Source organism: Monodon monoceros, unplaced genomic scaffold (genome assembly GCF_005190385.1).
Source record: "Monodon monoceros isolate NGI ecotype Baffin Bay Population unplaced genomic scaffold, NGI_Narwhal_1 Super_Scaffold_1, whole genome shotgun sequence".
NCBI lineage: Eukaryota > Metazoa > Chordata > Mammalia > Artiodactyla > Monodontidae > Monodon > Monodon monoceros.
Window position 1 is genome coordinate 8,752,083 of NW_021703765.1, and position 72,089 is coordinate 8,824,171.

The following is a 72,089-nucleotide window of genomic DNA, read 5'->3' on the forward strand; positions in this document are numbered from 1 at the left end:
TTGATGATAAAATTGACTGGAAAATTACCAATACTCTCCTCATTTTGCGGTGGATATACACAAATTAAGTCACTATGGGTGAACAGATCTTTCCTAAAAATAACTCGTTTCTCAGGCTTAATTTAGTCCTTGGTAGAATATTCTACATGAACCTCATCAAGTAGTAAAATGTCTTATTTAATTGGGCAGAAGTCAGGTGGAAAAGCCTTTCCTTCCTGCCTCCCTCCCTCCCTCCCCTCCTTCCTTCCTCCCCTCTTTTTTCCCTCTTTCCCTGTGCTTGATTGGATAAAACTAGTTTTGGTTGAAGTGTACACTTTGGATCACCGAACATGGAATATAGAGCAGTTAAAATTTATAAGAGGCATATGGAGATGTTCAGAGCACCAGAGAATCCCAACCTGGGACGTTCGGCTGAGGAGTTTCACTTTTTAATGTGTGCCTTGAGGTGGTGATTTCTTTTTTTTTTTTTTTTTTTAACAAGGCATTGATTTTTTATTTTTTTGGTAAAAATCATAGTTGTCTCCTAAGAGTATAAAAACAAATGTAAAAATCAAATGCAGGAACAAAATTGGACCAAACAAATTGAAAATTATTTGTTTTATAACTTGGTTGCTTGCTGCTTTCACTGATCGTTCTATACATGAAATTTCTTTCTGAATCACTGGCAGATTCCAGAGCTTTTTCAGTTGTGTCCATAACACATCAGAGCTTTTAGGGACTCCTGTGTGCAAAACATTTTCCAAGGTTTCATGAGGAATATAAAGAAGAAGGTGAAATTCTTGCTTTGAACTGTTTAGAATTTAGCAACGAAGACAGAAATGACTCATAAAACAGCGGGAGGGGAAATCTTGGAAATTCAGTAAGTCTCTTTTTTCTCAAGTACTCCAAGAGTCCTCATTGTATTACAGAAAGACCTATAAGAGCCAACATTACTGTGCTGTGTATTTATAAAAATTATGGAATTAACTGCCAACATCAATCTCTGTGTCAGAAAGCTTTTTGCAAAGAGCCAATTTAAGGAAAGTACTTTAACTTTGATCCCAATGTAGTACATTATGGTGCTAAGTTCCTTCCTTGTATTCTGTGGATCCATACCCTGAGATCTGAGAGGCAGAAAAGTACTACTTGCACCTGTAATTGCTTTTCAGAAAACAAAGATTTCATTTAAAAACATATGTCAAGAGCTAGAGCTAAATGATTTTTTTTATGTTCAGCTCAGATTAAAATGGCTTTTACTGTAACAAAACCCCCTTTAATACCATGTATTTCTATGCATGACTTTAAAGCCATATTCAAAGTGATGAATAAACATTGCAGAATATAGACAATAAAGGAATGTAGACTGGAACAGTAGCAATATCATTATGCTTCAGCTTCAATCTTTTAGAAAACATAAAATAGAAAATATAGGTATAAGTTATTTAGAGAATCTAAATAGATGTTTCATAACTTTCCATCAGAATTTAAAAATTGAATCTCCAATATTTTGATCATTCTAAACACCATATATATATGTAAATCTATTTGTAATGAAATAATATAAATTAGGTAAAAATAAAGAGGGATATTGAAGAATGGTACCAGTAAATCAGTAAATTTAGAATTTTTATTTGGCTGAATAATAAAATTACTTAAGGCAGTCAGATGTCCAGAATATACACATTTATATTTATTCTTCTTTCATCACTGGTTGCATTATATCTCAGATTTATGGTTCAAATTTTACATTAATTTTTTTCCATAAGACTAGTGTCTAAAAAGAAATACAGGAAAGACAAAGTCAATGATTTATAGAGAAATTTTAAAAAAACACAAGGTTTATATTTGGCATTCCTTTTCCTTTGAAGTTTTAGGTTTGGAGCTTAAGATCTTTATTTTTATGCCATGTGAGATGGTTACTCTTTGAAATATTCTGAATGGATCAAATAGTTCATCTTGTGAGAGCTTTCAGAAGTGGGGTTAGACACCTGATATTTCAGAGAATCTAAGTTCACATTACTTTTTTATATTTTAAAGGTTATCTCAGCTCTACCCTTATATCCATTCACTCAATACATATTTATTGAGTATGGAATTGGTAGTAGGAGCATGTCAGTGGTAGGTTCTATGTTTACCTTGCTTATGTCTCATAAGAAAGAAAATGTGCAACAATAAATATAATAAAGGGATAAGGACCAGAAATAGAAGAAACCCCTTTCTAAACTTATCCATCATGTCTCTGATTGCTAGACTACTTCTTTCAAGGCAATAGGTCATTGTATAAACTAGACAAACTCATTCTTGTTGATATGCTATTAGGAAAAAAAAAATCTCTTCTCCTTCCACACTAAATCTGTCCCACTTTTCATATGAATACATAATATCTGGGATATTTGGCACATCAGAAAACCCAGCTCAAACTAGCTGAAACAAATTGTGTGTGTGTGTATGTTTAAATAACTGATAAAGACCTTGCGGGATCCATGAACTCCTATTATAATGTTCATTGTATTCTTTTCTCTTTCTCTCTCGTGCTCTGGCTCTCTCTTTGGCTCTCAGTCTTGCTCTCCAACCCCAAACCAGAATCTGTCCCTGTTTCTTTCTGCAAAATGGTTTTATCTTCTCTTTCTGCAGATAGACCTTCTCCAGCTGTCAACACTGCAGGTTGATGTTATCTTAGGCCTCAGTAAAGAGAGTTTATTTCTTCCACTAAGTAGATCCAAAACAAAATTCTAGGGCAAGTCTTGCTGTTGACCTAGATTGAGTTACATACCAATCCTTGAATAATCATTTTGGTCAGTTACCTAGGATCCTCAGCTTGGTTAGCCATGGCCTGAGCACCCATTCCTGTGGCCAAAGAGAATGGGAGAAGTGTGATTAGCAACCAGGCATGGAATAAGTGAAGAATAGTTGCTCAAATGAGGTGGGCAGTTTGGTTACCAGGATAAAAGTGTTCTGTCTTAAGTTGGATCCATCAAGCATTATGTCATTTATTTGGGAAGGTGTTTTCACCTGCAAAGGCAGATGGGCCATAACAAATGGGCTTTGTGATTAGGATGTCAAGACAATGACCACCATCACCACGGGTCTTTCTTCTCTGGTTTGCTTTGCTAATCTGCTTGATAGCAAGCATGCACTTTGCACTGCTGTCCACTTTGTGTTGCATTGTTGAGTCCTACCAAGCCTGTTATAGATTTAGCCAGACTAAGTCTGATAATTACTTGGCATTTAGGTATGGGAGTATGGGATTGGAGACTTCCTTAAAGTGACCCTCCCTGGGTCATATGCGTCAGCCAAAACCTACCTCCTGTGTTTTAGAATAAAGCTGTGGCTGATGCTAGGCTCAAGGGGAAACTGTACCCTGTGACAGATTGGTTATGCAGTTCCATCAGGTGTTGGCCCCTGATCTGTAGATTGTTCAGAGGGAAAAATGCCCTGTGGGAGATGTGGGCCCATTGGGTGATCATTCACAAGGAGCAGTTTTTTTGTTTGTTTGTTTTGTTTTTTGCGGTACACGGGCCTCTCACTGTTGTGGCCTCTCCTGTTGCGGAGCACAGGCTCCGGATGCGCAGGCTCAGCGGCCATGGCTCATGGGTGCAGCCGCTCCGCGGCATATGGGATCTTCCTGGACCGGGGCACAAACCCGTGTCCCCTGCATCGGCAGGCGGACTCTCAACCACTGTGACACCAGGGAAGCCCAAGGAGCAGTGTTTAGGGTGGAGAAAGAGAGAGAGAGAGACCCATACTGTTAATCATGGATGGTTCACCAGGACTCTTAAATATTTCTGCTGCTGCTGCTGCTGCTGTTGCTGTCTATAATTCTGTCATGAAAAAGATCCTCACCCTCTGGGTTATGCAGAAATACATACTTGGCACACCCGTGGCATAGCAAAGAGGCCGATTCAAACCTGCTTAGGCCTGGGGGCTTTAAACCCTATAAAGCACCCATTGCCGTGAGGGAGGCCCCTAAACCTGACAATACTGATTGGTGGCTTCTTGGAAGAAAAAAATTATGAAGGCAAACAGGGTAAGGAGGCTCACCCTGAAATATATCTAGTGATTTATAAAAACATCGAAAGATAGAAATGAATGAAAAACAGAAAGAGACCTGGATACAGGAGAAGGAGACATGAAAGCAGCAACAAAACTGAAATGAAGGTCCACAATTTGATCTAATTGGAAATCCAAAATTTTAAAAATGATACAATATAAAGATAAAAGAGTGTCGAATGGCTTCTGTACCTCTGTAATACAGGTTTTGAATTAACTTTAACATCTACAGAAAATAAACCAACTGAAAACTTTCTGGTCCTTAATACTGGGACTTAAATTTGGATGAGGAGATTCCACTAAATTTAAACATGGTGCCCCTATTAACTTAGAGGAGTTACTGGGTATAAAATAGAGTACACACAGGTATGCCTCTTCAGAACTATTGCCTTGCTTAAATTGCCCATAGTCCTAGCATCCATTCCCCTAAAATATCTTATAGAGGGCATGGATGCTCTGACCTAATGAATAATATTTTAAAATTAAATTACGTCTCTGGCACTTACAAATTGGCTTGATAAAATGTAATGCCATGGACCTTACCTCCCAGTTAAAATAGCTAATATGGTCTAATATAAATTAAACAGGTCCTTCAAGGTTTGAAACTTATTATGCAAGACCTAATTAGTGAAGGTGTAAATATCTCCACTGCTTCTTTGCAGCCCAACTTAGCCTATTTTTTAAACCCTGAAAAAAATAAATGGTACGTCGAAGTGCAGTATCGCAACTTTAACCTTATGGATTCCATTATGGTTGCCACACCCAATATTATTGAAATTATCGACTCCTTCCAATTAGCAACCAGTGAATATTTTTGCTGGTTATATATCTGGCCAATGTATTCTCTCCGTGCCTATTTCAATAGCCTCTTAGCTGCAGTCGCCTTCATCTCCAAAGGGACAAAATACACATTTCCTAGACTACCACTGGGGTACCTCCATAGCCTTGCCATCATACACAAACTCTGCAGGAAAGATTTTGCTTCAATCTTTCTCCAGGAGTACAGATAGGACATGACACTGATGATGTCGTCCTCTAAGGAGATTCATTTGACACACTAATTAAGGACATACAGATACTCACAAAAGAGCCTACAAAAAGGGATAAACAATTGCTCCACACATAGTGCAAGCACACCTCCCACCAATTCAGTTAAATTCCTGAAAATGTTTCTGTCAGTTGAAAGCTGCTTCATCCCTGACACTAACAAGAAACAGCTACTGACCATCTCAGTACCCATACAGTGTCAAGGCACGCACGCAAGAGAGCTTTCACCTCCCTTCCTGGCCTCAGGCCTCAGTCACAGAGCACCACAATGACGCACACCAGTAAGCTCAAATGCAATTAAATAAAAATTATTACATTTCAGTCATCAGTCAAACATTGGTGTGAATTGTAATAAAGAGTCTGACCCCATTTTTGAGGTCTGAATGCTGACAACTTCTATGCCTCATCCCTCTCTCTTTCAGCCTCATATATGTGGGAGGTGATGAGAAAGACCCCGTGCTCCCCTTTTGGCACTGCAGGGAGGTTCAAACCACGCGAGTGTTGCAAGCCTCTGTTGGGTGGGATTGCTCACCTTGGCCCCGCCCTTAAACACAATACAAATCCAGGCTACTTTCCTTTCCTTGTTTTCTCAAGCAATCTCAGACCTGCTTGAGAGGCCTGCTCTGCTCTCCCCCACGGACCTCAATTATGTAAATATTAATCTTTTCGGTGAGACATCATTTGCATTGACCCCTGAACAAAACTTTGGATAGGGGTCCACCTACCTCCTGGGATGATCATAGCAGAGAGGATCCCAGAAAGCAAAGCTATCGCAGCAGGAAAGAGAGACTGGAAAGGAATCTAGGAAAGCACTATGTCCCAATGAGCAGGTTAACACTGGTCACCTGGAGCTCTCTCACGGGGGCCTGTGCACTGCCACGTAGAGTATGCCTTAGAGGTGTCCTGACCGAGGGCACAAGATTCATGAGCCTTACCTACCAATTCCACTGTTCCATTAGGGCTGTTCACCTAGTACTTCCTACTTTCCTTCCACACTGGATGGAGCACACTGTCATGGCCAGAGAATGCCTTCATGTAGACAGTTGCAGATACTTGAGTAAAAGTTGTCCAGTGAGATAAAAGGTGGGTACTCAGGAGATAGAAAGTGGGATGCAAACAGCGTTCGTTACAGGGAGTGATGCTGGTCAAAATGTACATATTTCACCACTTTCAGACCACTCTGGCCAATTTAAAGAAGGAACTCTTAGGAGAGAAATTTCAAGTTCTCTGCCTTTTAGATATGCATATATTCATAAAGCTCACTTCATTCACGAAACTCCTTCCATTTAAGCTTTGCCAGTGAAATTGGTCCCAATGGGTTGAACATTTTAGTATCTATGAGACACAGGTCTTAAGGAGTTGCATCCTTCTTTACCAAGTGTGCATCCCACTCAGAATCTTTCCTTAGGCCCCTATTTCCCCCATGTTAAACTGAGTGTGAGGTTATTAGTAACTCTGGCTAGCTTACATACTTCGTAAAGCTTACATCCTTCATAAAGAGATTCATTTGCATTGCAGAATTTAACAGAAAGACTCCAAAACACTTTACTATCCCTAACAGCCATACCATTGATACAGTCCCAAGAGCAGCCCTATACCCACATCAAAAGTGGAGAGTGTTATGTCCTTATATTCACCCAAATTATCAGGGTTATTGGAGTGACCCATAAATTATTTTCAAGAAATTTGGATATCCAGAATTTAACATTTTATTTTGGAACTAAAACTTTTACTTTGGATTTTTTCATAGAATTAACCACGTTACCTCTTTGGAGATCAACATCCTTTTAGACATGAAAAGTTTGTTAATGATTTCCTCAACAGAAATATTGATTACAGGACCTGGCCAGCAAGCAGTCAATAAATGTGTTTATGAGTTTGGGGTATCTTCTGGGTGAATCCTAAACCAGGGATAAATGCAATTAACCCAGTCCAGGGTAGTAGTTCTGAAAAATCACTTTGAGTAGATTTATATGATTTTAGTGGAAAACCTGTGGTCTGAGAGGTACTTCTTGGAGTATACTTGTAAATACCTGTGGGGGAGACCTACAAAATATTCTATGAAGGAACTCAGATGTGATTTCTCCCATTCCTCTATTTTTACCAAGTTAGGTAGAGAAACTAACACTGTATGTACTGGGAAAGGAGGAAGGAAGGAGGGAATTTTTACTTAGCACACATCTCAGTGATAATAAAACCTGGCATGAAACACACTTCCCCTATAAAAGAGAATGTACTGGGCTGAGGCCTTGTGTTAGGATTCTCACCTAACTAGAAGAGTTTCAAGATCCTGAAAATGCCCCTGATTATGCAGAAGTTAAGGAGACTACGAAGGCATTCTTTCCCTGTGGTGGATGTGAAGTCTGAGATAATACGTGTGAAAGGAAGCTTCCTTTCTTCCTTTTTACTGTGCTTCATTGCAAGGGTGTGTTGTGTGCATGTGTATGTGTGTGTGTGTTTGAACCAAAGTCACTTTAAAGTGTATAAAACATATAGATCATGGCTTATATCAACATACAGATCAATGGAATAGATTGAGAATCTAGCATGAAGGACTAACACATGCTTCAACGTGGATGGACATGAAACATTATGCTAAGTGCAAAATGCCAGACACCAAAGATCACCTGTTTTATGATCCTCTTTATATGAAGTGTTCAGAATAGGTAAATCCACAGAGACAGAAATCAAATTAGTGGTTGCCAGGGGCTGGGAAGAGGGAGGAATGGAAAGTGACTGCTTGAAGGATATGGTGTTTCCTTTTGGGGTGATGAAAATGTTTTGGAACTACATAGATGTGATGATTGCACCATATTGTGAATGCACTGAATGCCACTGAGTCGTACATTTTCAAATGGCTGATTTTATGTTATGTGAATTTTACCTCAATTAAAATAAAACCTAAAAAATAAAATAGAAGAGAGCCAATGTTTAGTGGGAAGGTCACCTTGAATTAGATAGACCTGGGTATGAATGGGCAGCTGTCATCAAACATTGTAAATATTCGTTACACATAAAGTGATGAACAAAGTACTTCGATTATAATAAGTATTCAACAAATGTTGAATTACTACTCTCATTAAAACTTTTGAATAAAATGCATTAATAGTGAGCAAATAATAGGTTATCTCTGATAGGATTTTCTAAACACTAAAAATAGAAAACTTTTATCTGTTCTTTAAAACGATGTGGGACTCTAGTATACTACAGTAGAATTATGCCCAGATTTAGCATTCAGATGTCTGTGTTTCACCATGGAAATCACAGCTAAGTTGTCATGAAAAAATGTGCAAGTTAGTTAATTCTAGGCCTTCATTTCCCCTTCTATAAAATTAATATTGCATCAGAGGAACAGTTAATTTTCTTCCAAGTTTAGTAGAATATGACTCAATTATATAAAATGTACCGGGACAAATTAAGAAGCAATTCCTGTGATTTGGAATCTGATTTCCTAAAAGGATAAAGATGGTGGGGGAGGAGTAGCACCTTACATGTGAGAGATAATCTGGGTGATTTAATGAAGGTACAAAATAAGTCTTGTCTCTTGTGCCAGCTCATGTTGATGAAAGTAGCTAATTGTTCTGGAGGACGTGCTGGGAAGGACTTCATGATACATTCAGCAGGAAATGGTGCTGTGAGAACCAGTGGTGTCAGCCACTGTTGATTAAGCCTGGGAAATTGGGGGGGCGGGTAGCAGGCTGGGAGGGGCTGCTGTACAGATATCATTTATTTGGTTTCCTTGACTGAAAATGAAAAATAAACCCATCAAGGACAGAAAAAACACATATGGTACATTAAGGGAAAAATAGATGGGGGGGCATTATTTTAGCTACTCCCACTGATCAAGTATATAGTAAGTTGTACTTTACGCCCCAATTTCGCATTAACTAGTGTCTGAGTGTGAAAATTCTGAGAAAGTAAATAGATCTGCTCATTTCTTTATAGAAATACTAAAAATTTCTCCAGTTATGGTTTTACTCTTGTCTCTAAAGAACAGGTAATTTCACACTCATCAAAATTTCTCTCATTTCTTGCAAGTTTATTATTTGAATGTGTGTGTGTGTGTGTGTGTGTGTGTGTCCATAAGATTTGAATTTGATTTCTGATTTTCTTAACTCCTGTGAGCACAGCTTAAATCCAGTAAGACTCAGCAGGCATGCCAAGCCATCTCTAATTTTTCTTGCAGTTTGGTGTTTAATGAAAAGATCCAATGGCATTATGCAGATAAAAAACAATTTTGAAAATGCCATATGGCAACCCCTGCTAACCAAGTTTCTGAACCACTGGTGGGTAATAAGATCTCCTCCCTCAGAAAGGAAAGAAATGTTAATCATGTTTGGAATGATGTGAAAATTGGGGAGCACCGAGGTGAGAAAACAAAAGGGTGAAGAGGTTGGCAAGAAGGATACTGTAATGGAGGAATGTTCCTTTTGAGCGGACTTTTCTGACGTTCAAAATGTCACAAATGTCAAAGAGCTACTGTTGTTGTCAGAGTTGGATGAGGATTTATTCATCTTTCGGGCTATTTTTCACATCATAATTTATAAAAAAAAGCTACTTTTATCGTAGCCAATGTTTACTAAATTCAGCTTCTTTCAGGAACTTAATTTCTTAAGGTAAAAATATACACGATGTATTTAAGTTAACAGAATATAGAATTTAAAAGTCCTGTGGGAGAGTTGTAAATGTAGCTGTATCTGTGCTGAAGGAGCAGTGTTCTTCTAGCCCACATCTGGAACTTTAGCCACAGTCAAGGCTGGATGGTCCTCAAGAGAGAAACACACGCTCCGGATTTCTAATTAGAACATTTAGAAAGCCATAGCAAAGTAGTTTTTTGATCATCACCCTCAGGTTTCACAATGACTTAGGAACTCTTGCAGAACCTTTATTGGAAGGCTTTGAGTACAGTTTTGTGGTGGTGGCTTGACTCTTTGGAATATTTCCCTTGCAATTCTGAGTTTTTGGCAATTATACGGCTCCAGATGGCACAAGCTTGCCTAGAGGCGCGAGGCTCTTTCAATGGAGTGAATGCCTAAGTGATACATATTCATGGATATTTTGAGTCTTTTCACACCACCTTGTAAGCTGTTTAAAATCATCAAAACCCGTAAGCAGTTAACTTTTTCCAAAAAAATAATAAATGGGAGTCAATCGAAGTAAATGATCTCTTTTATATAATAAAAGAAGCTCTATTAAACTGCATTCCAATCGGAGGAAGAAATACTACAGTTCTGTTGACTCACCACCTGGCCTTGCCCACTCCGCTTGGAGAGAAGCCCTGTGCATGGTGGCTGGGGAGGTGTGGTCTACTGTTTCATCGTGGGTGTGTGGGCCGAGTCTCCCCACTCTGGCAATTTCAATGTCTTGGAACTCACTAGTGTTTTTGACAGCTTTCCTGTGGTATTCTTTCTTGTTTTACACATTTTCAACTCAAAAATGTCAATAAAAACAACAGACTTAAAGAAATAAGAGTTATATCCCTTTGACACAAAAATAAATACCCTTTGGAGTAATCTTATAAATAATGGACATTTTTATTGTGTTACCCCAGCTTATACAGCCCACTCAAATACACGATTTCACTGATTGTCAAAACCTGTAACATGTGTGTGGTTGATGCCATCACTTACCACATGTCATAATGCATATGGTTTTGGACCTTGGTGGAGGGTAGAGGAAATAAATCAGAACTAAAGTCACCAGTCCAGCTATAGGCTTGGTTCCCCAGATAAATTGGTAACCCTTCGTCTAAGTCAGAGTATCTGAATGGACACTAGCTTTTATCTAGACCAGTGTCATGATCCAATAACTTCAGATTCAGTAGTTGGGGTTTTGTAGAAATCTCTGAAAAATGATAATACTCAAAATCAGATGGGGGAGCATTAAATGTATCTAAGGTGTCTGTTAATTGTGACAAAAATAGTCAAAGATAAAAGGCACCTTACCAAATCATCAGGGAGAGTGGTTCTTTAGAACTAAGTGGGCAGGATTTAGCAATATGTATAGGTATCTCCAATCAAGCAAATGGAATATTGATTAAAAATTAAGGCTGAGATTGAGTTATGTGGATTTGACAAGGATTTAAATATAGACTTAATAGTAAGTAGAAAATAATTCAAATTAGGTATCCTCTGTACCAGCATGAAACCCTCAAACTAAAAGGGCTTAGCTTTCTATTCTATAATATATGTTGATGGCCTTAAATAGGAATGGCTTAGCAACATGATAAATTATAGCTTTCAAATGGAAGGGATCAGTGTTTACAGTCAAGAGGAGGGGAGAAAAGCAGATTAATTCTGCACAGGGCACATGATATTTTACAGCAGCCAATATCATGTACATAGTATGACACAGATGTTTGGAAAATGAAATATTTGACAGAATATAAAAGACCCTTAAGATGAGCTTCTCTTAAATTATAAAGTTATACATTTTTGTTATTTTCCTAAGCTTCATTTCTTCCCTGCGAGCAGCTCCTTTAAAATCTCTATGCTTGTTGAAAGCTTTGTATATTGTGTGATGTTTTTTCTCCTTGTGATAAGTGATACTCTTATTTAAAAATCTCAAGTCAATGGATATTAATTGTATAGTCACAATCTATATTGATTTAAATTTTATTTTTGTCTTTTAAATAATTGTGAAAATTACACATATTACATAGAATCACAACTGTGCTACTCTTGTGCTCAGGACTTTCTATAATTATAATTCATGATTTTCTTAAAAATGTGTTCATTTATGATTGACAATAACTTTTATAGAATATGAAACCTTGTATCCAAGTAAGAAGGGTAGAATGGCTTTTATATCATAACAAATATTGTTAAGTATTCCCTTTGTGAGAAAATGCCATATATAGTTAAAATATTGAGAATATTTTTATTTATCTTCTTAATTTTATAATATTGGAGTTAACTGGTAGCTAGGCAAGAAGACACCACTGTCTATTGGAAGTCAGTAGTTTGAAAAACTGGGTTAAAATCTATTTTACTGTTGAACTTGGATAGTGTGTTAATTTGAAAAAGAACAGCTATGGAAGCAAAACAAGACTATTTCATATCTTGAGAATTTTAACAAATTAGCAATAGAAAATTGACTCAATCTCAAGTTATGAACTTATTTTAAAATGGTGCCATATTGTTAGAGCATTCAGCAACTGGAAGCACCAAATCAAAATCCTCTCTGTATCAAGGCACCTTTATTCCAAGTCTGAAACAAACTCCACCAATGGTTTTTCTAGGACAATGGGCATCAATATTTATTTGCATTTACCCACAGAATTCCCCTCATCCCATTGCTATTCATTCCTTTCTTATCTTCCAGCTTCCACCTGAGGTGATTTTCTTTATGCTGAAGAAAACCTTTTAGTATTTCTTTTAGTAAAGGTCTGTTTGCTTATGTTGCTGTGTGGGTCTCCTACTCAAGAGGAAAATTTTGGTTTGGTGATAACAGGTGAGAGCTACTACTAAGAAGGTCTAACATATGTGTAATTGGATTTTCAGACAGAAAGGAGAGGAAGAAGAAAAGTATTATTTGAAAAGATAAAAACTAATAATTCACTAAAATGCATGAAAGATACCAATTTACATATTTACAAAGATCTACACACCCTTTAGCAAGATAAATAAAAATAAAATTTTACCTAGGCACAACGTAGAATACAATTAAGATGCAAAGAAGGCAATTGCATTTTGCAATTTCTAGCCAGAGGAGTGAAATTCATGTGTATTGTTATGCCTGATCAGAACGTTGCAATAAGTTCCCTCCTTGCTGGTTCTGAGTCGGCTCTTCACTATTGGACCAGTAAGGCTCTTTCTGAAATTGTTCTGTTTTCCATAACCCAACCACACTATACACTCTTCTCTTCACCTCCTAAAAATCTTTTCTCCGTAGATACTTATATCAGTATTCAGTAGATTAAGATGACTTTCCCAGTGACGTTTAATTACTAAATTTATTTTTCTCTTTGAAGTGTAAATGATTTTTCTCAGTTGTAGGAATATCAGAGACTAACAAGGCTTAAATTCATATGGTACCCCAATTGGTAATGCTTTTCTCATCCTGCTTGTGCAGCCTCTTTCAAAAGGATAGAGAGGAGCTCTTGAGAAAGTAGCACTCATCGGCATCATATAAAATGTATTATAAACAAAGTCCCCAGAAGAATAACACCTGGAAATCTTTTATGGACACATATATATCTTACAAGTGCTCTAACCTTCTCATTTGTCTCAATTTAACTTTAACCTTACCCCACTGCTCCTTCAGTATCTGAATAGTGAAAGCACGTGTTATTCCAAAGACCTTTGAACTGGATGATGGTAGGTGTGAGTTACAGTAGTGCAGGTCATAACGAGATTATAAAGTTGTGAAAAACATCAATCCTTAGCAAATTACATATTTGAGTGTACAAAAACTGCTAATTAAGTTGTTTTGAAATGCTTCTTTTATGAAAGAAAATAGAGGTACTCATATGAAGGTGTCCACACCAATATACTGTTATATCGTATACATACAGGACATGGCCACTAACACAAATTCAGTTCATTCTGAACATACTTTTCTGCATAGTTTTAATATTACATCATTCGTATTCACTTGCCATCCCTGTCAAAATCTTATTACATTTGGTTGATTGATTGATTTACATTTTTATTGCTAAATATTAATAATCAATAACCACATCAGTAACCAGAGCTTAGCACAAAATTTGGTTTCAGACTACATTGGATTCTGAACGTATTTGCAAGTTTAATCAAGTAATATAAAAATAAATGCACAGAGTAAGAATAGTCTAGTATGTGGAAGGTAAGACTCGAAACTAAATAACAACCAGGGTTGAAAAGTGGCAAGTACTGATAAGGAATTTCAAGTTTGTGCCAATCAAACCAGTATCAACATTGGTAAAATGCTGATATATTTTCAGACAATTTGGTCACTGCTCCAAGCTTTCAAGGTGCCCTTCCTCCACAGCCCTGTCGAGGACCTCACCAACTTCTCCACAGTTGATTACCACATAGGACTTCCTATAAAGGAGGGTGACATATGGAAACTTTGAGGCAGTTTAATGATGGAGGAACCCTAGGATATGTGGAGGTGTTTTTTATCATCTGTTCAATTTCACCTCCATTTTACACTAACAGTTTATCAAAACTCACAGATTAGGTGATTATAAACAACAATGAAAATTGATTAATTTTACTTACAAACACAATTAATTTTATTTATAAAAATAAGACCTAAATATTTATGTTGTGCTAAGCAACTTTTAAATTATATGTAAATTTATACAAGTAAAGCTGGGACTTACAAGATGACAAAGAGGATGCATTTCAGCAACATACTTTGTTGTCTTATTTCAGAAATGTGATTAATATCTGTAGCATAGAAACCTGAAGGGAATCATAAAATGTATACTAGCTGTGCTTGAAACACTTGCAAGTCTCCCAAAACCTATTAATACACCTAATGTCTATTGATTAAGTAGCTATGAACCCAACTCAGTGAGGTTTATTGGATAGTAAATAAATCAAATTATTTTGGGAATTTAATTTGTGCATGAATGGAAAACAGTGAGCTACAAATGATGTATAGGATAACACACTTGATATCTCCAGTAGCATCTCCCTAAGGAAGTAATGACATAGTTGACTATATGTAGCTGTAGTATTATTTCTGTCCTGATAATATCCATATTCTCTTTTTTTTATTGGTCTTCATTATTCATTTATCTTCTTCTGCCTCATCTGTATATGTGAGAAGAGTTAGTTAATTGCTTCAGGGCATTTTTAGTAGCTGTAGAACATTTAGAATTTGTCTGCAGTTGTACAAAAAGAAACTAAGTTCATAGCCTTTATTGACTTATTATATAGCTTAAGCTAATGTTGTTTCTAACTGCATACTTTTACAGAATGTAATACAAGAGCTTATGGTGGTTTACTCCCTTCCATTTTATTCTATAAGCAATTCTCACTACAACTGACTCTTAACTAGGAATGCCACTGAAGTAATTAAAAAAGATTATACATACTTCTGAATAGTTTTTTAACTCTAACTTGAAAGTATCTCTCCCTATTCAAAGTCTTTTCCTGTGTATCACCTTATGTTATACTATCAACCTTCTTAACTGCCTGCCACTACTTGTTCATGACCACTTAACATATCACTTCAATTCCACATTCTTAAACTCAGTAGAACCAAAATAAAACCTTAAATTCCTTCATGTTTTACCAGTAATCACAGTTTTTAATCCAGCGGCAAGTCCTGAAAACTTTACATATCCTTCTACCTTTCCTCACACTGTACTAGATCCCCACCCCATCTCCTACACAGGGAATTCTAGCATCCCTCTGACCAGCTCTCACTGTCTCTAGATATAAGGTAACACCTTTGTGATATCTATCAGATCACAGTATTACCATCTTAAAGTCTTCAAGTGACTTCCTATTGCAATTATTTATATCATGATAGATGAGTTGGTTCGTGCTCACCTTTCTGTTGTCTTCTCTAACGGGATTCTTTCTCTCCCTTACACAAGCCATGCTGTTCCAATTCTCAGAGCCTTGCAAAGACTGATCCCACCCTTGGGAATTCTTTTACCACAGCTCTCATATATGGCTCATTTTCATTATTCAAGTCACAAACCAAATGATACCTTCTCATGATGCCTTCCCTAACACATAGAAATGAATTTCACTCATATGACCTTTAATCCTCTTTCCTTTGACCCCATTTTATTTTTCTTCATAGAGTTTATCATGACTAAAAGTAATCTTATTTATATGTTTATTGGCTACCTATTTCAATTGGAGAATAAGTATGGTCGTTGATCTTTTCTGACTAATCTAATCATCCAAAATCATACAAGGGAGCTCATCATACAGTAAGAATTCAATAAATACTTGAATGAATGGATAGATGACCAGTGCATTTGGATTACTTTGTGATTCAGAAACAAAGTAATTTTAAACAAACAAATGAAATCATAAACATTTCCTTTATAATAAATTTCTGTATTTTTTTGCTCTTTTACAACTAAATAGAGGATGCATGCCAGATACGATAATGCCATCATTAATATAAGATTTGAAAGTGTTATAATCACCTTAAGCTCAAAAAATTTATTATTCATCTAAATATAATTAAAGTGGTAATAATGTGTATTGAATGCTTTCATGGTAAGTCTATGCTACCAGTTTCCTTTTACATGACAGGTACTGGAACTTTATAATTACATGTGCCTTACTGCAACAGAGACTGTGGGTTTGTAGGCATGTGTGTGTGTTCATGTATGTGTACATTTTTTGCCCTGTTATGGCAGTGACGAAGTACTAGGATTATTTCCAAATAGATATATTTGAGTTATAAAGCACTGTAAAATCTATTTTGAAAAATAACACTTAAATATTTATGAAACCACACAGGATTTTAAAAAGCTGTGGTTAAGAATTTTAAACTATTCTTTTTACTATGAAATATTTCAGACATAAAAGGTATGATGCATAGCACAATAAATACCCATACGTTTAGCTCCCAACTTAAGGAAAAAAAACTATAAATAGAAGCGTGTGTGTACCCCTCTGCAATCACAACCTTTCTTTAACCCTGAAAAAAGTAAGCTTTATTCTGAATTTGGTATATTTGATTCCCATGCTAGTCTTAAAAGTTTAAGACCTTTTTTTATCTCTAGACTACATATATTGTTTTGCATGCTTTTAGATTCTTTAATGTATACTTCAATTTGCTTTTATTCTTTGCTCAAAATTTTCAAAGATTCATACATATTGATTGTTGGGAGTTGTGATCCATTTGTTCTCACTACAGCTTAGTGTTCTGTGTGATGCCTTTAGTAAACCTTATCTAATTTCATAACTAAATCTTAATGAACATCGAGGTTGTTCCCAGTTTCCACACTTAAAACAGTGCTATTAGCATTCTTGTTCACTTCAATCACATTCCCAAGAGTTTCTCTAGGATACAGTTAGCAATGGGATCTTCACTTACTTGATATTGCTGAGTTGTTCTCCAAAGTGATAGTCCAATTTACACCTTCATCAAAAATGTAGTAGATTTCCTGTTTCTCCACACTCTTGAGAAAAGTGTTACTTTAAAGCTTCCTCATTTTTGCCTATCTAAGGAGTTTTAAATGTATCTCTGTGGTTTTAATTCCCATTATCCTGATTACCAGTGAAGTCGAGTATTTTTTCATGTTTACAGGCATCATTTCTTCCTCTACACATTGCATATTTGTACGTTGTCCTTAATCCTATATTGAATTATAAATCTTGTATATTAGCTTAGAGAAGTTTCATATTTTTGAATAGAAACATTTTACTCTGTAGTATTTCAGTTATCATCTAGTCTATGATTTGCCTTTTTTTAAAGTTGTGAATTGAATCAAAGTTTTCTTTTAATATAATGATGTTAAATTTAACAATTTTTTCTTTATTTTGCATGTACTCATTAAGAAGCTCTTCTCTGACTTGTTGCTGTAAAGACAAGCATACAGTAATGTAATTGAAATTGATTTTGTGTGTAGAGTGAGATGGTAATCCAATGTTTCTCCATATGGCTGGCAAACTGTCCCTGAATTATTTGTTCACCCATCTGCAATGACTCTTTTCTCATATTTCAGATATCTATACATATATATATATATATGATGGTCTATTTTGGTTTTTTATTGTTTCTATCTGTTTATTCTTGCACCAACCAGTGCTTTTATTAGTATAGTTTTACAATTAGTTTTGATATCTGAAAGGATATATCACTTAGCATTAAATTCTCTTCAAAACTGTCTTTGGTATTTTTATATGTTTGCTCTCCCATATGAATTTGAAAATCAGTTTATCAAATTCCACTTAAAACAAAACTCTCTAATGGGTTTTTTTGTTGTTGTTGTTTTATTTTTTTTTTTTGCGGTACGTGGGCCTCTCACTGTTGTGGCCTCGCCCGTTGCGGAGCACAGGCTCCGAACGCGCAGGCTCAGCGGCCATGGCTCACGGGCCCAGCCGCTCCGCGGCATGTGGGATCTTCCCGGACCGGGGCACGAGCCCGTGTCCCCTGCATCGGCAGGCGCACTCTCAACCACTGCGCCACCAGGGAAGCCCTCTAATGGGGTTTTGATTGAAATTTTATTAACCAAGAATTAATGAAGTTTTTGTGCTTGTGTTAAGCTTTCCTCTGCATTTATTTAAATTTAAAAAATGTGTTTAGTAGCTTTATATCTTTTTCTGTACACTTGTGACTCATTTTGTTATATTTTTTCATATGAACTTTATCAATTTTAATTAGTTGTATTTTCTTTTTATATTCATTTGTATAGTTTTTTGATTATGAATGTATACAGAATCTTTGCTGCACTATCTTAATATTTTCAAATATTTGTATATTCTCTTCTGTTTCCTGTCAATTATATTTTATGTCACTAATTGTCACTTGTTTGTAATTTTCTACTCTTGACATCTAACATTTATTGTTTATTCTCGCTGCGCTCCCTTGTGACATTAGTGCACTTTTGCAAAGTAATTGTGATACTAGGTATTCAGGAGTGATTACTGACTTTTAGGTCAGCTTCTAACACAACACAACAAGCTACAGTACAGTGCAATTAAATACAACATTCTTATATGATTTGGTAGGTTCTCTGTAACAATTAAATAATTTCCTTATGTGACTAGTTTGCTAAGAATGCTTTACTTTCCTTTTTATCATCATGAGTTGAAATGGAATGTTTTTCAATTACTTTCCCTGCATTTGTTCCTATGGTTACAGGGATTTTCCTCCTTTACCTTGTTACTGTGCTGAATAATGTTACTAGATTTTCTATTAATGAACCACCTTTATTTTGTGTAATTTTTCTCCATTTTTATTTTTATAGATTTTTCTTTTTCTTTTTCTTTTTTTTTTTTTTTTTTTGCAGTCCGCGGGCCTCTCGCTGTTGTGGCCTCTCGCATTGCGGAGCACAGGCTCCGGACATGCAGGCTCAGTGGCCATGGCTCACGGGCCTAGCCGCTCCGCGGCATGTGGGACCTTCCCGGACCGGGGCACGAACCCGTGTCCCCTGCATCGGCAGGCGGACTCTCAACCACTGCGCCACCAGGAAAGCCCTATAGATTTTTAAAATGCAAATTATAAGATTCAGTTTACTACCATTGTATTTAGAATTATTGCCCCTGAGTTATTGATTGGAATTAGCCTGTAATTTTCTTTTATTAGAGTCTCCTTATATGGTTTTCATATTAGTATTTTATGAGGCAGAGAGAGTAAGTTGGGAAGTGTTCCCTCTTTATATTCAACTGTAGAATCTATAATAGCTTGGATTTGTCTCTTCCTCAGATGGTTAGTACAATTTTATTTTTTTATTTTATTTTTTTATTTTTTTTTGCGGTATGTGTGCCTCTCACTTTTGTGGCCTCTCCCGTTGCGGAGCACAGGCTCCGGACGCGCAGGCTCAGCGGCCATGGCTCATGGGCCCAGCCGCTCCACGGCATGTGGGATCTTCCCACACCGGGGCACGAACCCGTGTCCCCTGCATCGGCAGGTGGACTCTCAACTACTGCACCACCAGGGAAGCCCTACAATTTTCTTTTTTTATTATGCAGACCTGATACGTGTACATGTTTGCTTTAATCTTGCTAGGTTTTTAAACTTCTGATTTAATTTATTTCTTCTTGAGTCATTTTTATTGAGCAAGATTTTCCTATGAAATCGTTCATGCCGTCATAGGATACACAGTTGCTGACATAAATTTGATCACAATATTATTGCTGTTTTCATCTTCATTATAATTGTACCTGTATCCATTTTCTTCCTAGTGCTCTTTTGCCCTCTTTTCTAAAGATAAATCTTAGGTGGTGCTTCAGTTACATATTCTCACAGAATCTCACTTTGACTTTATGAATGCTGGTTTTATTATATTGTAAAATAATTGAGTTGAGTATTTGTGGGACTATTCTGAGACCTGTTTTAAGGTTGCGTTCTTCCAAAACAGTATCTATCTATTAATCTATGTAATAGATAGATAATAAATAAGTGTATATATGAATAAATATATATATTCAACTTTGGGTTTCTTGGCCAGACCCTCGTGTGTGTGTGTGTGTGTGTGTGTGTGTGTGTGTGGTCTTTATTTTTAAACCTACGTGCTTGAGGGCAGACCTAGACTTTATTTTTTTCCTTCACATTAGAGCATAGACCTCATCAGAGTAATTTCCTTTTTGCTGATTATACTTAGCCTATCCTTTCCCTGGAAAGAGAGCCCTCGAAGGTTTCTGGCTTACCTGGAGCATTGATTATATTGTATTGTGGGGACCTAAAGCCTTATCTCCTGTCTTCTGGCAGACGTTAAAACCTCAATTGTAAATTATGGAGATCAAGAAATTCCCAAGGAGTAGCTAGAGAGTGAAAACATTCTCTATAACATGGTTTTTGACTCTCATTGTTTTTGGACTTGAGTAATTTCTCATACTTTTATTGCAATGTCCCCTGTTCATTTAAAAGACGTGTTTTTATATCTTCTCCCACATTTGTGTGTCTTGTAGAAGAGTATTTAGATTTAATTGTTGACCACAATGCTAAAAATTGCACTCAACCTACACTTACGTATTAAGTTTCCTTTCTTAGGTTAATAAATATAAAATGCAAACATCAGTAACTCTCAACATTTATACTTAAACTAGTGACCTTTAAAATAATGGACATTATTCCCCAGTGTCCATAATTTTTAAATTTCATTTGTTCCTACAATATTTGCCTTCAGATAATGTTCTAGTTTGGTTCATTTTATATCATCTAAGATATTCCTGCCTTTTTAGCCATGGGATATAAAACCAAAAGTAACAAAAAAAAACCAATCTCTTTTATAAAACAATCTCATGTGGGGATCCTTATTTGAGGCAAAGGATGAGTTCTAACAACGTTCCATCCGTAAGTTGTTACTTCCAAAATGGCTTTATAGACTTTCCCAAACTTCTTGTTTACTCTTCCTAAATAGACTATGAGAATTTGGAAAGAAATCACTTTACTTAGCTTATGTTGTAATACTTTTAAAGATGCTACTATAGACTGAATATTTGTATCCCTCCAAAATTCATATGTTGAAACCTAATCCCCAAGGTGATAGTATTTAGAGGTGAGGCCTTTGGGTGGTGATTAAGTCATGAGGGTGGAGCCTTCATGTATGGGATTGGTGTCCTTATGAAAGTGACCCCAGAGAACTCCCTTACCCCTTCCACCATGTGAGGAGACAGCAGATATTCCCAGATTTTCTCACATATTTATAATAAAATAAAATCATTATTCTTCTATAAGTGATGTTTAGTTTATTGGCTCATTTAAAAAATCCTACACTTCCATTCCTGTTATTTATACAAAACTTCATAATTTTATTTGTTTTCCTAAAATGATGCAAACAAGCATTGCAAGTAATATACTATAGTTAATAAGTTATCTAAATTATATTAAATCATTTAACTTGCAAAACAACTTGTAATTATTATAAATTATTATTATAAATATGTTAGAGGTAAATAAACTGAGATTAGAGGAATTAAATGTCATACTCCAGGATAAGCCTAGTCTTCATTTAATAGATAGATAGATAGACTTAATAGATAGGGAAAAAGAAGCTCTAAGAAGTTAAGTGACATAGTCAAATACAAATAGCAGGTTGAGGTAGAACCAGAACTGGAATCCAAACTCAGTGCTAGTTCCACTAAAATGCATAACCTTTTACACTAAATAGATGTGAACCTGTCAAACTACTCTACCCGATTTCACTGTAGCCTGAGTGTGAAGGTCTGTAGGTCCCATGATATTTTAGCTGATAAACAAACAAACAAAAACAACCAATAAAACAAAGAAACATTTCTCTTGCTTTTTATAACTGCACTTGTTTCATTATGTTTTAAAATTGATCTTAAATGCAAGTAAAGTCATGGATCCAAACAATAATAACGTGCACCTAAAATATAATGAAAATGTGTTTTTGTCAAGAGAAATGCATTATTTCACATTGCATAGCACTGAACCTAGAAGGAGTTGCCATCTTTAACTTTTAAGTCCCGCTTTGGGTTCATAAATTATGGTGAAAGGTATTTTAGGACGATAAATTAATAGACTGTAATAGCCCTCAGGATGTGCTTGCAGTACTCTTGTGTAATTGAGGTAAGCCAAATTCAAGGTCAGAAAATAATGTGTATATATTCCTGATCTTCCTGGCGCTCTCTGCCTGCCCTGCTAGACTTAATTCTGCCCTGTCAGACTTAATTCTTTTCGATCATCCCCCCCACTCACCTTATGTCTCAGAAAAAAAAAAAAAGTGTAACAGGTAGCATTTTATTGGTGTGTGTGTGGGGGGGAAGAGAGCCCTGCAGTGATAATACCATCATGTACAGCTCCTTTCTTATATGTTGAACATCCTCTGTTGGCCTTGATAATAGAGGTCAGTGTTGGAAAGAATAGATTTCAAATCTCTGTGAATTAATCTCTGTGGAATATTCCAAGTTCTGCACTCCTGGATTTGAAACATAAGTCTGGCAGTTGTATTTCTCCCTAGGTTTGTAAAACTTAACATTAATTCAAACCGTGAAAAGACCTCAACGGGTAACATCTACATGTTTTGCCATCCAAAGCTCCTATTTGCCAGTTCTCTGTGAAAGCATATTTTTCCCTTCGTAAGAGAATACATTTCTTCGGTAGCTAAGCGTGTTGGCTTATGTACCTAGAAGCAGCCTCTGCTGCACATGTTTACAGTGCACATATTTTGATTTAATAGAACAAAACCTTACATCTTACATATATCATATTAAATTTGGGGGTAAATAGCTAAGTTGGTGCCTAATTGAATATCTCTTAAACACTCATGAAAATCTTAGTAGTAAGGTTATAAGAATAATAGAACTACAAAGCCATACCATTTAAAATAAAGTTCAGTGTCATTATATTTTTACAGTTATATTGTAACTGTTATTTTTAAGACTGTTTTTCCTGAAAAATATAGAATATTGCTTTTAACTATAACGTTAATTTAGGCTGCAAAAGTAGCTTTTTATTTAACCAGGAAAAATAATTTGTAAAATTAGTTTATCCTATATGTTTATTAGAGTTCAAATCCCATGATCTTTGACTTTGCAACACTCTTTCCTTGACTTCACTCTTACCCACCCTTTTCCCCTCAAATCAAGAGGATTTCATCCTTCAAGTAGAGTCATTTGCTTCTTTAGCCAGATGGGAGACTTGGGAAGATTATGAAGTAAACATTCCTTTCCTGATACTCACTACATTATAATCCTACTTAGGCAATTAGCTAGAATTTGCACAAAATGTAGTGGTGTGTCATAGCATATGCCTGTTCTATTACTTTTATTATAAATTTATTCTTATAGAATAACAAACATTAGCAATAAACTATTTTTAGTTGATGGAAATATAATTTTCTTCAGGAAATCTTTTTTTGCTCTTTACTCTTGCATTCAAAACAAAACCCCCCAAACTACAGAAAATACATTTTAGGGATCAAAGCTGTGTCATCCTTAATGTAAATTAGTTTAGTCATTATAATGAGGTAGATAAAACATTCTTTGTAAGAAAGGATTGTAGCTGGAGCCTTAATATTAAATATTAGAAGTGAGAAAAATACATGATATACTTCTTAGTACACAATAGTTGAATCAGTCCTTCTGCCTTAGTAAACAGTTGTGTCCCATATCAGTATCCTTGAAAACTTTATTTGGGAGAATGCTTTTAGCTTTTGTGATTATAAAAGCATTATCTTGAGTTTAAAAACACTTTTTATTTATTGAATTTATCATTGAAAGTTTAAACATAAGAAACCTTACCCGCTTTCTATTTCATACTTTTATATCAGAGCTAACAACAAAGGGATAGATTTTTTTTTTAACATCTTTATTGGGGTATAATTGCTTTACAATGGTGTGTTAGTTTCTGCTTTATAACAAAGTGAATCAGTTATACATATACATATGTTCCCATATGTCTTCCCTCTTGCGTCAAAGGGATAGATTTTTAAGTTTCCCAGGCAAGGAGATCATCAGGCTGCAGGAAGAACAATGCTGCTAAGAAACAGTACAAAATGCTATCACTTCTAATTATATTATACTAAAAAAGCAGATACATATTTTTTATAAATATAAATGACTCTGTCCTCAGAAATGCAGAAGCCATCAAAGCATTAACAAATTTCTAGGTAAAAAGAGAGAGGAATGGAAGTGGGACATGTAAACAGATGAATTACAGAACACAACTCATTCTGTAATGGAAATGCAAAGATGAGGTGTTTTTGAAGTGACCCTTGAAAGTTGAGTTAGAATTTATCTGGTGAAAGATTATGGAGCACCGAGTATGTGGGTGAAGAGGTTTAGAAAAGCTTGTCACGTTCAAGAACAGTAAGAATTTCAATGTCTATGATGCTGTCAAAAATCTAGAAATAGCAAAATTAAAACCACCAAATCAATAAATAGTATTTAGAAAGAGACTATCGTGCGTATAAGAACAATTCGTAAAGTGGGAGGCTTTAAATTCACAGACTGATATGAAGCTCTGGGGCATGAAGTTACTGGATGGCTTATAACGTGAAAATGAGGAACTTATTAACCCTTTACAGTAATTGCTTACAGTGGAGGTTTCCAGATGGCAGGGGATTGGTTAAAAGGGATTATCTCATCCTACTTTTGGAAGTTGACTTAAGCTTCTATTATGATTGTCAGAAGCATTTACAAGAAGTAACCTAAGTGAAGTTTCACTTATGTTTATGAAATAAGAGATTTAGTTTCGCTTATGTGGCTTAAACGGTTTTGTCTGCTCAGGAAATTCTCAAGTCCAGTCTCCATTTTGTATTTCATTTTAACGATGCTTAGGCTTAAGCTGAGAGCTATTAGCAGCCATCACTGGCAAGAGGTTGAGAATGATGCACTCGTCAGGTAAAATGGATCTAGTAGGGCAGCAGCAGTGACTACCTCTGTGAATAATTTAACTGTGATTTATGGTACCATTTATTATTTTTAAGACTCTCTGTCCCTATGAATATTTTTGGGATAACAAGAATTCTTGACCTTCAAGGTATGATATGACTTTATTTTAAAATAAAATATAGGAGAAGAAATAGGTAACTCTAATTTAAGGTTAAATATAGAATAAACATGGGCTAGTAGCTGGATGGCCTTTATGAAGTGATACTACATTGTAGTCAGTTTTCCTAAAAGTATTTAAGAAGATAAGCATATCAGAAGAAATTTTGTTGATTCTAATCTTTTCATTGTCTGATATTATAATTTTTCCCCTCCATATAAAAATTAAATGTGTTACAGTTTTATGCCGTGCTTCCCTGTTTATCAATAATGTTTGATTATGTCTTTTGACTATATTTCTATTAGATTGTTTATTATTTTCTTATGAATTTTTGAATTTTTTTTACTGTATTCTAGTTACTAATTCTTACTTATAGGTGCTGCAAATATCATATTTCAGTACCTGGTTACCTTTAATCATCTTATGGTAAACTTTGATGAACAAAAGCTCATATATTTAAATTTATTTTTAATTTAATTTTAACCATTTTTATTGAAGTATAGTTAATTTACAATATTGTGTTAGCTTCAGGTGTACAGCAAGTGATTCAGTTATACATATATATTATATTCTATAATTTCTTTAATTTTTTCTTTTATAGTTTTGGTTTTCTGTCTTAAGAAATCTCTCCCTATTCAAAGTTGAGAACTTTAAGTCTCCTGTATGTATTTCTAAATGTTTTAAAATTTTGCTTTCATATTTATTGACCTAGAATATTTTTTAGGTATGGTATAAAGTGGGAACAAAATGAAAATCATTTTTTCATAGAGAAATTAGCTATTCCACTATCCTATATTAAGTGGTCCCCTGCTTCGTATATCAATTTTCTATTCATGTATTGGTCTATTTCTCTACTCTCTGAACTGTTCCAAAATTCAATTTGTTTATCTTCTCATCATGCTCTTCTCTCATGTGGCAACACTAAGATTATAGAATCTCAGTGTCTGGTAGAAAATGAAACATTTGCGTGAAGGTCCTGTAGATAGTAAGAACCAAAATTGTTGTTAAGGAGAACTAGAAGCGAGGCTCAGGATTAATTTGTCTGACCTCCAAATTCATTGAAACAACCCTCCTTTCTTTCAAGCAGTACACTTTTACCAAAGCTTGGTACAAGAGAGAATGTTTCCATACAGAGAACTCTAGTCAGGAAAGCAAAGACCAACTATTTTCTAGGAGAGTCAAGACCCTTCTTGGCAAGAAACTCTTCAGCTCTGACTTGCCCTTCAGGAGCAGGTCAGGTCAGAAGCAATACAGGACCATGTAGGAGTTTAGAGAGAGTACATGCTGTGTCGACTTTAGCTCCTGGTCCAAGAGCAGGAGAGGCAACTTACACCATTCTAGTAAGTAAAGTTTTCATACCAGGCAAAGTATGCAGGAGGCAGTACTTGCCCTCTCTACTTTCTAAAATGGCACCTTGCCTGATGCTGAATGCCTTTTACTCTCTAAAGGTTAGGAAAGGTAGGCACATTGAAAAATAGTTGGAAAATTCTCATTTGAAATGTGGCTATATCTGCTCCTTTAAATTATATTGTAAGTTGGATTATTCTTTTCAACATGCTCTAATATCTCCCAAATACAAATAAACACAAAACCATAAAAAAAAAAATCAGTGAGCCAACCAAACACACAAATAAATAGGCAATAATTAAAAACAAAAAAACTTCTCTTGACCATGTCAACTATAAGTTGATGAAGTTAATCACCCCTGTTTCTTGGAATATTTTCTTTACTACCCTTCTATGATACCACATTCTGTTGATTCTACTTTCCTTGCTTCTCCCTTTTTATCAATCCTCACTATAAGATCTTCCACTTTTCAAAAGTTTTTCCTTTTTTTCCTCCCGTATTATTTGCTACTGATTATACCAGACAGTCCTATGATCTTGAAAGGGGTCATTCCAGATGGAAAAGGTGATAGGTGCTCAGAATCTATCTGCGCCTAATGCAGGAATCCTTATTCGTATATCCAGAATTTCTTTTTTCTTCTTTACCTTGTTCCTTCCCATTTACTAAAGCCCTTTAAACATTTCTGTTCAATGTTCACTAAAATATAGACTTAGCTTGTTGTTAATTAATCCTGTATTCATTTGATTTCAAAGAGGTAATTTATTACTTATTGTAAAATTAGATTTCGGGAAATATATATATGTATATATTTACACATATGCTTATGATGGGTATTATGCAGATACAGTTAAGTTCAAATTTTGACAAAAGATTTGTTAAATTAAACTATTTTTACTAATCATATTGCTCTGAATATGAAAAGAAAACTTTTAAAAAAACATTCCTCAACCATATGGTGAACTCAGTTTATGATAAATATTCACCATAAATGTGTAGTAATTTCATATGTAAAATTTGTAGATGCAAGCATAGCATTTCCATTATCCATGACTCATTTTTGAAGCTAATGTCCAGTGATTCCTGAATAGCATTCTAAATTACTCAGCAAATCACCAATAAAAGGATAGAAGATAACTTCATAGACATAAATTATAAATTTATGATATTTAAAAAATATGCAGTGGTTACCTTATATAGGAAACTTTAATGTTAGTACATTTAAACAAAAATAGAGTTATTTCCATGCATATAAACTACAAATTACTTTTTGACACTTCCAATTTACAGCAGTGCTGGTATAAAAGTAAGAAATGTGAATGTCTCTTTTCTTCCTACTCTTGAATCTACATAAAGATTAATCTCCCTGCTAAGTAAAGTGGAGTTATCAATCATTCATGCCTCTAAATGTCAGATGCTAAGAACACACTATGCAATAAGATTTTATTCTTTTGTTTGAAATAAAATGAATTTCATCTCTGTGGAGAAAGAATAAAAACAAAACATTTTAAAATATCATTTATCATTTTAAAAAGCCTTAAGAATAGAATGATTCTTAACACAATAAGGCAATTCTTCCTCCAAAAATTGAGAAATAGATATAGAAAAATGTAGACATTGATTAACTCATTTAGATGATGTTTTGTTATGTAAAATAAAGTTTGAATTTTGATGGTGAGATTGTGTGTACATCTTGGTTGATCATCCTCTTTGATCTTTTCTTTACTTGTGTTTACATTATAATAATATTTATATATTTAGCTCTCTGTTGTTTCCTGTGAATAGGATTTGGTAAATATATTATTGCTTCTATAACTAATGATGCTGGCTAGTTCTATTTGGGTGTTGTAAGTAACTAAATCGGAGCTCCCCAGGGATTTATCATTTTACTGATGTGTCAGTTCAAAAGACTGCCCTTTTCCTGTCCTTATAGAGTTCTCTTAATGGGGAACTAGACTTTGATGAGACAAAAATGTCAAGATCTTGATTATTTTTGGCTATTAAAGAAACCAGGGCACTTTTCACTAGAAAACAATAGTTTGCTAATTTGACAGCTTAACTTGAAAATGAGTAATTGTATTCACTCTTAGTATTATTTATCAGCCTTAGTATTTTATCATTTATTTACCACCAGTTTTCACATAGTGTTAACCTCATATAACATATGCCTATAATGTTTTCTATATTTCAGTTATCTAAAATAGATTGATAAGATTATATATTTTAAGACTATCTGGATTGAAAAATGGAGTTCAGTCATATTATAACCTTATTTTTATTATTTTTATATTTCTTGGTAAATAGAAAATGCCTAGGTAAAACACAATCTTGTATATCTAGATGGTTCAGGTATACCAAGGTAGATGCCATCTAAAACAGAAAAATCAGAAAACCTTGATTGACAGTTTGGAAACCTTCTGATTCACAATAGAATAAGCAAAGGTCCAATGTAGATATGTTGCTTGTAGGTTGACACTCTGACATCAAACATGAATATGATACAAGAGCAATAAACACTTAACTTCTACAGGGAGGGGCAGCTGGTGTGGCAAAATAATATGAATAAGTTATTAATCGAGAAAAAATGGAATGAGAAGGAATGCATTTATCTGATAATAATGGTCTACTCTTCAAGCTTAGCTAATACAATCATGCAAATAGAATCTGATTGTCAGTCCTGCAGAAAATAAAATATACCTCTATATTTCATCCATTATTTTCTTACCAGTGCAATTATATTACCTAGTTGATTGTCTCCATAGAGTTCTTGGGTTAAGATTCTGAAATTATTGGAGTAATATTTTAAAAGCAGGGAAGCTATTTGTAATAATGCCTACAGTTGAAGGTTATACTTTGGTTTTGTCACTGGTTGCTTGGCAATAATTTACTGAAATCTGCCTCAGTGAGTATTCCCCTAAATCTTCTCATCTATGATCTCTCTTCAACCTCATAATAACCCATCAAGACACTGTGATATTTACATGTTTCAGATCAGGGACTGTGTGTTGTTAAGTTAAATAACTTACCCTCTAAATTTGAAAATTCCTGAAACAATATCACTCCAAATGGTTAACAGCTATGTTATTATTAATATTACTTTGATTATAATATAGCAAATATCAGGGCAGAGGCTGCACCCAGTTCTCCTTACTACTTCTGCTGAAGGGGCACCAAGCTTGACACTGGCTGCCTGTTCTATGGCTCTGCAGGACCAATATCGCCTATGCCCCAGGCTTTTCAGTCAGCCTAAAGGTTTTGGATTCCAAACCACCCCTCTCTGTCCAGTGACATGATTCCAGGCTTCTCACACCTTTCTGTTCATTTGAACTCCTTACTCAGGCTTCTTGTCACCATCAAGCAGGAAAAAGAATCCAGAACAGATGCAGACCCACTTTGGGCTCTATTTCTCAATGGTTTTAATCCATGCTTAACTACTTAAGAAGACTTTTTTGATCTTTGGTGTGTGTATTCAATTACACGAGCAGTTATTGGGCATATGTTATGCATAAGGCACTGTGCTATACTGTGACTAAACAAAATAGATATGTACCCTTCCTTATGAAGCTTATAATTTAGTCGGGAAGAAAGTATTTTTATAGCGAATATCACTTTTCATTATAAAATAGTAGCTCCAAGTGTAAAAGCAATTCAGAATGTTATTCACTTCTCAGATGCAAAAAAAAACTGTCATAATATTGACTAGGAAGCTTTGTTTTTGCTTATTTTCATGCACAGACCTTTGTGCCCTTTCCTGCTCCCTTTATGAAACAACACTGACACTCACTTTGAGAATCACAACAATTATACTGTGAGTGTCTTTCAGGCAAGAGGCTAAGTGTAACCAATCGTGAATACATGGTTCCTTAGTTGAAAAATTGTCAAAATTTCTTCCCAATTTTAAGTGTTTACAACTGTACAGAAGCACCTTGTATTCCTGACTGTGATAAAATTTGTGATATGTAACTCAGTCATTAATGGGTTTAGTTTTAACAGATAGACTTTTTGTTGACACTCTATTTATTTCACCATTTCATACATGACTCCAAAGTAGGTATTTATTGCTGATCTACATATTCCATGGCAGATCGTGGTGAGAGGTGAAGATGGGATGTTATTTCTAGTCTCTAAATTAGCACTTATTCTTTTTCTAATCATCTCATCACATGTTCTGTATTTATTAAGGGCATGGAATCAATACATATTATTTATGGACCCAAATCAAGATATATGAAAGAAAGACACTTTCATTGAATTAATTGTACACAGAAAATGTTGAAGTGAAATTATATTAAAGGCTTTTTTAAGCTAAAAACTAATTGATATCATGTATAAATAAGTCTCAAACCTGTTAAGTGAAACATAGACCAAATACTGATGATCAGTGGTAAATTCTAATCATGGATAGGATTCGGGTAATAAGAAGTTGATTTTTGGAAAATCAGCTTTTAGGTACTCCAGACTGCTTAGATATACATTATAAAGTTTACAGAACAATTATGCATTGCATAATACTCAAAATTTCTGTTTCTGATACTGTAGGGCCTAAAAATTGCATTTAGATATTCAAATTCTGGCTCTACCTCTTAATCATTATGTGACCTTAATACAATAAATTCTAATAAATTTAAAACTTGACTAAGTATATAAAAATATACATTGTGGGAGAAAACATATACAACTTGAGGAAGTATACAAGAGACACAACTAAACCAAATTGATATAGAAAGGGTAGAGTTAAATGATTGAGACCTTTTAGTATTCATGTCATTGCAGTCCCAGAAAGATAGGGAAGGGCTGAAAAGTTGCTTGAAGAAATAATGGCTGAAAAGAAAGCCCTAACTCTGGTAAGAGGCATAGAACTACAGATTCAAGAGGCTGAGTGTACCCCAAGACAAATCCAAACAAATTCATGTCAAGTCATATCATATTAAAATTTTTGAAAACTAAAGACCAATAAAAAACTTTGAAAGCAGCCAGTGAAAAGTGACACCTTGCCTATTGGAGTGTTAAAAAAAATGTGAGTGACAGAGGATTTTTCATGGAGGAAGGGAGGAAGTAGCACAATATTTTTTTTAGTGAGGCAATAAAAGAAATGTCAACCCCAAATCTTACATAGAGTAAAAATATCATTCATGAGGGAGAGATCAAATATTCTCAGATAAAGAAAAACTAGAGAATTTGTAACCAGAAGCTTTAACCCTAAAAGAATGGGCAAAAACAGAAAAGAAACTACATATATATTTTAAAAAAGGAATTTTAGAATAGTAAGAAGGGAGAAAGAACTAGGTAACCAAAAATATGGATAAATACAAAAGGCATTCCTTTTCCTAATGAGATTTCTAAATTTTATTTTGATGGTTGAAGCAAAATTATAACATATTTTGATAGGGTTCTAATTGTATATAGAGGAGGTATTTCTGACAACTATATTCTAAATGGAGATAGGGTAAGGGAAATAAAGAGACTTAAGTTTTCTAGGCTTCATTCAACTGCTAAAATGTGACATCAGTAGACTGTCCTAAGTTACGTACATATAATAGAGAAATCAGTGAAAGAAAAGTTATACAAATAGAGACACTCAAAACACTAATGAAAGCAAAATGGGATCCTAAAAAAAATTCAAGTAACTCACCAAATGACAGAAAAAAAAAAAAACAGAAAAACAAAATGCATAAATTAAGCATTAACTTATTTCAAAGTAATCCACTGATTAAGGGAGAAGTCATGATGAAAATTAGAAAAACTTTTGTTTTAAATAACATTGAAAACGTAACATAGCACAACTCATGAGAAGCATTAAAGTCATGCTTAGAGGTAAGTTAATAGCATTAAATGCATATACTGCAAAAGAAGAAATGCTAAAAATCAAGTAGCTAGATCTATCCCCATAAATTAGTATGCATAAGCAAACAAACCCAAAGAAAATACCGGTAAGGAAATAATGAAGATGAGAACAGAAATCAATGATATAGTAACCAAAACAAAGAGAAGAACAATAAATCTAAAAGTTTGTTGCTTGAAAATTTTAATTGGCATTAATTGTGAAAGATAATTTCATAAAATTGCTATTATACTGGAAAGATTGATCAAGAAAGAAGACAAAGTACACAAATAATAAATGTCAAGAATGTTGACAATACGGAATGTTTTAGTCTGTGTAGGCTGCTATAAAAAAAATACCATAGACTAGATGGCTTATAAACAAGAGAAGTTTATTTCTCACTGTTTTGGAGGTTGGAAAGTCCAAGATCAAAGTGCCAACAGATTTGGTATCTGGTGAGAGCCAGCTTCCCGGCTCATAGGTGGCCATCTTCTCACTGTGTTCTCTCATGGCAGAAGGGGCTCTCTGTGGTCTCTTTCATAAGAGCACTACTCCTGCCCTCATGACCACCACCCCTCCAAATACTATCACATTGGGGAATAGGTTTCAACAGATGAATTTTTGGCGGGACACAAAAGTCTATAGCACATATCCTATGTACAAATTTTTTAAAATAGGGAATTATTGCTCAATGTGTATAAAGTTTCAGTTATGCAAGATGAATAAGTTCTAAAGATCTGCTGTACAACATAGTACATTTAGGTATCAATAGAGTACTATACTCTTTAAAATTCGTTGAAGATAGTTCTCATGTTAAGTGTTCTTACTATACACACACACACATAAAATACACACACAAAAGAACACAAGGAATTTTTCGAGGTGATGGATATGTTTGGTATCTTGATTGTAGTGATGTTAACATGGGTATATGCATATGTTCAGACTCATCTAAATGTATGCATTAAATGTGTGCATGTGCAATTTTTTGTATATCAAATATACCTCAATAAATCTTAGAAAAAAAGAAAGAAAAGAGAAAGCAGATTAGCCCTCGAACACTCATAAAAAACGATAAAATAGTTTTATGTCAGTAAATTTAAAAATTAGAAGAAACAGCCAAATTCATAGAAAGACACTAACTACCACACTCTCCCAAAAGTAAACTCTGAGTAATCATAAAATTATTAAATACAAAATATTAAATTGAATCTGTAATTCAAAATATTCCCAGAAAGTCATCTTCATGTCAATGCTGACTTCTATCAGTTATTTAAGAAAGATTTTACATCTGTGTTACATAAAATTCGTCCAGAGAAAACAGAAAGTGCGAATTATTCTTAATTCAGTTTATGAGACTATCATATTCTTTGTGAAAAACTGACAAGATTTTACATTAACAATATAAGCTAATAAGCTCGGTCCTGGGGAGTGACCCTGAACAAAGATGGCGGAGTAGAAGGACGTGCTCTCACTCCCTCTTGCGAACCACCAGAATCACAACCAGCTGCTGGACAATCACCAACAGGAAGACACTGGAACTCACCAAAAAAGATATCCCACATCCAAAGACAAAGGAGAAGCCACAATGAGACAGTAGGAGGGATGCAATCACAGTAAAATCAAATCCCATAACTGATGGGTGGGTGACTCACAGACTGGAGAACACATACCATAGAAGTCCACCCACTGGAGTGAAGGTTCTGAGCCCCACGTAAGGCTTCCCAACCTGGGGGTCCGGCAACGGGAGGAGGAATTCCTAGAGAATCAGACTTTGAAGGCTAGTGAGATTGATTGCAGGACTGGGGGAAACAGAGACTGCACTCTTGGAGGGCACACACAAAGTAGTGTGCATGCATCAGGACCCAGGGGAAGGAGCAGTGACCCCAGGGGAGACTGAACTAGACCGACCTGCTAGTGTTGGAGAGTCTCCTGCAGAGGTGGGGGGTGGCTGTGGCTCACCGTGGGAACAAGGACACTGGCAGCAGAAGTTCTGGGAAGTACTCCTTGGAGTGAGCCCTCCCAGAGTCTGCCAGTAGCCCCACCAAAGAGCCCAGGTAGGCTCCAGTGTTGGGGGTGCCATAGGCCAAACAACAAACAGGGAAGGAACCCAGCCCCACCCATTAGCAGTAAAACGGATTAAAGTTTTACTGAGCAACAGTCAGCTTTCTTTTACCCACCATCAGTCCCTCCCATCAGGAAACTTGCACAAGCCTCTTAGATAGCCTCATCCACCAGAGGGCACACAGGAGAAGCAAGAAGAACTACAATCCTGTAGCCTGTGGAACAAAAACCACATTCACAGAAAGATAGACAAGATGGAAAGGCAGAGGGCTATGTACCAGATGAAGGAACAAGAAAAAAACCCAGAAAAGCAACTAAATGAAGTGGAGATAGGCAACCTTCCAGAAAAAGAATTCAGAATAATGATAATGAAGATGATCCAGGACCTCAGAAAAAGAATGGAGGCAAAGATCAAGAAGATGCAAGAAATGTTTAACAAACACCTAGAAGAATTAAAGAACAAACAAACAGAGATGAACAATACAATAACTGAAATGAAAACTACACTAGAAGGAATCAATACAGAATAACTGAGACAGAAGAATGGATAAGTGACCTGGAAGACAGAATGGTGGAATTCACTGCTGTGGAATGGAATAAAGAGAAAAGAATGAAAAGAAATGCAGACAGCCTAAGAGACCTCTGGGACAACATTAACCCCAACAACATTCGCATTATAGGGGTCTCAGAAGGAGAAGAGAGACAGAAAGGACCAGAGAAAATATTTGAAGAGATTATAGTCCAAAACTTCCCTAACATGGGAAAGGAAATAGCCACCCATGTTCAGGAAGTGCAGAGAGTCCCATACAGGATAAACCCAAGGAGAAACACACCAAGACACATAGTAATCAAACTGGCAAAAATTAAAGACAAAGAAAAATTACTGAAAGCAGCAAGGGAAAAGGGAAAAGAACTCCCATAAGGTTAACAGCTGATTTCTCAGCAGAAACTCTACAAGCCAGAAGGGAGTGGCGTGATATACTTAAAGTGATGAAAGGGAAGAACCTACAAACAAGGTTACTCTACCCGGCAAGGCTCTCATTCAGATTCGATGGAGAAATCAAAAGCTTTACAGACAAGCAAAAGCTAAGAGAATTCAGCACCATAAAACCAGCTCTAAAACAAGTGCTACAGAAACTTCTCTAAGTGGGAAACACAAGAGAAGAAAAGGATCTACAAAAACAATCCCAAAACAATTAAGAAAATGGCCATAGGAACATACATATCGAGTTATAAAGCAGTTATAGTCCAATAAGGTTGTTAAATATATATATAAGCTAATAAACTAATAAAAACATTTAAAAATCTTAAAGAAATCATTAGCTTATCTAGTCAGTAAATACATTAAATGGATAAAGCTTGATGGTTAATTTGTGTTACAAAAATAGTATGACATTTGAAAATTAATAAAATTGACAGAATAGAAGGAAGAGTTTGAGCATTACAATAGATGTAAAAAACGTATTTGATAGAATTAAATGTTTATTCTCAATAAAGATTTGTTTATTTAGCAGTGTCTACAGAATTAATGCATAGCAAAAAAAATAATCTTTAAAGATGATGTGTGAAAGTCTTTCTTCTAAACTCAGTGACAAGAAAAAAGTGTTTATGTCTTTTTTTTTTCAATTTTGTATTGGAGATTCTAGCAAGTGCAATAAGGCAAGAAAATCCAATAATAAGAAATTCTGATTTTATTGGTTAGGGATATGCCTTGGATATTGATATTTATAAGGGCTCCTCCAGATGATTCTACTGTGTATCCATGATCTATATTCCCCGTATTATAATCTGCCATTCCTGGGATTTGCAGAAGCAGTTGGAAAGTGACTGACTGGGGTCTTTATTTTCCTTAACATATCCTATAGGATGTCTGCCACTACTTCTTTGATTTTACTACTAAGGACACCCGCCCTAATATTCTAATCAACATGGCTTTGACAAAGGCTGGAGAAAAGCAGAATTCATACCAACATGCCAGTTCACATGTCTTAGTCTCCCTGAGAGTTATACACAATTTTCTCTTTATCTTTATATTTACCTTCCCTTGTCCTTGAGGCTGATGATGTGGAAGAAGTAAGCACCATCAGTCAGTACTAATTCCATCATCTTGGAAGGAACCTGAATGTCTAATTCCAGCCTAAGGTATAGGAATTATAAATTGTCAGAGATGTCCCAATATTCCGTCATCACCATAGACAATCACTAATGTATCTTTTCTTTCTGTGGAATTTCCCTATTTTTAATTTTTACTTTCTCATCTTTTCCTCCACCCATGTATCTTTCTATGTGCTGTATTTTTTAGTAAAGGAATGTGAAGCCATCTGATTTCGTCAGAAAAATAGGTATTTAAGATTAGAAATTTCTATATTAGCAAATATTTCTTCAAAAACTGGATGTTAATTGGTTGAAAAACTACAGATAAAAGGCATCTTTTATCACTTATATTCTAGAAAATTTAATTGAACTGTATATATGGAATTTCAAAATTAAATTACATAGTTATTTCAATTCTAGTGATATATATATGTCATTCTCCACAAACGTGTTAAATTACAATTAGTAAATAAAATATTGCAAGTGACATATGCAGCATTTACCAAATTAAGTAAACCAGAGACAATAATTTTCAATCCAAGTGGATTATTATGGATCAAAATGATTGAAATTTAAAGATTAAAAAGTCCAATTAAAGATAATTGAACTTGTAATGGCCTAACATTTGAGAGGAAAACTAATTAAAATAAGAAATATTAGCATTAAGATGCTTTTGTAGAAGATTGATTTGTTCTAGTTATTTTGACTCTGTTTATTTTAACCTTGCTTGAGATGATTTAAAAAGAGCAGTTATCTTCAAGCTGTTTGATAATAACAGATTTTTAAGTGTTTAAACCTTCAGAGAAAAATTACCAGATGATTAAATGTCATAATAAATTTATTGGAAATGAATGAATTTTAGTTCCATAGCTAAAAAAAATCATTTAAGGTGATTCAAATAATTGTTATGCTTTCATTCTGGATTAGCTAAGAATAACCTTTGCAGTTTTAAAGTGGACATGCACAATAAATCTTATAGAAGCTTATTTTCTCTGTACTTCACTGGAAGGAAGAGGGCATCTTTGCTAAAGAATAAGGGCTCACCCTTACATGGCACCTCTTGGACCCTATTGTTTTTGAATTGTTAGAGTTTCAGAGACTTGGTTAATATTGGAAGGTAATTTTCCTATCTAGAAATGGTACATTAAAAAAGTAGTAAGTTAACTGTTCTATGAAACAACTAAATTGGTTGAATCTTAGAAATCTCTGATTTCATTACACATGGTACTAAGTGTACCCTGCTAGGTAATCATCTCCTGCTTGGAGTAAGACTCATGAAGGGTCACATGGAGTTCTGGAGAAGATTTCCTCTCTGTTCATTGGGTCTCAAAGTTGATGTAAACAGATATCATTAATACTCTTTACGTGTTGAGAGAAGCTTGTGCCATGGTACTCAGAGTTTAAATAAGGACTAATTAGTTAAATTTGTTTTAAAGAATGCTTTTCACTTATCTATAGGAAAATGAGTGGATTACAAAATAAAAGGAAAGAGCCTAATCAAGATACAAGTGCAATTATTACAATTCATTGTCAGGTAATGACTTAACAAATAATTATTGACTTAATATAAGCCAGACCCAGGGCTACATGCCTATTTCTTATGAAATGTCCTATGTGCCATAAAGTCTGGAGTTTCAAAAATATATTAGTAATATATTTTAACAAGAAAAAGAAGCCAACAAAAATGCTTAAGCTTATCTTAGATGCATAAAATCATCTGTATTTGTATCATTGTTATTAATTTTAATATTTTATATTTTTATATATTTTTAAAATTTTTTATTGACATATAGTTGATTTATAATGCTGTGCCAATCTCTGCTGTACAGCAGAGTGACTCAGTTATCCACATATATTCTTTTTTTATATTCTTTCCCACTATGGTTTATCACAGGATATTGAACATAGTTCCCTGTGCTATACAGTAGGACCTTGTTTATCCATTCTAAATGTAATAGTTTGCATCTACCAACCCCAAATGCCCACTCCATCCCTCTCCCTTCCCCCTCCCCCTTGGCAACCACAAGTCTGTTCTCTATGTCTGTGAGTCTGTTTCTGTTTTGTAGACAGGTTCATTTGTGCCATATTTTAGATTCCACATATAAGTGATATCATATGGTATTTGTCTTTCTCTTTCTGACTTACTTCACTTAGTATGATAATCTCTATTTGCATCCATGTTGCAAATGACAGTATTTCATCCTTTTTTATGGCTGAGTAGTATTCCTTTGTATATATGTACCATATCTTCTCTATCCATTCATCCAGTTTTTAAATTTATTTTAGGTACCTGGATGGCTTTGTACTGCTTTCCTTATAATTGAGTTAGCAGTACTTCTTGTGGGAAGTTTATTAAGTTCAAGTGTGCCTGGAATGATATCATGTATAGGCCAGCAAAAAGGATTAAATAACTCATTTGATTCAATCGCAAGCCTGATAGTGGAACTAAATCCCACCTACTAAGCATTTAATCAGCAGTCAGCATATCCTTAGTATTGACGCATTGTTTCTAGGCACACTATGTAACACCTTGGTCCCTAGTGTCCTGCTAAGGTACCATCAGAACCTACACTGTCACTGGTTTTGACACAGAGGTAGATTCGAATCAGAGGTCAGAGGCACCAGGGAACTGAACTCCTGGACCATTTCTCTACACTCTACCTATGTCTTCCACATCTCTTCTCTCTTCGCCAGAGCATTGGATATTCATTTTATAGTTCTCTATTCCCCTTAGAACATGTACATTTTGGAAAACAAATATCAGTAATACATAGCTCTTTTTCTCTCTATTCTGTTACATTCTTCCACCATTTAAAATAAAATTAAAGAAAACCAAAATAATGAAGTCTTTCTCTGATTCACTGAATGTGTTCCCAAGAAAGAAATATTACTAAATTAGTAAAATATTAAATAATTTAACCTCTGAGGAGGTTCTAAATGACCTAGAGAACTATATGTGATGGGGATCTCACAGGCCATTTTTAAATTTCTCTGTGTTGGTCAGCTGTGAGAGAAATCCCTCTATTCCAGAAAGCTTATTCTTTCTAAGCTGGCTTATTACCTCTATCAACAACTGATTTAAAAGGCAAAGAATAGGACTATCAGCACAGTTGCCCTTTCAACATTACATGTGACTTTTATTTTAGTCATGAATCCTGATTTTTAACTGATATGTTCTATTCGTTCAGGTCTGTTAACTTGAAACTATTCTAATTTTCGTGGCCACTATAAAATGACCTCCTAAAAATGAGACAAATTTCATGAATTCATGCAGTATATGGAAGCAAAATTGTCACAACTGTAGTTGTTCACAGTGAAAAGAAATAATCCAGAGTGGCAAAATAATACATGCTTCCTTTTATGGGAACTGTATAAACAAATTACTATAACTTTCAAGATTTCAAATACCTATGTGTAGTATATATGAAAATGTACATATTTGTGTGTTTTTACAGTAATGTAAAATTTGGGGAGAACTTGATAATGCTATAACTCTAATGGATAAAAATTATTAAGTGAAAATTCTTAACTTCTAATATATGTTTCCACTTAAGTATTTTGTTCTCTTTTCTTTTTTATTTTAAAAGTTATTTAAAATTCTGCCCCCTGTGTATTTGACTTCCACATGAATGGATAATGCTGAGAGAATATTCTAACTGGTGTAATTAGCGTCCAGCGCGCAGTGTACTGCAATGAAACGCTTCTTTCACTTAGTCCCCTGAGTCACACATTGTCCCCTTGAGTGCATGGAATAAAAATTCAACACTTTAATATCTTTATTAAAAGATTCTCTGGGGTTAGAGAAGTGTACTAAAAATTACTTTATTAAAGATGTTTTTAGTCTGCCTAATGTGTTTTGCCAATCTAAAATGCAAAGAAAAAAATTTTTAAACACTTTATACATTGTTGGATGTATTAAAAGAACAATAAAATGTAATTCAATTAATATTTATTGAGCAACTATTATACACAAGAGACTTTTTAGGCACTGTATAGACTTTTAAAACAATATTTTGTTTCTCATCTTGAAAGCCTTATAATGTAATAGTGAAAGAAGACAAATATATGCTTACAGGAATATAAGCATGCTACAATCTAGGTAATATCAAAAAGCCATGGAGACACGGAAAAATAAGATATTTTCCCACAGGGTGCACAAGAAAGCCTTTCTGCTTTAAAATGTGTTCTTTTTTTTTTTTTTTTTTTTTTTTTTTTTTGCGGTACGCGGGCCTCTCACTGTTGTGGCCTCTCCCATCGCGGAGCACAGGCTCCGGACGCGCAGGCTCAACGGCCATGGCTCACGGGCCCAGCCGCTCCGCGGCACGTGGGATCCTCCCGGACCAGGGCACGAACCCGTGTCCCCTGCATCGGCAGGCAGACTCTCAACCACTGCGCCACCAGGGAAGCCCTAAAATGTGTTCTTTTAAAAAAAAAAAAATGTGTTCTTTTCATGCAGTTCATGTTTTTTTTGCTTTTCTAACTAATAGGAGTTATTTGTAACTCACAGAAACTTTATAAGAAATCATTATTATGTTGTTAAAATATATAAAAAGATAATAGAGCTCTCTACTTTCTTAGAAAATTAACACTGCATGTTCTTAGAGGGTTTACAAATATGTGTGATCAGGTCAGCCTATAGTAGCAGAATTGTGTCCGCCATGCCACGTGTCATAGCAATGCTATGAAAGTGGGAAGGAAGATACAAGGATTGAATATTATATACACATGCACATTAGTGTTTATGAATGTATGTTGTATAATTCTGAAACATATAATTTCCAAGATGGTAAAATCTTAATGTCTTCCACTTATTTTGCTAGCCTTAAATGTGCTATTATTATACATGCAAAATAATTCCAATATTATGTGTGGGTATGAATGTGTGTGAATAAATCATGGAATCTTCTACAGCATCACCAGATACAAACTAGATATAACATTTTTTGAAAAAAGAATGGGTATTTTAACTTGACTGTTATTAAGACCTACTATTTTTAAGTACAAAACATTCAACTTCTTAATACACTTCTAATTTCAATGTATAATTAATACTTTTTAAATAATAACTGTCAAATTTTGGATTCTGTTTGCTAGTATTTTGTTGAGGATTTTTGCATCTATGTTCATCAGTGATATTGGCATGTAGTTTTCTTTCTTTGTGACACCTTTGTCTGGTTTTGGTATCAGGGTGACAGTGGCCTCGTAGAATGAATTTGGGAATGTTCCTCCCCTGCTATATTTTGGAAGAGTTTGAAAAGGATATGTGTTAGCCCTTCTCTAAATGTTTGATAGAACTCGCCTGTGAAGCCATCTGGTCCTGGGCTTCTGTTTGTTGGAAGATTTTTAATCACAGTTTCAATTTCAGTGCTTGTGATTGGTCTGTTCATATTTTCTGTTTCTTCCTGATTCAGTCTTGGCAGGTTGTGCATTTCTAAGAATTTGTCCATTTCTTCCAGGTTGTCCATTTTATTGGCATAGAGTTGCTTGTAGTAATCTCTCATGATCCTTTGTATTTCTGCAGTGTCAGTTACTTCTCCTTTTTCATTTCTAATTCTATTGATTTGAGTCTTCTCCCTTTTTTTCTTGATGAGTCTGGCTAATGGTTTATCAATTTTGTTTATCTTCTCAAAGAACCAGCTTTTAGTTTTATTGATCTTTGCTATCATTTCCTTCATTTCTTTTTCATTTATTTCTGTTCTGGTCTTTATGCTTTCTTTCCTTCTGCTAACTTTGAGGGTTTTTATTCTTCTTTCTCTAATTGCTTTAGGTGCAAGGTTAGGTTGTTTATTCGAGATGTTTCCTGTTTCTTAAGGTAGGATTGTATTGCTATAAACTTCCCTCTTAGAACTACTCAAACTTTACTTAATTCTGGAGCGTTTTGAAATAAATAGGTTTAAATTCACACTATGTATAAGTTAGTCATGTATAATTATATATAAGTTAAACAGTCAGAAAAAGCAGCACAGTTCTCAGAGAGGTGGACATAGACTCAGGAAAATTTCCAGATATGGAAGAATATTCTCTGAATCAGTATACAAATGATGATATAGAAACTCTATTTGAATATGTGAATAGAAAGAAAATAAATTACTAATATAGGATATACAGCTTTAAATACTTATAACAGTGCTAATTTATAATGGTGTTCAGCACTTCATAAGATGTTATTGCCATCATTTGTCTTCACTAAAACTTCTTGACTTATGGTATTTGAAGTAATTATACCAGTACCATATAACAACCCATATAAAATGTAAATCAGTGACACAATAAGTTTCGCCTTTTAGAAAATGATTTGACACATAATTATTCCAAAAATGTAGGTCTATAAAAAGGAGATATTTTTATAGTCACTGACTCACACAATCTCAGTACTGGGGAAAAAATGAAGCATTTATATTAGACCAAACACTGTCAAAGTGTGTATCACATCATGGCTAATGAACTGATCAGCTTATTCTTATGTAACCTTATTCACTGTCCTCCCTCCCGGTTTCCCTTTCACTGCCTATTCTATCTTGGGCAGCCTTGACAAGATGTTTTGTCATCTTTGCATTGAATGAATACTGGTCTCCCTGTAATTTCCATGCATGGGTCTTTATCATTACTTTGTTTGCTAATAATTCTAAAATCAACATGGCAAAAATATAATTCAGTTCCTATTTAATACCTCTTTGTGAACACCTTGTTGATTTTTTTGTATGCTAAATTTATCCTCAGTTTCTTATACTTTCTTATCAGAAGTCTGGGGCAAAACAGTATTTTTATTCTAGGATCATGGAAAGAAATATCTTAGGAAGTTGCTTTAATAAAATGCAAAAAGATGATTGTATCATTATTTTAGAAAATCAACAAATAAAACTGTAAATTATTAATCAACATGTGAAATACCTTTGTGTTTATAATTTTAATGCATATAAGATAACAGATACACAGGAACAAATTGTTGCTCTGATGGAAAGGAGAAATGCCACCAAGTACCCGTCGTGGTATCATGGGCATCGTGGCTGCATAGACATAATCTATGCAGTGATTTGTGTCAGCATATCTAAAATATGCAAAGAACTCATACATCTTAGCATCAAAAAAACCATCTGATTAAAAATGAGCAGAGAACTTGAATATATATTTTTCTGAATAAGACATACAGATGGTCAACAAACGTGAAAATATGCTCAGTATCACTAATTATGAAGGAAATGTAAATCAAAGCCACAATAGATATCACCTCACAGCTGTCAGAATGGCTATTATCAAAAAGACTACAAATAACAAGTGTTGGAGAGGTTATGGAGAAAAGGAACCCTAGTACACTGTTGATGGAAATGTGAAATATACTGCAGCCAATATGGAAAACAGTGTGGAGGGTCCTCAAAAAATTAAAAATAGAACTACCGTACGATGTAGCAGTTCCACTTCTAGATATCTGTCTGAAGAAAACAAAAACACTGATTTGAAGACAGATATGCACTCCTATGTTTATTGCAGCATTATTTACAATAGCCAAGATATGTAATCAACCTATGGGTTCATCACTAGGTGAATGGATAAAGAAAATGTGATATATCATATATATATATGTATGTATATATAATGGGATATTAGGTATATTACTTTGCCATAAAAAATCATGAAATTTTGCCATTTACGACAACATGAATGGACCTAGAGGATATTATGTTAAGCAAAGTAAGTTGGTCAAAGAAAGACAAATACTGTATGATATCACTTACCTGTGGAATCTAAAGAGCAAAACAAATGATCAACCAAAATGGAAACAGACTCATACATACAGAGAACAAACTGGTGGTTGCCAGAGGAGAGGAGTGTGGGGGAATGGGATTAAGAGGTACAAACTTCCAGTCATAAAATAAATACATCATGGAGATGTAATATGTAGCATAGGGAATATAGTCAACAATATTGTAATAAATTTGTATGGTGACACATTGTTGCTAGACTTATCGTGATCATTTCATAATGTGTATAAATGTCTAATCACTATGTTGTACACCTGATACTAATATAGTATTATAAGTTGACTATAGTTCAGTTATTAAAAAAAATTTGAAGTTTTAATCTTGAAAAAATTAAAAAAAATAACAAAGCCACCTTTAAATTTTCTGATACACAGTTTGTGTTTGGCTTAAATAATTAAAATTAGGAGAAGCAGTGTGATATTCTAGAAAGTCTATTTAAAGTGAACATGAGGTCTGACTTTTCTTCACACTGTGGATTTGTAAATGTTTAATTATGTATAAAACATTATAGAGGTGAGATGCTGACACAGTGCCTGATCCATGATTAGTGTTCAATGAGAAGAAGCTGTCAGGCAGATTGAAGCCTTTGGCAGAACTCTGGCCGCCTTGTTGATGGCTGTTCAATCTTAACTATTATTCTTCCCCCAAGAGTTTCAATCCACATCCTGATGTGGGTATGTGGCCCTATATCGTTTTTTATTAATTGAGACAGAAAAAGATTGATGATAGCGATCACTAACCTGCTCATTTTTCATCTGATTCTAAGTATAATGTATAGTAAATATAGAATTTTTTTGAATAATTGATTTAACATATAATTTACATTTTGAGAGAAGTGTCCCTGATATATTTAGATGATTAGATTACTTGCCTTTATTTGCTGATATAATACTAATTGATAATATAAGGATTTTCTCAACTAGTGTGCAAAGAATAGGTGAAAAAATTGTTATTCAATAAAATACATTTCATATGAGAGAACTTTTTGAATTCCGTATTTTAACAATGAATGTGCCTTGCTCACTTGTGATTTCCTGTTGGTATCACAGTGTTATCTCAAAGATAGAAAGTTATGAAACTTCATGTTTCTATTTGTCCTACAGAGCTACCCCTTTTTAGGATACAAAGATGGAGCAACTGCTGTGACCTAAATTAATTCTGAGCTATAAAAGTCAACAGGTCTCCTTAAACAGCAAATTTTTCTTCTTGTCAGTCCACAAAACCGTGAAAGTTTGCAGTTAAACATCGTTCTCGGTCATCTTAAGAGAAATCATAGTGTCTTGCATTATATATCATTCTAGTCAATTGGTTGCAGTCATATTTGTCACTACAAAGCTCACCCTTGCAAAAGAAAAATGTAGGTCAATCCTGCTTGTGTTATATATACACAGTTGGTTTCTTTCAATGTATATTGCATATCTAGAAGTAAAGAGACACCAGTCCTGTGAAACATGCAGTGACAAACATGCCTCAGTTTCTCAATGTATCTCTTTGATATGGGAGATCACTTATGAGGATGAACACAGATTAGACCATTTGAAGGCAAATTGGCAGTACTGTTTGTCTCTTTAACACAATTCCAAGGAAAATATAAAATGTCAATGCTGAATCTCTTAAGCATGTGATTCTTGACAAATATGCTTATTTTCCTTTTATAGATTAACATCAACAGATGGCTTACAATAGTCCAGTGAGACAAGTGTGTGTTTTCCTTCTGATGTTATTTCTATTATATGATTATATTTTTTTCAAGAGAGTAGGCACCAAATACAATCAGACATAAAGCATAAGGCTTAAGTTATGTAAACCCATAATAAAGAAAATGTATGATTGGTCTCACTAAAAAATCTGATTCCTTTTTTAGTCTATTTTCAGCATTATGGGAATAAAAGTGATAAATGTACTTTCTCATGTGCTCCTAGAACTTAGAAAATAACTATAAACACCTAATTACTTCATAAACAATATTTCTATTTCAAATGTTTACTGTCTACAAATTTAAATTTTCATAAAACTTGATTATGCTATTTTGAATATATATATATGAATTTGCACCTTGACAGAATTTTTATAGATCATTTTCAACGCAAGAGGTCAGATTCTATGTCTATTTTAATCCCTGCTCTGCACTGGTTACCTAACACGGTCTCTTCCATGTATTTAACCAAGATACCTATATTTGAATGTGTGTTTTTAATACTTTCCTAAGAAAAAATGTATTTTAGCTTACTCGATAATTTAGATTCTGAAAAATGCAGATTGCTTTGGTCACAGAAAGTAGAGCACGCTGCATTTTCTCATCAAATCAGGTGTGTGTGCACGCATATAATAACATTTCTAAATAGCCATTAAGATTTCAGTGTGGTTAAAATGAAAAAAACACAGTGGTATTATTTTTCTTAATGCATATTCAGTGAGTGGTCTAGAAAAATATTTATGTTTCAAAGCATATAGATGGAGGACCTCTGAGCTGCTGATAATATTCTGTTCTTGACGTGGGCTATGTTCATTTCATGATATTTCATTGAGTTGTGCATTGAAGATTTGTGCACATTTCTGTTTGTTATACTTTAATAAGTTGGTTAAAAAATGAAAACTGGGAAGATGGAACCTTATGTGTGGGATCAAACTATGAAAAAACCCTCATGTTTTAGGAAATTGAATCTGCTTGTTTACTTTCTCATTTTTACTCATCTCCTAAGTATTTTGAGCTTAGCTGATCTATTTCCACCAAAACTCTATTCTCAGTTGAATCCCTGATTTCATAATTTGCATAACTATTAAAGGACAGTGATCGTTCTTCTTTATAGGGGCCTATGCAGACTTCCCAGGGATTTAAATAAACTATGATACTTTCCTCAATACTTTGAGACCTGTGATGACTTTCTGCTTTCTTCCTCTTGTCAAGGTCAGAGCTGCATCTCTACCCCAGATTGTTCTCTTCCAGCATTAACAAAAGGTATATACCGCAACACGCACCAAAAAAGAAACACAAGGAAAATTTTCAAGGTGATAGATGTGTCTGTTACATTGATATTGTGGTGATGGTTTCACCGGTGTTTGCATATGTCCTCTCCTAACCCTTCCGCCCCTTCCTTCCCTGGCCCCCCAGGTCTATAAATTGCAGGAGCCTTTTGCTTGGAGACTCTGTGGCAGTGAGACAGTCCATGTTACCTGTGCTGTTTCACCTGATCCTCCGTCTCCTGAGAGGAACATTGCAAAAACATTGTAGGAGACAAAATTCCCTGTCCTGCAAAGTCCATTTCTTATACTAGTGCAGTTAGTTAATAAAAGATTGATAGTTATTTTCAGTTTGGCTCATTGTTTAAATTGACCAGCTTAACACCTGGATGCTCAGCTCTTTTGACGAATAACTATTTAAAGTGATAATAGTAACAATGTATTGAGTGACTATAGCATATGGATAAGTGAAACAAATGAAAGGATATCCCAACAGACAAGAAGGAGGAATTGGGAATTCTCTGTTACAAGTGACCTGCACTACATGTGGACCAGTATACTGATATTCGAAGGTGGGTTTAGATTGATTTAAAAGTATACTGTAAACTCTAGGGCAACCACTAATTTTTTTAAAGAAGTATCGTTGACACCTAAGAGAAGAGACAAAATGAAATTATATAACGTTCAATAAAAACCACAGGAGGCGGGCTTCCATGGTGGCGCAGTGGTTGAGAGTCCGCCTGCCGATGCAGGGGACGCAGGTTCGTGCCCTGGTCCGGGAAGATCCCACGTGCCGCGGAGCGGCTGGGCCCGTGAGCCAGGACCGCTGAGCCTGCACGTCTGGAGCCTGTGCTCTGCAACGGGAGAGGCCACAACAGTGAGAGACCCGCGTAACGCAGAAAAAAACAGAGGAGGCTAGAAAAGAGGAGAAAAAAATGAAAGAAATAGAAAACTGTTACAAATATGGTAGATATTTATCAAACTGTATTGCTAACCACTTTAAATGTGGATGATCCTAGTGCACCAAAATATAAGACAGATTGTCAAAGTGGGAGGAAAAAGACATCACCCAATTCTATGCAGGCTACAAAATTTTTAAATATGAAGACCCAGACGGACTCAAAGTGAAGGGATGGAGAAAGAAATGTCTTGTTTACACAAAAGAAAGGAAAGATTGAGTAGCAATATTAATTTCAGATAAAGCAGTCCTCAGAACAGTGAAAATTATCAGAGGTCATAAGGGGCATTACATGATGATAACATGAACCTAATATAATTAATATCAACAGAAAAAAATGAACGTCAAAATAATTCAAAATAAATGAGGAAAAATATATAACTGAAAGAAGGAATAGACAAATCCACTATTACAGTTTGAGAGTTTCATATCCCTGTGTCAGCTATAAATCAAACAGGCAGAAAATCAGAAAGGATATAGTTGACAATATCAATCAACTTAATTTAACTGGCATTTATAGATTACTCCATCTAACACCAGCCAAATACACATTTTATTACCAAGTTCACATGGAACACTTACCAAGTATAATGGGTGGAGACTTTGGGGATATTGGGAAATAAATACATTTTGCATGTGGAACTGACATGAATTTTTGGAGGCCAGAGGGCGCACTGTGGTAGGCAGAATAATGAGTCCTGTAAGAGGTCTATAACCTAATGCCTGCAACCTGTGAATATGTTACCTTACATTGCAAAAGGTACTTTGTAGGTGTGGTTAAATTAAGGATCTTGAGATGGAAAGATTATCCTGGGTTACCTGAAGACACAAAATACTGAAATTCATACGAGGAGACATACATAACCTGAATAGTCTTATATTTCTTTTTAAAAATGAATGAATAATTAATAACCTGCCACAAGAAAGTTCAAAGGGTGAGAAACCAAGCACTTATCCTCTAAGATAGGGAATAAAACAAGGATATCCTCTCTCTCTACAACTATTGAGTAACATACAAGAAGTCCTAGTTATTTCAATTAAATAAGAAAAGAAAATGTGTACACTTTTGGAAGGAAGAAATAAAATTGTCTTTGTTCATAGATGATAAGACTGCTTATGTAGAACATCACAAAGAATTTTTTTTTTTTTTTTTTTTTTGTGGTACGCGGGCCTCTCACTGCTGTGACCTCTCCCGTTGCAGAGCACAGTCTCCGGACGCGCAGGCTCAGTGGGCATGGCTCACGGGCCCAGCCGCTCCGCGGCATGTGGGATCTTCCCGGACCGGGGCACGAACCCGTGTCCCCTGCATCGGCAGGCGGACTCTCAACCACTGCGCCACCAGGGAAGCCCCAAGAATTTTTAAAAATTAGAACAAATGAGCGTGAATGGAAAGGTGGATACAAGGTGTTTTAGCTGTCATAGCAAAATATCAAATGCTGGGTGGCTTAAAACAACAGAAATTTATTGGTTCATAATTCTGGAGGTGTCAGTAGGACCAGGCTCTTTCTGATAGCTCTAGGGGAGAATCCGTCCTTGCCTATTCTAGCTTCTGGTTCTTGTGGACAGTCCTTGGTCTTCCCTGGCTTGTAGTTGCCTCATTTCAGTTATATTACTGTCTTCTCCTTGTGTGTGTTCACATCACCTTCACATGTGTGACTGCTTCCTTGACCAGAATTTCTCCTTTTTATAAGGACATCAATCGCATAGGATTAGGGCTCACCCTAGTGATCTCATTTTAATTTAATTACCTCTATAAAGACGCTGTTTCCAAATAAGGTCACATTCTGAGGTACCAGGGAACAAGACATCAATATACATTTTGGGGGGATGGGCACTAAATTCAACCCATAACACAAGGTTAATATTCAAATTTATCTATATATAAGCAAGGACAAATTGGAATTTGAAATTAAAAATACCACTTACAATAGCATCAAAAATGAATTAAAGATTTAAATATTAGAAAAAGATATAGAGAATCTATAAGCAGAAGCCTAAGTAACTTTGAAATAAGTTGAGTCAGTAAGACTAAAGGCAAAACAAAACAAACACCCCAAAACTGTACATTAACACCGTACTCTAGTTTATAAAATTGTTTTCTAAGAGAGTACAGGTTAACAATTCTGATTGGTAATAATATTCATGCATATTGGAATTCAAGGGTTGTGTAAATGGAGAGACGATGGCAAGAGCCCGATTTCTCACTGTTGGAGTGAGAGTTTACAGATAAGCCTGGGGAGGAGGCTGAAATAATCCATGTGGTGATGGAATAGAGTTAAGAGACTTCAGTTTGAGTGTATGATTAGCTTATGTCCTTATAGAAACACATTTCCATTTATGCATGGGATGGTATATGTACATATATTTCCTTGCTCTAGCATCTGAGAGGGCCCAGAAATAATGACACCTCAAGAACCACCAATACTCCTAGCCCATCTTGGTTTCTAATATGCTATAATAAAGGAACTAAGTCTTCTTGGAAAGATGCCCAAGTCTCTTGGAAAAATGGGTCAGGAGGATGTATCCAAGATGAGTCTGAAGTATCTTATAGTGCCAGAGAATAAGGAAGTGCTTTAAAGAAAAGCTCACAATGATGAGCTGTCAACAGCCACGGGAGCCAAAGGAAAGAACTCTCAATAGCCAAATCTGAGATGGTTTAAGTAACGAAGTAACTAAAGCAGTATTTTACTATAACCCAAAGTATACAGTAAATATTTGTCTGTTTATACTGACATAAATTAAAAATAACTGAATAAATAAATATCTGTGCTCATGTATATGCTGCTATGCCCTGAACATTTGTGTCCTCCCCACCTTCGTATGTTGAAGTTCTAATGCCCAGTGTGACGGGGCCTTCGGGAGGTGCTTGGGTCATGAGGTGGAGCCTTCATGAATGAAATTAGTGCTCCCGTAAAAGAGACCCAGAGAGCTGCTTCATCCCTTCCACCATGTGAGGACCCAGTGAGAAGTTGCTAATATGCAACCAGAAGAAGGCCTTCAGCAGAAATAGGCCACATTAGCATGCTGATCTTGGAAATACAGCCTCCAGCACTGGGAAAAATAAATTACTGTTTTTAAGCTACCCAGTCTGTGATATTTTGTTATAGCCGGCCAAATAGACTAGGACAGATTGAAAAATTATTTTTAAAAATTCCACACATTTGCAATTTGTTTTGAGGGGAACTTGCACAGAAATGTGCAGATGAGTGAAATATGTGAATAAATCTGAGTTACCGTTTTTAATACAGCCACACTTTTGTTTCCCACTATGACTGGTGTTCAAGATGCCCTTAAATGTCCTTTTATCTGGACTAAACTTCATACAGGCTTCTTCCTGACTCTAGGCCCCTGATCTTTCTTTTCTTAGATACTTTACTTTAGAAAACTTATAAGTGTAAATCCTCTATCTGCACCTTTGTGATGTAAATTTTCTTGGGGAATTCCCTGGTGGTCCAGTGGTTCAGACGTGGTGCTTTCACTGCCATGGCCCAGGTTCAGTCCCTGGTGGGGGAACTAAGATCCCACAAGCCGAGAGGCCAGATAAATCAGTAGATAAATTTTCTTAAGGCTCTTGATAGTTTTACAACCTAGTGTTGTCTTTCTCAAAAACCTGGGAATCATCTCTTTGAAATATAATCTAGGAAAAGAATACCCCATTTCCTGGTCCCTGTACAAGGGTAGGAGCTTGCCTCAATGGGTACCTTGCTTCAAGTTGTAAAGCCAAGTAACAGAAATAGCCTACCATCTCCCCTTTACCCTGATTCTTGAAAACCTACCTCCTCTTATTTCATCAGAGTCCAGCTCAGACTCAGTTCTGGCCTCTGCCAACTGTAATAGCCTTAAATAAAGTCTTTCTTGCCTGTTTAATTTTGTCCAATGTAATTATTTCTTTGGCACTGGGAATATTTTGATTATGGACAAAACGAATGGCATCATATGGCATTGCTGAATGTATATTGGAATAGAAATCAAAAGTTCTGAATTCTATGAAATTTTGCCATTTGCAGCAACTTGGATGGATCTAGAGAATATTATACTTGGTGAAGTAAGTCAGACAGAGAAAGACAAATATAACATGATATCATTTATGTGTGAAATATAAAAAATAATGCTAAGGAATCTATATACAAAACACAAACAGACTCACAGACATAGAAAACAAACTCATTACCCAAGGGGAAAGGGAGGGGGGAGTGATTAATTAGGAGTATGGGATTAACAGATCCAAGTTACTATACATAAAATAGATAAGCAACAAGGATTTACTGTATAGCACAGGGAACGCTATTCAATATTTTGTAATAACCTATAATGGAAAATAAGTTGAAAAAATATATAATTGAATCACTTTGCTGTATACCTGAAACTGACACAATATTGTAAATCAAATATACTTCAGTTGTTTTTTTTAATCTATATTCTAGTTCCAAGTATAAAATTTTATAGTTATTTGGGCTATGGCAAGTGACTTGTACTCTCTGAGCATCAGATTTTTTTGTGTAAAATAGATCATGGGTTAATAAGTTATATTGCCGCCTTATAATTTATTAATGACTTTTCCTCCTTGGGAAAGACACTGGATATGTGGTTTGAGCATATTGTGTATTTTTTTTTTCATCCATTACTGTTTTGGGGAGGGCAGGAATTGTTTCTAATTATTTCAATTCTCCTATTATAGAAGGTATAATTAATTTACCATAAGAAGAATTCTTCCTTGCTCTTTGACTATTAAATTCATGAGTTAATATTTAACAGACATTTGTAGGGTGTGTTTGCTTTTTACTAAAGGATGATTCTGAATTTGCTTTAACTTTTTCTGTGCAGAACTGCCCTTTAAAGGCAAGTTTGGACTAAGATTGTTCAGTCTGTTGCCAAAAGGCTGTCTTTGGCCTCAGAGCAGATTTCTCTTATGTTACAGCCATGCAAATCAAAGAAATTAATTTCTAAACACGGGAATGTCGCCGTTGTTTCTATTGCACAGACTAGATTAGAAAAGTCTCAGGGTAGAAATGAGAGATTCTTGGTGTCGGGAGAAAGAAACTTTTTTCTACCATTCTAACTTATTCTGCCTGGTCTAAGAATTAAATTAACATGAGACAGATTAACAGGAGAAAAAAACCACAAAAGTTTAATAACATGTATACATGGGAGAAACACAGGAAAACTCAGTAACTCCCAAAAAGTGTCAAAAACCCTCATCTTAAATACCATCTTCAGCTAAGGACAAAAGAGGATGTTGGAGGGCTTCCCTGGTGGCGCAGTGGTTGAGAGTCCGCCTGCCGATGCAGAGGACACGGGTTCGTGCCCCGGTCCGGCTGGGCCCGTGAGCCAAGGCCGCTGAGCCTGCGCGTCCGGAGCCTGTGCCCCGCGACGGGAGAGGCCACAGCAGTGAGACGCCCGCGTACCGCAGGAAAAAAAAAAAAGAGTATGTTGGAGGTAGTGGTTTGGGACTTCAAAGGGGAGAAAGGCAATTCACATGGAGATCAAAAAGCAAATTTTTGTTAAACAAATGCTTGCTGGGTCTGGCAGAGACAATGGGGCACAGAGCGGACTCTGATCTCCAGGCCCTGCTGAGATTCCCCTACCACACATAGCCAATGTTCTTTGCAGATGTCTCTGGTATTAGCTCCATTCCAGGCATAGGCCCTCTATCTACATTCTTTTAGGCCTTTAAGGGAGAGAGAACAAGAAAAACTTCCTGAGTCTTCTGTTTCTTAAAAATAATTAGCCTAAGTTAGTCCTCATGCCAAAGAGACACTCTTGGGATGGCAAATTTTGCTCCCTTACTTTGGTATAGGTTGTATAATGTGAGATCCTTTGTGCTTGTTACTTCCAAGATATAAGTAACCTTGTTTTCATAGCAATGTCCAATATTTGTGGGGAAAATTTCTTTGCAATAGAGTTGGTGAAAAATGAGGAGAGAGAGAAAAAGAAGACAAAAGAAAGGAAGGGTGGGAGGAAGGAAAAAGGAAGAAAGAGAAGGGAGAAAGAGAAAAATAAGAAAACAACACTGTGATCAAGTATGGGTAAAAAAAGATTTTTTGTTTGTTTGTTTAAGCAGGGTATTTCCTCATTAATGAATTATTAGAGCACACATATCGAGGTGTATCCATGCACAACACAAAGACCATTAATTAGAAATAGAGTACCGATTACTTTTGGTATAGTCTTAAAAATAATATGTGGTAGCCTGAAATAAGAGATTTACTGAGGTGGAAAAGGAAATTCGCAGCCCTGCAAGTGTTGATTGGCAAGTGAATTCTCTGCTGACACACAGAGTTGGTCATCTATATAACACCTCTGGGCACCTTAGCACAATGCTTGAACTCTTCCAAAATATAGCTTTCCTTCATTTTGTACTTTCTATTACTATTTATATTTTACTACAGGGTATTTGTGTGCTTTTTAAGGAATGAAATTTAAATTACAGGAGACACTAGAGAAGAAATTGCATCATTCTCTCTGCTAATAAAATGCTTTAAGTTCCTTTCTTTTCTTTCTCTAAGCAATGAGCCAGCTTTAGAGCACCCAGTCTTATTATCAGGAACCTACGATAATATCAAAAGTAAAAGGGTAATCATGAAAAATGCTTCTATTTCAGTTTCCATGCTCACTTTTAGTAAATGTAGGGGAAAAAAAGAGAAAAGAAAAAGTTAGTATTGTGATTCACTTGGCCTCTTCCTTCAGAAACACTTTTGTATGTTTGCTATATTTTGAACCCAATATTTTTCTAGGAGACAGTTCTTCTGCAATAGGTTGTTATTTCAAAATAATAAATTGATTTATTGTTATTTTTTGAATAGAATGACTATTTTATTATATGTGATTGTCAATAATACTAGGAACTCTGGTCTTGTGATAATAAATATTTTCTGGTAGGGATTTAAATTGTCTTCTGTTAAATTATCTACCTGCAATTTCATATTGTAAATTCATTTTGAAGCTTTTCTCAGCTTGGAATTTAGGTAATGAATTTATTTTGAGGATGCCTTATACACTATCCCAGAAATACGTAAAACATTAATGTAACTTGCCAAGAAGGATGGAATGATGGTGAAAATTCCCCAAATTAGCTTTTTTTTCTCATTAGCACCATGATAATATTTTTCTTTGAACTTAAGAAAACTTATATGAACCAATTAAAAATTAGTAATAATTTGGGATAAATAAACGTACCAAATCCATTTTATTTACATTGTGTGCTATGTGTTGCTGATTTAAGACTAAGGATGGTTTGGGAGGCAAAGAGAGTAGCTAAAAGATACTAAACTGGGTTGGAGAAACTTGTTTGTGTTGGAGAGGATGCAATTTGCCCCTCAACTCCCCTTGAATTGTTGTGGCTGGACAAATAATACAAGACAGATTAGCAGGAGAAAAAAGAATTTAATTGGTGTCTGCAGAGGTCTCATATAAATAGGACCTAAGAAGTGGCCAAAGCAGGCAGCTTTTATGCATTTTAGACAAAGAAACAATAAATCTGTGAGAAATTGACAGGTCAAAGGAACTTAGGCTTCGGGTGTTTAATTAGTGAGGAATCTAAACATACTTTGGGCTTGGGGCAATAAATTAAAAGAGTAATAAGGTGTGTTTATAAATAGGCTTCTCTGCCCCCAAGTTCCCTATCTCTGGCAATAAGACCTTTTACAGGAGAGATTTATTTCCAGATTTCAGTGAGACAGAGCACAGTGTCAGAGTGTCCCTCTCTCATTTACTGTTTCTTATGTAACTTTAATTCAAAATAATCAATATGCCATTGAGTCATATTTTGGGGTAGTTGGTCTGCCCTGGGCCCTAACATTGGGGAGCACCAAACAATTCAGAATTTTCCAAGAAGATGTGCAACATTCTCACTGCTTCTGAGTAATTCCATTTTGGCTTTCTAAGCTACCACAGTGGCTACCTATTGGGATTCTGAGAAGGTATATATTTTCAAGGAGTGGTTACTTTCTATAACCTGCCATACCCAAATTCTAAGAAGCTGGGAAGGATTTTGTATAGTAAGAGTTTGTATTTCATTATAGCTATTTTTCTACAATATTGAAATCATTTTTCTGTAATGAAAAATAAGATACATATATGAGAAAAACAATTATTTCATTAGAGTTTAATATAATTTCTATTAATATTTTCCATGTCATTTAAACACATAACAGTGTTTGTTTTAAAGGTGAATTAGGGAATATATAATTATAGCTGAGATTTAAAGCAACACCCGCTAAACTTGATCATTTCCAGTGTCATGAAAATCAAACTTCCACCAGCCAGGCTTTTCCTATTTTAGTAAAATTTGACCACTAGCAAGTTCTGCTTTGTACCCATTTTTCAGTTTTGAACTTTGCTACCTCCCAAAATCTAATTTCCCTTTCACATTAAATTCTTTCAAATATTTGGAGATGTTTGTACTTTCTTCTCCTTATTAAATGTTCCTAGTTTATCAACCAGTCCTTTTAATTTTGAATTAAAAAAATAAACTTGATTGCTTTTCTCTTAATTCATTTTTAATGTGTTATAAAAAACGGTGAGTAGTTTTTCTTACATCGTGTGTGTTTGCTTGTGCTCTTTCCTCAAGGCTGAATGTCTCACTCAGAAACTCCTATCTTCAAACATCTAATGCAACTATTACCTTTACTGAAAATCCTGTCATTTCCCCAGTGATATTCGGTTGCTAGCTCTGTTTTCCCATTATTCTATTTACATAAGTTTAATGACCTTCATCAAATTATATGTAATTAATTTTGACATATTTTCCTCCTGTTTATAATGAAGTCTACAGTGCCTTGCAAATATTAGGTACTCAAATAAATATTTGTTTATGACTACCATAATGATAGATGTTTATAAAGCAGACTCTTTTCTCAATGCATATGTAGAATAGTAACCATGGATTCAAACAATGATATCATAAGAATTTAAAGCTTATGGTTACATTTCAAGTGATGCCCCTTATAACAACCCCTATAGCTGAGTCATTTACTTTGTACTTTCTGAGTTACTGTTACCATAGTCACTGAGAACAGTATATTAACTTCTAATGAAAGTGAATAAAAACTATAGCTTTTAGTTTTTAATACTTTATTAAACTAATGTAGCCACTTTTTAAATAAATTAAGACATTTAAAAAATCCTTTCTGATTATCAATTAATTTGTTCAGCTGGTAGACTCATTCAGTAACTGTTGTTATATTAATTTTATCTCGAAATTGAGAAAATTTTAACCATTTATGTGGGAACTGCCATATAGAAACCTTTTAAAACTGACTTTGCATTTTTATGAGATTTTTATATGGAAAGAAACAAAGAAAAAAAAATATCCATAACAACAACTTGGAAAAAGCTGAAACAATAGGAGCATTTGGATAAATGCCAAACTCCCCAGAAGTAAGTAAATTATGAAGTTCTGCTTCTCTATTTCTACTCTCAAACATATGTATCCATACAGAATAAAAACTAGGGGCAGAAAAATTTACTTGATTGTCCTACTCACTAATTGTAATGACATCACCTCTGTTACAAATGCTATGGTATTCTTTAGTATTGCTAACCTGTGTTTTGGTTTTTCTTCTTGAGATTCTTATTTTGTTTTAAAATTCATCGTAAGTAAAACCAAGTAACTAGCTAATAAACTCTATAATTGTTTTTTAATATTTTGCTAAACTTATGTCTTGAAATTTTTATTAAATTGCAATATTGTTAAAAGAATGTATAAACAATGAATGTTTGAATAGGAAAGAAGAAACAAAAATGAGTGTTTACTTTTCAGAAAATAAGCTAAAATTAGATAATTTTTTAAAATCTTGGCAACATAATTAAATTATATGTAAATCATCTGCTTGTATTATTAGCACAAATTAATCCAAATGTTGCCAGATTCATTATTATGTATACTTCCCTGGTTTACACTCTCTCACACGTAAGCTTACCCACCAAAGCAATAAAGCCTAGTTTTGTGACAGTTATGTTCAGGGTTATAGTATTTGATGACATTCTTTTTTTTTAACCAGAAAATATAAAGAAAACAGTCATTAAATATGACTATTTGTGCCTAAAATAAGATAAAGCTATCTAATGTTTACAAGTTTAAATAATTTTTTGATATAATTTGTTTTATAGAGGGACATTTTTCTGCTGAAGAGGGGCCTCCCAATTTATATATATTTGGAAAAACTATTCATTTCATGGTCTTTTTCAGAAATTTCACTTATCTAATACCTTTATCTAATTTCCCTAAAAATTCTTAATTTTAAACTATTGCACTTGAATTATTTAATCATGCTTTCTTTAAACATCACATCACAGGTAAGGATTTTGGTATCACTACCCTGTTCTACTCATGCAAATAATCATTTTAGCTTGGAAATTTAAAAGAATTATAGGTATTTATTAAAATAATGGTAGTAATTTGTGGTAATAGCTAGCAATTAAAAGATAATTTAGCATAGAGTGGAGCTACCCAAGTTCCTTATTATTTCTCTGAAAATAAATGCCTTCTCCTGAATTAAAGCCAATCTGTATCTTGAAATATCTGGACCTGAACTAAGCCTTCAAAATATGGAATAATGTATAGAAAGGGACCAGATTTTTTAGGAGTAATGAAATGCTTATATTCATCCGTAAGAAAATTTCCTCTAACTGGCACAACCTATCTCGACCTATATTAGCTAAACATAAGATTATATCATTTAGTGGATTTAAACTAAAATACCAAAAAAAAAAAAACCAGTTTATACATTTATTATCAATATTGCATTATATAAGGTAATACAGAGTGATGTAAATAATAAGTAAAAGAAAACAAATAAGAGATCAGTCTGTGGAGAGTGCCCTAAGGTTGAATGCCATATGTTCAGTGCTAACCCTCAGCAAAGGACATCAATTAACTGTTTAGGTGATATAAATATTCATGTGTCTATCTGTATTCAGTAATTTATTTTTAGTGGAATTAAAAGAGAGGACCAAACATTTAGATGATTAACATAAAATCAATAGAACTTGTCATAAAAAGAACAAGTTTGGATGAAGTGTTAAAAATTGGGCCCATCTAGAAAAAATATCTGAAGCAGCTAAGGATTAAATTATAAGAAAATAAAAATCCCAGTGTCTAAATGTGAGAATGCAGCATAATAAAAAATGAGCATTATTAAAACAGATTGGATTTGAAAAAATTAAGTGTAGTAAATTTTAACAATTCAAAGTGAATCATGGATATCAGTCTTTTTTTCCTCAGTAAATCCTAGCAAAATGGTAGAAAATAAATAAAAAAGAGTCAGGAAACCAGAAAATAAGAGAATGGAAGAGAAAACAAAGGAAGCCAAGTAGTCTGAACAGAATTTCAAGCTAGGAAGTATGCATATATGATAACTGAAGTATGTGTAGTAATCTGATTTAAAAGAAGGGAGGGAGATAAATATCGAAGCCTATAGGAAGATGTTTTAAAAAGGAAGTCACTTCCCTTTTCAGATCCCTCAAAAATCTCAGGTATAAGCAACAGACATCTCTAATTTCAGGATATGATAAGCTAAGACAAACAGACGAAAGAATGGTTTGAAAAATGCTAAACACAAACAGTCTGATCTACATCACTTCACCTCTATTGCACAGCCAACAAAATATGCATTCTTTTTTAGCAGAAAAGAAGGTTAAATTCACTCTTTGGATAGGTAGAGCCAAAAGCTTGGAATTTAGGAAACCAGCTGAGGGTCAGATGAGGTGCCTACTAAAAACAGGAATATTAATTAAAACTTTGCAGACTCACTGATGAGCTTCTTCACCTTCTGCCTTTCCTTGCTCTCAGAATGTTGCCATCTCTGTTTAAAATATCCACATTGGCATTCCAGACAGAAATATGGATGATTCCTTTCTAGAGAAACTCACAAGCCCCAAAGGAAAGTACTAAGAGACAAACAATTGGGATTTCCACAATGAAAACATAAGATCTCAACAACAACCTTTTTCTGAGACATGAAATGAAAACTGAAATACATAAATGCAAAATTTGTAGCTTTCCTCACTTTAGTATTAATCATTTATTTGTTTCTTTATAATTTTTACCATAAATAATACATCTAACTTCTTGCCCGTTTTTGAACTTTTAAAAAAGTGGAGTGATTTTTTTTTTTTTTTTTTTTTTTTGCGATGTGCGGGCCTCATCACTGTTGTGGCCTCTCCCGTTGCGGAGCACAGGCTCCGGACGCACAGGCTCAGCGGCCATGGCTCACAGGTCTAGCCGCTCCACCGCATGTGGGATCTTCTCACACCAGGGCACGAACCCGTGTCCCCTGCATCGGCAGGCGGACTCTCAGCCACTGTGCCACCAGGGAAGCCCTCAGTTTGTTTTTTTAACTTGCATATTTCTGATTATTTCTGAATTAGCGCTTCATACTCGATTCATCTTTGTACCCTTCTATCAGCCTCTCCCTATTTTCCTCAACCTTCAGCCCCTGACAACCACCACTTCACTCTCTGTTTCTATGCATTCGTTGTTTTTTAGATTCTACATATAAGTGGTAACATGCAGTATTTGTTTATCTTTGCCTGGCTTATTTCACCTAGCATTATGCTCTCCAAATTTGTCCATGTCACCACAAATTGCAGGATTTCCTTCCTTTTTGGGGGCTAAATAATATTCCATTGTATATATGTGGGAGGGGGTTTTGCTGCGTTTGGTTTGGTTTGGTTTGGTTTTTTTCTCCATGCCCTGTGATTTTTTATGGAGAGCCTGGCACGTTGTACTGGGTAATGGTGACTGATGTAAATAGGATGCTATTTAGTACGATAATTTATGTTACTGTGGCTGTTTAGTTGTGTTTAATATTTGCTATAGGTATTGGAGCCAGAGACTTCAAATTCCTCTAGTGTCCTTGGTTGTACCTCCCCTCATGATTTTCTGCTTTTCTAACTCTTCCTCTTGTGATGGATAATTTTAGGTATAGTCTTGGCTGGGCCACGGTACCTACACATGTAGTCAAACATTACTCTGGATGTATCTGTGAGGGTATTTTTGGATGAGATTAACATTTAAATCAGTGGACTTGAAGTAAAACAAATTGCTGTCTATAATGTTGCTGGTTGCCTTCAATCAGTTGAACACCTGAATAGAACAAAAGACTGACATCCACCAAGCAAGAGGGAATTCTGTCAGCAGATGGTCATTGGACTTGAACTGTAACATTGGTTCTTCCCTGAGTCTCCAACTTACCAGTCCACCCTGCAGATTTTAGACTTGCCCACCTCCATAATTACGAGTCAATTCCTTACAATATTACAAAAAAATCTCTTTGTGTGGACATACACATACACACACAAACACACACACATATACACACACACGTCCTACCAGTTTATGGCTCCATGGAATTCTGCTTGAGGTTAGTTGCAGCAAGACTTAAGTGCATGAGATAATAAGCAATTCAAGAGAATAAAATAATGAAATTATGATTCCTTAATGATCAATTAATTCCATTAATGTGATCAATTTGAAATATTTTATGGTTCTGCTAGAGAGTTTGACAATGAAATACTAATACTTACATGGAAAGGTAAGCAATTAAAGAGCCAACTAAGATTAAGGGAACCACATGATTTTATAAGAAAACAGATAATTAAAGCATACTCTGCCTGTATTGTGAATAAGGGGTCAAGGTAATATACATTCAGAATATTGTTTTAAATTTTAATGCAAATATATTGTGATAACACAGTGAGTATAGAAAAATGTAAAATCTCATCTTTTATATTATAAATCCACATATAATTTCTAAATTGAAAAATCAAAGAATTGAATTTTGAGATTTTATTTGATGATATTAATATGACTAACTGAATAAATATAAAATGCTCGAGACTACTAGATTTGAACAATAAACATTTGAGGTAGAGAGCAATTTTAGGATGACATTCATAATTATAAAACTTATAGTTATACATTATATAATGAAGATAAAACATGCATGCAGCATAATAAATCTCAAAAACTTGATATTTGACTATGCATAAATTCCTGAAGTATTCCCTATTTTAGTAGAATGTAAAAATGTAAAACATCTCACTCTACATGAATTTTACCCAGCAAAGATTAGCAAAGACTGAAAATAATAGTAACAATATTGTAGAAATAAAAGCCGCATTTTAAACAGAAAAACATGGAAAATATACCACTGTCCCTATAATTAGAGAAAGCTGAGAAATATTAAATGCACAAAGACAAAGAATCAAAAATGTTATTGTAAATGCAATATGACACTTCCATTTTGGAAATAAATTTGGCAATATATATATCAAATACATGCATATTTATGTGATATGGAAAAGCAATTCCCCTTATTGGCATTCATTCTAAGAAGATAAATTAATAATGTGAACAGAGGGGTACTTGGAGATGTTCACCATGGTGTTCTTATGCTAGTGGACCAGGAATGTGAAATATAGAACACAAATAAAAATGGCATATAATTTCTAAACTTTAAAAATATAATTTAAATGTATGGCATAGAATGATGTCTAAACATATTGCATAATATATCTCCATTTGCACAATTGTATATTTTGATATATGTTTACCTATCTATGAAGTCATACTAGAAGTATGTGTACCAAAATGTTATTTGTGGCTATTTTTTCTTGGTCCATTTTTAGGAGAATTTATTTCATCATTATGTTTTTCTGGTGTACTGGAATTTTTTTAACAAAGGAACGTTCTCATTTTACAAACACTAACAGATTTTTGAAATTGTGCTATCTATGAAAGAAGAACAGGGTGATATTTATGTCAAAGTCTGAACGTGAGGTTATAGCATGCTAAAAAAAAACACCAAAAGTTCTCTGATATGAGTTCCCCAAAACGAACGATGCATGTGGTGATTTTTACAGTTTGAAAGTGGATACCAATCTGCTCATCTCAAAGAGTGAAATCTATTTTCCATTGAGTAGTTTCTCTCTCAGTAGTTGGAAGCATCATTCTCTAATTTATTCAGGTTAGAAACTTGGCAGTCAACTTTGAAACCTGCCTGTCACTGATCTTCTTCATCCACTCAGTAAGTTATGCCAACTGTTCTTCCTGGGAATTTCTAAAAGTAGTTCGTCTTTACCCTTGCTTTAATTTGCGGTTATGATCACTCACCCAGGATACCACAGTAATGACTTTAAGGCTCCCCAGTCCCTGTCTTAGACCCTTTAATTCCACCCTCTAGGCAGGGTGCATAAGTATTCTGAATAAATTGTAAGTCTGACCATGCTGTGCTCCTGCTTATATATTTATATAAGAAAAAACAAACCGCATTGCAGAGCGTGCATGCTCTGGTCTAGCCCTTGTCCACTTGTCCAAACACAACTCTGCAGTACATGTGTTCTGGCACCACCTGACTCCTTGAATACAATTCACATAGCTCAATCCTCGTTCTCAGTTCTCTGGCTTTGCTAGTTACCTAGGAGGCTGGGGATGCTTGACTCCTATACCTTCTCCCGTAATTTGCCAATCTTCTAGTCATTCTTTAGAATTCAATCACATACTAACACCTCCAGGAAAGTTAACATGACTCCTTTTTGCTTGACTGCATGCCCCACCGTATATTATCTTATCTGTGTGTATCTGATGCATTGTCTTTCTTCCACATACATTGTGAATACTGTGTGGCCAGATCAATCTAATACATAGCTATCTTTGCAGGGCCCATTATAGTCTCTTAGACATAGTAAAGCTGAAAAACTATTTATTGAAATAAATATTCAATAACTAATGACCTGGATCGAGCCTAAAATTATCAGTTAAAATGATCCATAGATTCAGTTTCAACCTGAACATTATAAAATAGACCTACTTTTAAATTTCTTCACTATAAAACAGATTTCAGCCATGACTCACATTATAAGAGACTTCTTGTTTCTACAGGGATTTCTCTAGTTCTCAGATCTCCCACTATATTTTTTCCTTATTGAATAAAAGAGAATGTTTTCCTCTCCTTAGGTCATATAGGTTAAAGAACTGGAGACCTCAGTTCAACCACTAGCTTTTTCTAATGGAAACTAAGTTATTCAATACATCTTACTCCCACCTTTTCTATCAAAGTGCTTCTAGATACTTTGCAAAACTTTGCAATACTTTCTCAGCAATAAACTTTGCCTATAAAGGGGTACCGACAGATGTCCTATCCAAGTCACAATAGTTTCTGTTAAAAAAATAAAACCCTTCCCATTTGATATTGATTATTTGATCAATTAAATTTAAAAATCATTTGATATTGATTCCTGCCTATCTACATATTCAGAAGAGGAGCTAGACAATGGCATAAAACCAAAATTGTACCAAGGTGATTTGTTAGGTCCAGAAAACAAATAGTTAGCTAGAAGACATCTAACTAAATGCTTTAAATTGAAACTTCCCTTATAAATGTGTTATCATAAAATTTCCAAACAATATGATGTTTACTTTATTATAATGTGAGTCCTTTTTGTTTTCTCCTTCAATTATTTACTATTTATTATCACCAACGTTAATATTATAAAAATTATAGCCATAAAAGCTAATATTCATTTAGCATTTCCTCAATTAATGTACTTGATATATGTTAACCTATTGAATCATCATTAAAAATCAAAGAAAATTAATGTTGTTATTATCCTGGCTTTAAAGAACAAGAAGGCTTACGCAGATACAATAGATTTCTCAAGATTTCAATAGCTGGTAGGAAATCTTAACTGTATTCTTCTGCACAAAAAAGTGGTGTCTTCTGGAAAAATACAGACTGCAGCGACCTCTCTAACTTGTTTATTATTTTATTCTCAAGACCTAGCAGAATACTAGGCATGCAGTCATTGCTAAATAAATATTTGTTCAATGTATCTAACATTTGAAATTCTTTTTTGGATGGGCCTTAGGCTTTAAGAGTTAGTTTAATGTGATGAATATGTTTGGAGTTAGGGCTAGGACAAAAAGTAATGCACTTTTTAAAAAGTTTAAAAGGACTCTGGAAAGCACAGTGGATGGATCAAGTATTTCAGCAGTGTTAGACACGTGATAAGAAATTCTATGAAGTTCAACAAACATTTAATAAATACTGTTACATATCTGGCATTGTGCCTGGTACTTTGGACTAGGAGAAAGAAAGGTTCATCAAGGCTTACTTTCTATTAGGGAAAACAAACACGCAAATACAAGAGTATGATACAACCTCACCTCTGCTTTAATAGTGACTTTAAAATTGCTACATATTTACAAATAATGTACCAATCCATTTGGTCAGAATAGGTAAAATGATGTGCAGAGCTACAGAATGGAGGGACCATTAAATAGAAGGTCATCAAATAGACAAGAGGATTTGGAATAATATTCCACTTAAAAAGAACAGCATGAGTTAGTTTCCAAAAGTTTCAAAAGTGCATGGTTTAGCTGTGGAACAGAGAAGAGTGTGACAAGAGCAGGGAGTAAATAAAGTATCTGATTTTGCATTGACAATGGCATCCTGTGAGCACACTGGAGGTAGCTCAAGAAGTAAACACTATGATTTGTGTGTTAGAAAGTCAACCATGGCAGCGATGTGGAAGTCCTATGGGGAAAGGGATGTTGGAGACAAAAGACCACTTATAATCAACAATTGTGTGGTAAGATCTGAGAGGTCTTGAACAGATAAATAAAAATCAACAAGTCTTTAGTTAGACCAGGAAAAAAAAGAAAAAAGCTAAAATGAAATTAGAAGTGAAAGAGGAAACATTACAAGTGGTGCCCAGAAATACAAAGGATCATAAGAGAATACTGTTATGCTCCAACAAAATAGGTGACCTAGAAGACGTGTTAATTCATTTATATTAATTTATAGATTATTTATGACTGCTTACATACTACAGTGACAGAGTTAAGTAGTTACAGCAGACACCATATGGCCCAAAATGCTTAAAATATGTGCCCTCTAAAGAAAAAAAATAGTTGCCAACCTTTCTTGGTTGCTATAGGTATTTATTGTAACTGAGGGACAAAATGCTCTAATTAATAAAGGCTTACTTCATTCAGTCTTTATTTTTGTTCTTCAGAAGTTATTTTCTAGGACCTTCTAAATTGCTTCCCAATGTACACAAGCTTTACTGCTCCAAATCCTAAAATTGTCAGTTGTGAGAAACTCTGAAGGGTCTCAGTTTTTTTTTTTTCCATATTTACAAACTATAAAGTTAGTCTGCCACAGTTTCATAGATGCTGGCAGAAAACATTGAGATTCTTGGGTCAGAGACAAAGAACTTCATGGCACAGCAGGTGTTTGTGCTGACTCTCTTTGCCCCTCAAACTCCATGAGGCAATGCGGATTACCCAGGTGGATACTGTGTACAAAGTGGGTTTGTATTACAGCTAAAGAATCCCACGCTTAGGGGATCATTTTTATTATGCTGCAACAAACTCACCCAGACCCTCACCAAGATGGGAGAAATTGTCTTTATTATGCTTAAAAGCACAGTGACTCATCCTGTGCCCTGGAAGGAGACACTATTTCTTTCCAGGCTGATTACTATATAAACATTATGGGGAGGGATGAATTGGGAGATTGGGATTGACGTATATACACTGCTAGATATAAAATAGATAACTAATAAGGCCCTATTGTATAGCACAGGGGATTCTACTCGATACGCTATAATGACCTACATGGGAAAAGAATCTAAAAAGGAGTGGATATATGTATATGTATAACTAATTCACTTTGCTGTACCCCTGAAACTAACACAACATTTTAAATCAACTATACTCCAATAAAAATTAAAAAAAAAAAAGATTGGGAGACCATTCTTATTCACACCACTTGCTGAAGGCAGATCATCCAATAATAAACAAATATCATAAATCTTTTAAAAAATTAAACATTATGGAAAGATAGGCTAGAACAAAAGCTGTAAGTGCCTCTGCTCTTAAGGCAGGTAGAAACACAAGGGACCCATCTACGGAGACCTGTCCCCTGACAGTACTCAAATAAAAAATATTTTTAATCTGCATCTCTAAACAAACTTTTTAGTATGCAAATAACCACTTTTTATACTTTTCTCACAAAGTTTTATATTTTCTCTGTGCTGGTGAGTGGGCTTACATGCTTATACAGCTTCACACAAGCACTAACACATTTGTCTAAAGTATTTTTCTTTGATAGTACTTTGAGGAAAGAACTCCCAAGAAGGTTTTTGAGTGCAAATATAGATAAATGGACATATCACAAAAGACAAGCTTATTGAAATAAAAGATGCGTTTTTATTTTATTGAAACAATTTAAGAAATTTTCAGCAGTGAGAAAATGTAACTGCTTCACTAGCTAAAATATGTTGCTATCAGTTGGATGACAAATTTTTCCAGACCAAACCACCTATATTGGCATCACAATTGCCCTGCTGAAGGCATCTTGGCTAACTCTCCAACACAACCTGCTTATTATTGCAACTGTTTGCTTTTATATGTGCATTTCTCAGCTGTAGATGCTCAAGAAAATATGAGCTGTGACATCATGCCATTCTTCCTGATAAAAACATTACTTTTGAAACATAGATTTTGACATCTCTAATAATCTTGCTTACAATAAATGTTGCTTACAAGGCCTTAATAACAAGTTATGACAGTCAAGACACTTAATGCCCATTCAGGGAAGATTTCCATTTTAGTTGCCATAGCAAATAGAGGCTTTGATATTTATGGCTAAGCTGTGAATTTGTCATGCTTTTGATTCTTTTTTATTTTAGGCAATGCTTGTTATGTTTCAAGCATTCTACAGAAGATACACAATTATCTTTAACTGTCTGTAGGAGACAATAAAAATGAAAACATAATCAAGTGTCAAATACATTCATCTGACTCTAATAATTAATTGTGCTCTGCCTATACAAGCAAATATCAAAGTAAAAGAACCATTTCATCTGAGAAGAAACAAATTAATCAATTTATGGGAAAAGCTTACTTGGAGTTATACCTGAGAGTAATGTAAGAATGAAGATTCTTTTAAATCTGTTTTATCCTCTATCCCAATGATGAGAAAAATGCCTGTCATTTAGTAGACAATCAGTAAACTTTTTTTTTTAATTAATGAATACAAAGAGGAGTGCTATCTAAGGTCTAGGACCCAGACATAAATAGCAACAATTATTTACATTTTTTCTCTCTGAATACTTTCCCAGTAAGGCAATTGGATGCTTTGTTATATGAGATAAAGAAAACATATACAAATGGATTTATTCAGTGAAGGCCAAAAAATCTGCTTTTAAAAAATAATTTCTCGCGCCACCAGGGAAGACCAAATAATCTGCTTCTAAAAAATAATTTCTCGCGCCACCAGGGAAGGCCAAATAATCTGCTTTTAAAAAATAATTTCTCGGGCTTCCGTGGTGGCGCAGTGGTTGAGAGTCCGCCTGCCGATGCAGGGGACACGGGTTCGTGCCCTGGCCCGGAGCCTGTGCTCCGCAACGGGAGAGGCCGCAACAGTGAGAGGCCCGCGTACCGCAAAAAAAAAAAAGCAGATTATTTTAGTAAGTGTTAGGAATGTTGAAAGTAATACTGCATTAGCTAATCCACATAGAATTAAGCAATGTTCCTCAAAATTATTTGTGTTTCTCAAAATACTAATAAACAGCAGAACCAGATGGAAAGAACTAGGGAGAAACTGTGGCTAAGGGCTGGAAAAAAATCAATACAGAGAGACCATATAGTCTGGTGAATATTATATTGAACTACCAAAGCTACTCCGTAGCAACTGAAAAAAAATAAAAAAGTCACTGCTCAAACAGAAGCTAGTAGGTGCCTTGAAAAATGAAAACTATGGCTTCAGTTTAACATTTTAACATTATTTTAGATGTTAAATATATGTCTTCAAATTATTTTCCAAACTGATATGTTTGGGTAGTTTGCATATTCCAGCCAAATAAAGCTGAAGTTATAGACTTGTGGACAAAAATTTGATGGAAATAATGAAAGAAGCAGCCCACAGAATGAGAGGATTAGTTATGCCTAAATCTATGATCTAACAAATTAATTGAGGATATGTCCCAAGAGCAAAGATAAAATATTAGATGTGTATAAGAAGCACTTCGCGATCACACTCTACTATTTACGACATAGTTGTTAGCAATTACAGATGGCTTAGAAGTTGATGTTTGTTATGATTTATGTATTAAAAACAAGTTGAAATGATGCACTGCCCTATTGCAAGTGGGCCACAACAGATGACATTGGGTTTATATGTTGATATTGTTTCCCAGTCTTTACCCAAGAGAGAATTTAGCAACTGTTTTAAGGTATAGTTAGGGACCAAGAATCATCAAGGCTGACCAGATAAACCTGTTGTAGGGACAAAATAGATCTAATTATTTTAACAACTCCCTAGAGTTTATGAACAATTTTCAGCGGTGATCTGAAGAATGTGGGAATGGGATTCCTCCAAAAATAAATGTGGTTATGGAGAGATTACTTGGAAAAGTAAAAGATATAGGATTATATTTGCACACTGTGTTTGTAGATTTATTTTATACTATCAATACTTCTACTCAATAAAGCAAGATTCTGAATTCACCAGAAAGACCCATATAAGAATAGAAAATGATTTATGGCAAAAAAATATTACTTTTAGAATACTGCTGAAGTACATAATGAAAGTATGAAAGGAATATATTTTTTCTTATAGAAGCAGATTCTGATGCTCATGTTATTTTCAAGCAAATAAAAATGAAATTACCTAGAAAATGTTGCTGAATGATAATAATAATAAATATTCTCTTATTATCAGGCATTGTACAATGCCTTCAAAATATTGTTTCATTCACAACATTTCAGTGGAGAAGGTACTATAATCATGCCTAATTTCCACTTTAGGGAAAAAGCCTTAAATAGTCTCATGTTTGTTTGTGGTTATGAAACTATGAAGTGTCAGATCTTTGATCTAAACTTGAGTTGACTGATTGCAAAACAAATGACTTTGAACACATGTAGGGGTTGGCAAATGTCTAATATAATGGAACAGATAGCAAATCTCTTAGGATTTTCTGGCCATATGGTCTATGTCACAACTACTCTGCAGTTGTAGTGAGAAAGCAGCCATAGACAATACACAAAGGGATGAACTTATTTCTTCAGTATCCTAAATGCAAAAGTGTTACATTGGGAGAAAGGGCAAATTTGACCTCATGGCCATAGTTTGCCGACTTCTGCTATATGGTATCATTATTCTTTTTCTGGTTCTACTTTATATCTGAACATAATGAAATATTTTTATACTGTCTCTACATAGAAAAGTGAAATTAAATATTATCTAGTGACATCAAAATATGTAGAAAAGCAAACATTAATTTGAGACAAAAGAAAATTGATTTTAGAATTTAAAACAAATACATAAGCAAACTCAAAAATTTAGATTCAATCCTAGCTCTATAGTTCCTTTCATGTTACTTCAATTCTCCAAGCCTGAACTACCCTATAAATTGGAGGTAACTTGCTTACGTTGGGGGATTGTTGTAAATATTAAATAATTCTGTAAAATTCATTGTTTGTATTAGTCATTCAATAAATATAATACATATACCCACATAATGGGTTAATAGAATATATTATCACTATATTTGTTTCAAATATGTTTTCTAATTATCAACATAGTAATTTTTCATATTAAAAGATTTTCCATATTTTAGCAATACTAAAATTTATTCTCCCACCTAGAATAAAATGACAAAATAATGTATTTCAGATCTTACAAATCAGTTGTTTGTAAAGAAATGTCTGTGTTCAATAGTGGAATTGTAAATGTTCATACAGTATGCAAATGTTTGATTCATATTCAAATATCAGAATTCAGAAACCAAATCATAAAATTCCATTATTGTATTGTTTTCATCACATATGAATAATAATATTCTTTACATAGGAATGCATCATTTCTACTGTAGAAGCAATATGAATACATTGTAGATAACAGAAAATTCCAAAAAGATATAAAGGAAAATAATTCTATAAAGGCTATATCTATCTAGAAGTAACATTAGTTTAATTTTTCGTAAATATGTTTTCTAAAATGCTATATATATAGCTGTGTATGCATGTATATGTGTATGTGCATGTGTGTGTGTTTGTATGGGATCTATGAATATGTGTGTGTATTTGTATATAGCCAAGCATATAGTTATAGGTCACATTTTTTGTATATTTTATGTATTTTCATACAAATTTTTAAGTTATAATTTTTTTCTCTTAACATCAACAGAGTTAATATTTGACATCTAAGTAACATGTAAACTAAAGAAAAGTTGAAAGACAACAGATAAATTTTCCCTCAAGGATCAAGGCTGCAGAATAATTAAACCCAGAGATAAGTAAGAAAAAGCTTTAAAAATAAGTGACAAAAACACCAGCTGTATATGTTAAAGGTTCTCTCACCCTGGGTGTCCTGAGAAGAACATGTACATCTCTGACCAGGAAATGGAAAGTCACTGGGTTTCACTAACGTTGGTAATGTTTTGACTCAGTTGGAAATGAGATTAATGACTTTGTGAAATCAAAGCATGCAAGAGACTCCAGCTGGGGACTGACTCAGCTGATTAACCAGCACAGCCTAAGAAGTGGCATGCAGTTGAATTATGATTGCTTGCCTTCACAGCCATGAAAAATAGCAAGAAATGTTCAAACCCACACACTGATGAAGGGATTAGAGATAAAAAAAAAAAGAAAGTGAATGCCCATATAAATCAAGCTTAGAAAATGTTAAACATTCATTTGTAAGACTGTATGTGTGTGTGCGTGTGAGCATGTGTGTGCACACGTGTCTGTGTTTGGACTTATGTATGTTTGAGTGTTGGAATGTGGGTCGTGTACATAGAAATCAAATTTTTTTTCTTTGAAACAGGTTTTCCTCAATAGACATATATTTTGCCCTAATCTATGACTGAATGTTAAAACACACACAGAGAAAACATTTCCGAAAAATCTATCACT